General features: G+C 41.6%; 1 protein-coding gene across 1 annotated transcript; it reads right to left on the bottom strand.

Moving 5' to 3' along the window:
• Positions 1-35,306: 35,306 nt before the first annotated feature.
• VGLL3 (vestigial like family member 3) lies at positions 35,307-65,735 on the bottom strand. The gene is made up of 3 exons (XM_073618051.1): positions 65,464-65,735; positions 43,386-43,632; positions 35,307-36,075 (listed from the first exon to the last, which is right to left on the bottom strand). The coding sequence occupies exons 1-3, from the start codon at positions 65,557-65,559 to the stop codon at positions 35,543-35,545; spliced, it is 876 nt and encodes a 291-aa protein (XP_073474152.1). The 5' UTR covers positions 65,560-65,735; the 3' UTR covers positions 35,307-35,542.
• Between the last annotated feature and the right edge of the window lie 6,354 nt (positions 65,736-72,089).

The raw sequence follows: 72,089 nt of genomic DNA, 5'->3' as shown, positions 1-72,089 counted from the left end.
ACACGCACGTTGTCACTGATAGTACTCACCGAGGCCGAGATGCCGAGAGCGGTTACGCCTTGCGACTAAGCGCAGTTCGCCCCCTGGAGTTGGGACAGGGGGTGAACGGCACAAAGAGGCACAGGCTCCCCAATGGACCGTGGGTGGCTTGCTTGCAGGGTCTTGATAGGGAAGAGCCACTGTGCAGGTACTGGTAGGCAGGTGCAGTAGAAAACAACAGGCAGAAGGTCCAGAGCTGAGCAGAGGATCAAACACCGGGATGGTGCTATGGTACTGCAGGATCTGCAAGGTAAGGTGACAAGATAAAGAGAGTCCAGGTACAAGCAGGAGGTCAAGCTAGGAGACAGGAGACAGTCCAGGTAACAGGCCGAGGGTCAAACACAGGAGATTGGTGGGAATCCGATAAACAGGCAGAGGTCAGGTCCAGGAGAGAGGCAAGAGAAGTCCAAGGGCAAATCCGGGTCACAACGGGTAGTCAGGCAGAGATACAGGATACAAGTTCAGGTAGTACAGGAAGCTGAGACAAATCAGCAACTTGTTTGATTCTCTGAGCGCCTTTTATAGGCTGCCCAGGGAATCACGTTGGGTGTGCACCAGTGCGCGTGCGCGAGCGCCGTAATGCCGAGCCGCGAACGCGCATGCGCCGGAACGCCGTTCCACCGGGAATGCGTGAAAAACGACCGGACCGGAACGAAGGCTTCTTCTGACAGTGCCCCCCCCCCCGAGGGGTGGCCTCTGGACACCCAAGGTTGACATCAATTCTGGATCCGGGTGTCGCAAGACTGGTGCAGACGAGAATAGTGCTTTCAATTTTAGAAATGCTTCTTGAGCCTCCAAGGACCATTGAAAACGATTGTGCTGGCGTGTCAGTTGAGTAATGGGAGCCACGATAGCTGAAAAGCCTACAATGAATCTTCGGTAGAAGTTAGAGAAACCTAAGAACCGTTGTACCCCTTTTCTGTCTACAGGAGCTGGCCACTCCTGGATTGCTTTGACCTTCTGGGGGTCCATTGCAACGCCGTCAATTGAAATTATGAATCCTAAGAATTGCACTGTTGTCTTCTCAAATTCACATTTCTCCGCCTTAAGGTACAATTTGTGTTTTCTGAGAATCGAGAGAACCAGTTTGACATGTACCCGATGGAGTTCCAAGGTGGCTGAAAAAATGAGAATGTCGTCAAGGTAGACTACTAGAAAGTTGTCAAGATATTCACGAAAGATATCGTTCACCAGGTGTTGGAACGTGGCCGGGGCATTACAGAGTCCAAACGGCATCACCAGGTACTCATAGTGTCCAAACCTGGATCTAAAGGCGGTCTTCCATTCATCGCCTGCTCGGATCCAGATGAGATTGTATGCGCCACGCAAGTCTAGTTTGGAGAAGATGCGGGCAGATCTGAAACGTTGGAATAATTCTGGGATGAGAGGAAGCAGGTACCGATTCTTGATGGTAATTTTATTTAATTCCCTGTAATCGATGCAAGGTCGGAGGGATCCATCTTTTTTTTTCTACAAAGAAAATACCAGCTCCAGCCGGTGATGAGGAGGAGCGAATGAACCCTTTCTCAAGGTTTTCATCAATGTATGTTTTAAGAGCCTTTAATTCTGTTTCGGACAAAGGAAAAATACGACCAAAAGGAATTTCAGCACCTGGCAACAGGTCTATAGGACAGTCATAAGGCCGATGAGGTGGTAGACAGTCTGCCTGCTGTTTATCAAATACATCTCTGAATTCTAGGTAGCTTTCGGGTACATGTTGCAGACTATCGGCCATGGTTGCAATGGTAGAAACAGAGACTGGGGCCGGAGGAAGGCAATGTCTGGAGCAATATTGGGATGAGAAAGAGACTTCCTTCTTATTCCAGTTGATCTGTGGTTCGTGGGCTTGAAGCCATGGGAGTCCCAAGATAATGGGGAACATCGGAGAAGAAATGATGTCAAAGCGTAGGTATTCATGGTGGCCAGTATCAGTGGTGGTAAGGATGGGTCTGGTTTCCTGCGTGATAGGCCCAGAACGGGGAAGAGACCCATCGGCTAGGTGGATCCGTAGACTTTGGTTCTTCGTGGTCAAAGGAACATGCAAGCTTGCGGCTAGTGAGGCATCCAAAAAACAGCTACACGCTCCGGAGTCAATTATAGCGGGTAGGTGAACCTCCTTTTCCGGAAGCTGTAAGGAGACAAAAAGAGTGACATAAGGTTGAGAAGAACCGGTAACGTGTTGATTATTAGCAGACCGTAGGTAGGACTTACTGGGTCTCACGGGGCAAGAATGAAGGAAGTGTCCAGAACCCCCACAATAAAGGCACAGATTGCCCTGGCGCCTACTTAGTCTTTCCTCTGAAGTGAGTGGGGCGCGGACTAGACCAAGCTGCATTGGTTCAGCTTCAGGAGCAGTAGGAACTGGTGGAGCTGTGTAAGGTGGATGAATAGGAGTTGGTTTAGGCATCATCCAGGTAGGGCGAGGAGTCTGGAAACGCTCGGTGCGTCGCTCACGCATGCGACGATCCAGTTTGGTGGTAATTTGGATGAGGTCTTCCAAAGAATCGGGGGTCTCAATCCTGGCCAGCTCATCCTTCAATGCTTCAGACAGCCCTTGACGGAACTGGTATTTGAGGGCAGGTTCATTCCAGCCAGTATCAGCTGAACATTTCCGGAACTCCATGATATAGTCCTCTACTGGTCTTCGTCCTTGGCTCAGGTTATGCAATAAGGCTTCGGCCGTGGCCATGCGCTGGGGATCATCGTAAAGTTGTGCCATACCTTCAAAGAAGGTATCTACCGAATTCAGTATGGGGTTCCTCTGTTCCATTAGGCTATGAGCCCAAGCTTGCGGTTCATCGGCCAAGAGGGAAATGATGAACCCAACTTTTACCACCTCCGATGAAAAGGTCCTGGGTTGCAGAGCCAAATACAGAGAGCAAGCATTCTTAAAAGCCCTGAATTTTTTGCGATTGCCGGAGAAACACTCTGGTGTGGGAACCCTGGGTTCTGGAGCGGCCATGACCACAGTGGGGTTAGTTGGTATCTGAGGAGAGGAAGCTCCACTGGGAGGTACAGAAGCCGCGGCAGGAGCTGGAGATGGTCCGGAAAGCTGCTGAAGGCGGCCATCAATTTGGGCGTAGCCGTCTTGCAATTTCTGGATGGCCTCAGTGAGGGCCGAGACCTGCTGACACAGGATCTCCAATGGGGAACGCGCTCTGTCGGCCTCAGACATGGCTGGTTTGTACTGTCACTGATAGTACTCACCGAGGCCGAGATGCCGAGAGCGGTTACGCCTTGCGACTAAGCGCAGTTCGCCCCCTGGAGTTGGGACAGGGGGTGAACGGCACAAAGAGGCACAGGCTCCCCAATGGACCGTGGGTGGCTTGCTTCCAGGGTCTTGATAGGGAAGAGCCACTGTGCAGGTACTGGTAGGCAGGTGCAGTAGAAAACAACAGGCAGAAGGTCCAGAGCTGAGCAGAGGATCAAACACCAGGATGGTGCTATGGTACTGCAGGATCTGCAAGGTAAGGTGACAAGATAAAGAGAGTCCAGGTACAAGCAGGAGGTCAAGCTAGGAGACAGGAGACAGTCCAGGTAACAGGCCGAGGGTCAAACACAGGAGATTGGTGGGAATCCGATAAACAGGCAGAGGTCAGGTCCAGGAGAGAGGCAAGAGAAGTCCAAGGGCAAATCCGGGTCACAACGGGTAGTCAGGCAGAGATACAGGATACAAGTTCAGGTAGTACAGGAAGCTGAGACAAACCAGCAACTTGTTTGATTCTCTGAGCGCCTTTTATAGGCTGCCCAGGGAATCACGTTGGGTGTGCACCAGTGCGCGTGCGCGAGCGCCGTAACGCTGAGCCGTGAACGCGCATGCGCCGGAACGCCGTTCCGCCGGGAATGCGTGAAAAACGACCGGACCGGAACGAAGGCTTCTTCTGACACACGTCCTCTACCCGGAAATGCCGAATTACGTACTACATATGTTATCCAGCGCATCAGAGCTTCTCTGCTTTCTTTTTACTTGGAGAGATGGCTATATGCAGTATTTGGGAAACCACCTTTCTACTGTAGCGCCCCCCTGGGTCTACTGGGAGCAGAAAGGTACCTCAATATACAAGGGGCAAGCTTACATTCACCTTATGGCTGAGTCCATGGCTATAATGGGAAGTTGAACAGAATTTAGGCGCCAGTCACTTTAGGTATTTTTCAATGCTTTAATTAGAACTTGAGAAAAGTTGTAGAAGAGAGGGTTAGGGGAGGTTTCCGATACCTTTCTAGCAGATCACTTACAGACTCCTTGAATCCAGAGGACAAAACAGCTTTCTCTTTAGAAGATCTTGAATACCTGAATAAGCTAGTTACCTTGTTTAGATTGTAGAACAGCTTAAGAGTACCAGAACCTTTAAGCTGACCCGGTGGTACTGTAAGGGTAGTTTAGATATAGGTGCATCCTCCAAATGAGTCACCAGGCCCTTCTGAGAGACCAGCCTTCATGCTGGCTCTCTCCAGCAAGAGTCCTCCCCTGGGCCTCCTCAGCTTGGCTCGGCTTCCTGTACATAGACAAGACAGCCTAAGGACCACCTCAGGGTTAGTAGGCCCCAGACAGGCTTCTGGGCCTACTGCAGAATAGGCAGCAGCATATCCTCAGGCCAGAAGGGCACTGAGGTAAGAATGACTAGAGCACATGGCATCTGTGCAATAAATGCCCCTTCCCAGAATGCACATAGGCCAGGAACCTCCTACTGGGCTGTTTCCAGAAAAAGAATATTCATTACAGCTCAACCTAGTTGTAATTCTCATACTGTCCTGTGGTACCAGTGACACCTACTGGCAACAGTGGGAAATGCACAACCCAGTCAAGTTTAGAACAGAACCAAATAAACTATGTACAATCAATCTGAGCTGTTTACAGCTCAGCCAAAAACTAAATTTACACTATAGCCCCATTTTTAGGAACAGGGGGCTACACTACTATTTCCCAGCTATACCAGCAGAATTATCACACTTGACTAGAAGGTGACTTGAACAAATGGTTGATTCATGATCTGTCCTGGATGGATAGAGTTCATGTGTTTAAAATGACTCTTTGGCCTAGAATATTATCCTTACCGGTAGTTATTGAAGGATCCAAACTGTTGAAATTTCGCACTTGATTCACTCTACCGTATATGGGGCAAAAAGGGACATAGGTTTGCTAAGCAGGTGTTGTTTTTTTCCAAAATCTTATGGTAGCCTTGGGGTTTCAAATTTGTGGTTCTATCAAGCAGCAAAACTGACCTGGCTGTCTGTAGTTTTTTTCTAGAGGGGGAAAAACCTGACTGGGTTCAGATAGAGAGGCAAGCAATTTGCACCTACACCATAGATTTCCTAAAGTGGATGACCTTAAGACCACCTACAGTATTTTAGCACCAACGCTTTCTCATTCATTAGCACTTATTACTTTTTCCTTTTGTCACTTATTACATATTTTCAATAATCCTATGTTCCCCCAGGACTAGATGCCAGGGCATCTAAGTGGTGGCTTAGTTAGGCCTTTAATAGAATTGATCATTTTTTTAACTCCAGGGATCCCTTCACTTTACAACATTGTTTGGATATATTGGAAATGCTTCAATCTGCAAATTTCTCATTTCATTTTTGTTTTTTGTTTTTTAATATTTTTGGTCTGGTCCATCAGAACCACCTCACCGTGCACCCCACGAAGTTTGGTGTACACAGGGGTTGGGTCAGTGGGAAGGTACTGTACTCACAATCTATAAGCTATTGCTGGATGCCCCCATAAAATGATTGGGGCAGACACCTCTATCATGGTTATGCAATAGAGTTTGTCGATCAGCATACCTGTCTCCATGTGTTCATCTCTAGAGACCAGCTGACCCTCACCTGACTGCTTTTGTAACCTCTCCTCTAAGCATGGCCCCACCCCAAGCCCTATCAGGGAACCCTATATTAAACTGTGCACTGCAAGCCAGCAGTGCTGATCAACCATTGTGTGTTAGCCTCTGTGTGTATTTGCTGTGTTTCCTACAGCTGATTCCTGTTACGAACTTTGGCCTGTTCTTAACTATTCCTGTCTGCTCGTGGCCCTGACCTTTGGCGTGTTCCCGACCATCCCTGTTTGCCTGTGACCCTGAACCTTGGCGTGTACTCTGTTGTCCTTGTCTGCTTGTGGCCCCGACCTTGGCTTGTCCCTTACTTTCCTTGTTGTTCCAGCCTGCTGCCTCCTTCCTCTTCTCCTGTAGTCTACCGTGAGCGTGAGCTGTGAGACCCTGGGGGCCGCGACCTGGAGCCAGACTGCAACGCAGTCCATCCTTACCATTAAAGGCTCTGGTGAACACCTGCTAGCTCTTAGACTCCGCGCCCTGGGGAATCTATGCTCTAGCTCCCAGTGGGATCTGTGTCAGTGTTCCAGTAGACCTGCTTCCTGGACCTCCCAGGGTTCAGTCCGCAGCAGTCAGCCGTAGGGTCCACTACCTTGAGGTGCACTCCTGATCCCAACGTTGTGCATCTATCACCCAGCCTCTAGGTGACCTGACAACCTCTCAGTGGATTCAGAACTAGATCAATGGCATAAACATTATCGGTCTTCCTTTCAAGGAATTTCTTTACTGGAAGATAATCTTAAATTCTGACGAGGTGGTACCTTGTCTCTTGTCTCAACTGGCCAAGTTATATCCCAGTTCCTCATCTCTGTGCTTTAGAGGGTGTAATGTACAGGCACCAGGCTTCATACATGGTGGGAATGTCCAAAAATTAGGGGGTTTTGGAACAGTATTTTTGTTTTTGGAGATTTACAAGATTGAGTAAGCCACAACACTTCACAACTTAAACCACCCTGCTTAATGAACCTATTACAGATGTACCGTGTTTCCTTCAAAGATTAATCCTTTTGTTTTTGTTAGCCAAATAGCCATAGATGGTGCTTGGAAGAAGTCTTTGGTTTCTCTATCCAGGTCTAATGGTAAGTGTTCTTTGATCATAGTACACAAAAAAATTGCTAGCATTATCACTGTTACTAAGACCCAATTTGAAAAAATGCAGGACCCCTAGACTCAGTATATGCATATCCAGCTCTCTAAATAATTTTGTTTAGGTCTTGAGACTCTTGGAGATCTCCAGGTCCAGAACTCTTCCTCTTCTTTCTTTCCTTTTTCTCCTTTCTTCTTTCTTTCATTTTTTATTTTTTTTGTCTCCTATCCATATCCGGCTGGTTGCATGGTCCACATGCCTTAATGCCTTAAAAAATTACCAGATTTTTAGTTTTCCTGATAAGTATTTGCCTCTAATTACAAGGTTTAACCACTTTGTCGTACACTATATTTTATCACATCTTTTACAATTTTGTATTGCCAGTTGATACTTTATAACTCATTTGCCTCTGTAAGATCTATTAAAGATATTGTACTTATGTACAATACGATACAGTACAGTGCAGTACTTTTTCCTTTTCAAAATGAGTTAATAAACATAATGAATGGAAGAAAAAAACTCCAGCCTATTTAACAACTAAGATGTTGCTTTAAAACAATAAGTTATTTAAACTACTCAGTGCAAGAAACAAACATGTTGATACTTCTCTTCAGAGAGACTATGATACGTATTACAATGTATATTTTCTGCCATTGTGACCAAATTTGGATCTGAGCCCACCCCTCACCATTACGGAACACTGATTGATGGCTCAGTTGAAGAAAAGTCCTGTTGCGTCATGAGCAAAGAGTTGTATTTTTCATACGTGAGAAGTACAAGCATGTTGATCTATATGCATTCATGTATCTGCACTACACTACACAAAGCAGACCCACAGAAAATATTTAGACAAGGGTTTACATTAGGTCCTAAGGCACCCACAGACAGGTTCACTTTATGTTTAGAATGATTGAAATGTGTAAAGGATTGCTTAGATGTCTTGAGAAAATTGGATGAGCTACATTTCTTGGCAAAAAGGCTCACTAGTGCAAATGAAGTGTTGGCGGAGTGCCAGACCTGAAGGTAAATATAATGAAGTGTATGGTCACCAGTTCTAAGAGGCAGCTCCCTAACATATCGGGCTTCCTCTATGGGTCCCTGGAAAGGTCAAAAGAAGTTGAACTGAACTGATGTCTACACTACCTTTCATGCTAATACTGGACTTGTTTCAAGCTGGCCATAGTTGGTTCTTTTTCTTCATTCAGTCAGTGGCACAAACTAGGTGCATTGAGGAATCCCCCCCCACACACATACACACACACCGGGACATTGGATTCTGATAGTGGGATTCTCTGCTGTCAAAATACACCGATCAGCAGCTGCAGCCAATTAGCTGTAGTTGCTGAGCAACAAAAGTTTTCCAGCATATCTGTTTAACAGAAATCCAGAGTCAGCCACACACAAATCGAAATCAAGCCAGTCCCTGCTGAACCATCAAAATTTTGATCGATTTATGGAAAGCTTTGCTGTCCAATATGTATTCTATCACTGTCAATACACAATTCATGATGAAAGGGGAGATTTGAGTCCCCGAAACGCATTGACTATACCTTCTGTTTTTTTATCAAGACTAATACATTTGTACTGGACTTACAAGCAATCATGGTTGATAATCTTTTCTCTGATGAATGACGGAAGAATACATGGTAAAGGGTCTTTAACTGCTTCAGCCCCGGAAGATTTAACCCCCTTCCTGACCAGAGCACTTTTTATGATTCGGCACTGCGCCACTTTAACTGACAATTGCGCGGTTGTGCGACGTTGCACCCAAACAAAATTGATGTCATTTTTTTCCCCCCAAATAGATCTTTCTTTTGGTGGTATTTGATTACCTCTGCAGTTTTTATTTTTTGCGCTATAAACAAAAAAAGAGCGACAATTTTGAAAAAAAAATGCATTATTTTTTACTTTTTGCTATAATAAATATCCCCCAAAAATATATATAAAATTTTTTTTTTTCCTCAGTTTAGGCCGATATGTATTCTTCTACAGATTTCAGGTAAAAAAAATTGCAGTAAGCGTATATCGATTGGTTTGCACAAAAGTTATAGCGTCTACAAAATAGGGGATAGTTTTATGGCATTTTTATTTTTAATTTTTTTTATTAGTAATGGCGGCAATCTACAATTTTTATTGGGACTTTTGACACTATTTTGGGACTATTGGGACTATACAGCGATCAGTGCTATAAAAATGCACTGATTACTGTGTAAATGACACTGGCAGTGAAGGGGTTTACCACTAGGGGGCGATGAAGGGGTTAAGTGTGTCCTAGGGGGTGATTCTAACTGTGGGGGGGATGGGCTACTAGTCACATGACAGCGATTACCGCTCCCGATGACAGGCTATCCCTGGCTCTTAAAGGGGACGTACAGGTACGCCCGTTTGCCCACCGCTGCCATTGTGCCGAAGTATATCGGCGTGCAGCGGTCTGAAAGTGGTTAATCGATAGAAAAGGCAACAATCAGCAATCTAAGCATGGCAGAGTGAACAGAGAGCAGATTGCTGTTGATTGTCAGTCACAGCTCTCTGCTCTTCTCCCTCCTCGCTCACTGGAGCGCTGAGCTGTCGTGGGGGCGGGAGCAGCTGTCGCAGGCTCTCAGCGGCTCGCTGAGAGGCTGAACCAGGTGCTCGTCCAGGCATGTGGGCTGGCCCCAACTCCATTGTTGCGATCTTGCCCGAACCTGGATCAGCTCTGTGACCTCAGCCCACTGTCTGCTGAAAACAGGTCAGAGGATTGCAGAACCAAATACACTCCTGTGATCCATAGGTGGAGTACAGCCAGATGAGCTTTGGCTGTACTTCTCCTTTAACAAGATTTGCCTCCCATAGACTTCAATCTGATTCACCTCTAGGTTTGGGTCTGCTGAATTTCAAACAGCATTTGCCTAACCCTTTGCAAAGCATACTTGGGAAGATTCGCTCATCCCTCTCCTTCTGGATCACTCAGTACACAAATACCTCATATATTTATCCTATAGAAATGTAAACGACACAAATATTTCTTGGAAAATATTATAAACAATAACTTATGGATGATATATTAAAACAATATCTAATAAATATTGCTCAATAATAAGGTTTAGATTACACTTTTATTAACAATAAAAGCTACATGTGCTATGTTTTAAGATTTTTATGGTTTTAGTGGTTGTGTTTTGGCCAAAGCACGCTCTGGTGAATTCTGAAAGTAATGCCGCACATTTCTAATAATCGTTGTGTTTTATGAATGCGGCAGGGCAGATTTAGATGGGAAGGTTAATGGCACAAAAGGTTGTTTTGTGATTGATATAAATACGTGTTCGTGGTGAAGAGACGGGGTGAGGTTCTGTAAACAAGGGAGCTGCAAGCTATAAAACAGTTGTAAAAGTTTACCCAGAGTTCAGGAATAAGGGAAACATTCTGCATCAGTTATTGTGAAGAAGAATATTTTTGTACAAGCTCTCAATATACACAGCTGGTTTGTATAAGGTCATCAGCATAGTATTAATAACAATTATTTCTTTGGGAAAAATGTTCTTAGCTGAGGCTCTGTCATTAATGTATGATGATTCTTCATGAAGAATATACAGTATACATATATATATAAATATATATACGGTATCTCACAAAAGTGAGTACACCCCTCACATTTTTGTAAATAATTTATTATATGTTTTCATGTGACAACACTAAAGAAATGACACTTTGCTACAATGTAAAGAAGTGAGTGTACAGCTTGTATAACAGTGTAAATTTGCTGTCCCCTCAAAATAACTCAACATACAGTCATTAATGTCTAAACCGCTGGCAACAAAAGTGAGTACACCCTTAAGTGAAAATGTCCAAACTGGGCCCAATTAGCAATTTTCCTTCCATGATGCCATGTGACTCATTAGTGTTACAGGGTCTCAGGTGTGAATGGGGAGCAGGTGTGTTAAATTTGGTGTTTTCGCTCTCACTCTCTCATACTGGTCACTGGAAGTTCAACATGGCACCTCACGGCAAAGAACTCTCTGAAGATCTGAAAAAAGGATTGTTGCTCTACATAAAGATGGGTAAGGCTATAAGAAGATTTCCAAGACCCTGAAACTGAGCTGCAGCATGGTGGCCAAGACTATACAGCGGTTTACCAGGACAATTTCCACTCAGAACAGGCCTCGCCATGGTCACCCAAAGAAGTTGAGTGCACATGCTGAGCGTCATATCCAGAGGTTGTCTTTGGTAAATAGACGTATGAGTGCTGCCAGCATTGCCACAGAGGTTGAAGGGGTGGGGGGTCAGCCTGTCAGTGCTCAGACCATATGCCGCACACTGCATCAAATTGGTCTGCATGGCTGTCGTCCCAGAAGGAAGCCTCTTCTAAAGATGATGCACAAGAAAGCCTGCAAACAGTTTGCTATAGACAAGCAGACTAAGGACATGGATTACTGGAACCATGTCCTGTGGTCTGATGAGACCAAGATAAACTTATTTGATTCAGATGGTGTCAAGCGTGTGTGGCGGCAACCAGGTGAGGAGTACAAAGACAAGTGTGTCTTGCCTACAGTCAAGCATGGGGGTGGGAGTGTCATGGTCTGGGTCTGCATGTGTGCTGCCGGCACTGGGGAGCTACAGTTCATTGAGGGAACCATGAATGCCAACATGTACTGTGACATACTGAAGCAGAGCGTGATCCCCACCCTTCAGAGACTGGGCCGCAGGGCAGTATTCCAACAAGATAACAACCCCAAACACACCTCCAAGACGACCACTGCCTTGCTAAAAAGCTGAGGGTAAAGGTGATGGACTGGCCAAGCATGTCTCCAGATCTAAACCCTATTGAGCATCTTTGAGGCATCCTTAAATGTAAGGTGGAGAAGCGCAAGGTCTCTAACATCCACCAGCTCCATGATGTCCTCATGGAGGAGTAGAAGAGTATTCCAGTGGCAACCTGTGAAGCTCTGGTGAACTCCATGCCCAAGAGGGTTAAGGCAGTGCTGGAAAAAAATGGTGGCCACACAAAATACTGACACTTTGGGCCCAATTTGGAAATTTGCACTTAGGGGTGTACTCACTTTTGTTGACAGCAGTTTAGTCATTCATTTATTTTGAAGGGACAGCAAATTTACACTGTTATACAAGCTGTACACTCACTACTTTACATTGTAGCAAAGTGTCATTTCTTCAGTGTTGTCACATGAAAAGCTATAATAAAATATTTATAAAAATGTGAGGGGTGTACATACTTTTGTGAGATACTGTATATACAGTATCTCACAAAAGTGAGTACACCCCTCACATTTTTGTAAATATTTTATTCATGGTTCCATGTCCTTAGTCTGCTTGTCTTCAGCAAACTGTGGGCTTTCTTGTGCATCATCTTTAGAAGAGGCTTCCTTCTGGGATGACAGCCATGCAGACCAATTTAATGCAGTGTGTGGCATATGGTCTGAGCACTGACAGGCTGACCCCTAACTCCTTCAACCTCTGCAGCAATGCTGGCAGCATTCATACGTCTATTTCCCAAAGACAACCTCCGGATATGACGCTGAGCATGTGCACCCAACTTCTTTGGTAGACCATGGCGAGGCCTTTTGTGAGTGGAACCTGTCCTGTTAAACCGCTGTATGGTCTTGGCCACCATGCTGCAGCTCAGTTTCAGGGTCTTGGCAATTTTCTTGTAGCCTACGTAATCTTTATGTAGAGCAACAATTATTTTTTTCAGATCCTCAGAGAGTTCTTTGCCATGAGGTGCCATGTTGAACTTCCAGTGACCAGTATGAGAGAGTGAGAGCGATTAAACCAAATTTTACACACCTGCTCCCCATTCACATCTGAGATCTTGTAACACTAATGATTCACATGACACCAGAGAGGGAAAATGGCTAATTGGGCCCAATTTGGACATTTTCACTTAGGGATGTACTCACTTTTGTTGCCAGCGGTTTAGTCATTCATTTATTTTTAGGGGACAGCAAATTTACACTGTTATACGAGCTGTACACTTTTGTGAGATACTGTATATACACTAAGGGTTGCCACACACACATATACAGGATAATCCCTGTAAAATGTAATATGAAGATATAGAGGTTAGTAGATCTAAATGGGATTGTACAATTAGATTGTATTGTGTATGGCCATCTTAAAGCAGTATTAAAGCCAAAAGCAAACATTTATTTTATATTGCAGCTTACCATATAAATCAACAAGTCGTGCTACATGTAAATTATTTAAAAAATGTCCACATCAAATGGTGAAACAATACTAAAACAATCTCCTTTAAAAGTTCATGCAGAGCTTCTGCACTTTAAGTGAAAAAGACTCCTTATGTGAATATCACCACCTCTGATAACAAGGGAACTTACCAGATCTTACTGACTTTCCATCTCTAGAAAGGTCAAGCGAGCAATAAACACAACCATTGGTGAGATGTCGTATGCCCCTCTTGTTGGAAGGACAACAGCATGTAATGTAAAGTACTGTGAACTATACATTGTATGCATTATACTTATCTATGTAGCAGGTAGCGCTGTGGTATTATAGTGTATAGTTCATGTATTCTATGATATAACAGGATGTATTGTCTATCTATGTTCAGTGCAGTTGTTTGTATTTAGTTCCTGTGTCATGTTTGCCATGCTGTAAGACATGCGTTGCTAATCCTTCATAAAAGCAAAGCTATTGCTGCAAACAAGAAGCTTCCAGCGCATGATTTTAATACTCAGCTTACACCTAGAGCTGCACGATTCTGGCTAAAATGAGAATCATGATTTTTTTGCTTAGAAGATAGATCACGATTCTCTCATGATTCTCATGGCGTAACATCATCTTTCACATTAAACAAAAAAATTGGGCTAACTTTACCGTTTTTTTTTTTTATTCATTGAAGTGTATTTTTTCCCAAAAAATTGCATTTGAATGACCGTTGGTCAAATACAGTGTGACATAAAATATTGCAGCAATTGCCATTTTATTCTCTAGGGTCTCTGCTAAAATATATATAATGTTTGGGGGTCCCAAGTAATTTTCTAGCAAAAAATATTGATTTTTAACTTAAGAAAGAAGTGTCAGAAAAAGATTTAGACTTTAAGTGGTTAAATTTCCTGCATTTACAGGTTGTTGAAAACTTGGCAGACTGCCCTGATTATTTATTTACACAGAAGTTATATACCTTTGATCTAAGAAGGAAGCTTAGTTACAATGTTTCAAGTTAAAAGACTTGGCAGAATGCCCAGATGCTTTCTTTTGACAGCTGAGTGAACAGATAAAGTCTCTCCACTTGTTTATATGAAAGAATCGGCAACCTCTGCAGGAGAGATAGTCAGGGGAGGTGAATCGAGATCACGATTTTTTAACGATTAATTGTGCAGCTCTACTAACACCTCTATGGACCTTGGACTGTCTATCCTTAATAGAGAAGTATGGGTTTGGGGTTTTGCCCCCATCATACTTACCTAGGTGGATGCTGCATCTGTCCCCCGGCACCTCTACACTGAGAACCGAGCGATCAAACATCGCTGATGGCTCAGTTCTCACAGCTCCCCGAGCAGAGAGCTGCTGACTGTCAATCAGCATCTCTCCGCTCTGCTTCTCTGGAGTGCTGAGCTGTGGAGGGGTGGGGAGGGGCGGTCTCAGGCCCTCAGCGGCTCGCTGAGAGGCTGAGACGGGTGTCTGTCCCGGCACCTGGTGGATCCAGACTTCCATTCTCGTGATGACGCGGTGCCTGGACTGATTCCTGTGATGTCAGCAGAGAGCGGACTTCAAAACGAATTGCACTCCTGTGACCCATAGGAGAAGCCCAGCCAAACTAGCTTAGGCTGGACTTCTCCTTTAACTTCAGACTAGCCACATAAATTCTCATAAATGAAAATATAAAGGGTAAGAGATGCTCCAATGGTGTAAAATCCTTTATTAAAACAATTAAAAGTTGCACTTACATCCAATAAGACACAGGTACTCACTATACCCAGGTACGCACTATACACAGGTACTCACAATACACACACAATACTCATATACTCACAATACTCAACAAAAACAGTTACTCCACAAGCATCCACGCTAGACACAGTCTGTCAGTCATTTTTTTTTATGTTAACTGGTTATGACTGCTCTGCTCAATCCCCTTTGCAATCCAACACTTGCAGGGCTTGTCAGTGCCTACGGTCTCTCCTGGTCAGCCTGCCTGTTACTGTTCCCACCGCTCCCCTGTCTGCCTGTCACTCTCCCCCTCCGGTCTGCGGCACACTTACCTGCCGCTTCTCCCGGTCAGACCTGTCACCTCACAGTCCCCTCGGTCTCTCTCTCTTGGTCAAACCGCCTCCTCTGTCCTCCGTCACCCCGGCCCACTGCCTCTCACAGTCCCCTCGGGTCACCCGCTGCCGCTTCTCCTGGTCTCAAGGGGGGGTTTGATCGGTCCGCACTCGCCACCGCTTCTCCCGGGCACAAGGGCACAAGGGGGGGTTTGATCCAGTCCGCACCTGCCGCCGCCTCTCCCGGTCTCAGGGGGGGTTGATCCGGTCCACAGCACACACTCTCACACACTTCCAGAAACCACACTGCTCTGTGGATTCGCGCCAACAATCAAACAGCGCAACAGCACCACCTGCTGGTCCAGAGCACTGAGGAGAGGACACCATTCCTACTGTGAAAAACGGAGGTGGCTCGCTGTTGTTTTGTGGATGTGTGAGCTATAAAGGCACATGAAATTTGGTCAAAATTGATGGCAAGATGAATGCAGTATGTTCAAAAAATACTGGAGGAACATTTGCATTCATCAGCCAGGAAGCTGCGCATGGGACGTACTTAAACATTCCAACAGGACAATGATCCAAAACACATGGCCAAGTCGACCTGTCATTGGCTACAGCAGAATAAAGTGAAGGTTTTGGAGTGGCCATCTCAGTCCCCTGACCTCAATATCATTGAGCCACTCTGGGGAGATCTCAAACGTGCAGTGGGTTACCAAAGTCCACAGGGACTAAGAATTATGCAGAGTAAACAGCTAGAGAAACAGATATCTATGTAAGCAAGATGGGTCAAAATGTCCCTTTCTGTCTAGTGTTAATTGTCACTCTTGATACATCCTGCTCACATAGATAGCTGTCTCTCTAGCTGTTTACTCTGAATGATTCTTAGTCCCTGTGGACTTTGGTAACCCAGTTACCCATTGTGGATTCATGTCCACTTTAATCATTAATCTAGGGGCTCAGTATAAGCGGAACTGCACCTTCGATTCATATATTTTATAGCGCTCCTCTTGTACTGGGCATTTTTGAGGGTCTATTACCCTTCATTCTCTTACTTAACTTAATGCCCATAATGACTGGCCAGTCTTCTCTACGTGTGCCTATTCCCTCTTGCCTCTAAACTACTTTATCTAGCAGATGTACCACATATACCTGTGAACAGCACTATTCTTCCCTCTCTTATCTATAACACTCCAATGGACAGTAGACAGGAACAACATAACATATAACCACCAATCAATACAGTTTGATTAAGGGGAGTAAAATAGGTACCCTTTGTCCTGAAAGTACACGTCGATTCCGCACGAGTGGGGCCTCAGGGCAACACAGTTTTTCTTGGACAATAAATTTCCACTATTGGCCGTACAAAACGAGTTTATCGTTGATCTCCTGTAGTTTATGCTGGAAAACAATTGCTTCCAGTTCCTTGGAATATACTATAGGCAGATTAGGGGAACTTCGATGGGTGCTCCATGGGCCCCCTCATATGCCTGTTTGCATCTGGGCCTGTGGGAACTCGAATGCGTGTACCCCTCGTCGATGTACCTCAGCCACTGTCTTCTGTGGCTGAGGTACATCGACGATGTAATCGTGCTTTGGGATGGTTCACCGGCCATTTTGGTATCGTTCATTGAGGAACTGAACAATAATGACAGAAATATCAGACTAACATACACATACGATGCCAATAAGCTTTCGTTCTTGGACCTCTCTATTTACACCAAAGACGGTAAACTACATACCAAAACGTTTAGAAAGGACACGGCAGCCAATACATTGTTATTGGCATCCAGTCATCATCCTAAACCTCTTAAACAGGGAATTCCGGTGGGTCAGTTCCTCCGAGCGAGAAGGAATTGCTCGGAGGAAGATGACTTTCAGAGGGAGTTACATGATCTTTATGGGAGATTTCGTGACCGGGGCTATTCACATACATGTATCAGGCGGGCTAAAAAAAGAGCCCTACACACAAATAGACAATCCCTACTGACACACCATACCGAAAGAAAAGAAAAAACTTCTAATCAGTCCACTATAAGGATCATTACAAAGTTTGGGGCACAGTGGGATCAAATTAGGAAGGTGTTGGGACGCCACTGGCATATTCTATCTGAGGCCCCCCTCCTGGGGAATATTGTAAGTGACAGACCGTTGCTTACAGCTTGCAGAGCAACGAATTTAAGGGACCGTCTGGTACATTCGGAATATAATAGACCTAAAAAATGCAACTGGTTAACTAATCTCCCACCCCTTAGGTGCATGTACTCCTGTGGAAGATGTCATGTGTGCAGGTATGTGGATAGGACGGACGTGTTCGCCAGCTCCGATGGTAAGAGACAATTTAAAATGAACAGTTTTATAAACTGTACAACAACACGTGTAATTTATATGTTAACTTGCCCTTGTGGGCTTATTTATGTTGGAAAAACTAAAAGAGAGCTAAGAATCAGAGCTGGTGAACACGTCCAAAGTATCCTGAATAAGGAAGATGACCGGCCCCTGTCCCTACATTTTCTTGAAAAACATGGTGGGAAACCGAATGGCCTTAAGTGTAAGGGTATTTATAAGCTCAATCTACCCCACAGACGAGGGGATTTTGACAGAATATTGTATCAGAAGGAGAAGATGTGGATTTTTTATTTGAATAGTATGCAGCCCTCTGGATTGAACAATTAATTTAATTTGTGGTGAATGTGGAATGTGGTTAGTTTGCAGTGCCCAGGTGTTGCTTATAATTAATGTATACCGAGCCTCAGCCATTCGGCTATTTAAGCATGGAGCCGAAGGCACTGCGCATGCTCTGATGAAGCTTGGCAACAAGTGAAACGCGTAAGCGTCTAACCAACGCACTGGTGGGACATCGGACTCCATATACAGATGAGGAATCACCTCTAACCACACCAGATCACTCTATTTGACTTCAAACCGTCAAGGTGAACCGTGCAGCTACTTCAGGGATAGAGCTCTCCCTCCAGTTACCAGACACGCTAAGTCCAGAAGATTTGGACCTTGAGGTATACCGTACAACCCGACCGGAAGACAACATTTGCTGTCAGCAACGGATGAACACGCTGTATGATTACCTCCCTATACTGAGCTAGTGCGGCCATCAGGACTACTTGCGGGCTCTGGCATTCATCTATGAAAGACGTCAAACGGTGAGCTGTTTAGTACTCCAAATACATAGGAGGTACACTGACTATCACTCTCTACTGTTTGTTTCCTTGACAAGATGCAAGCCCGCTGCACATTTGGTAACATGTGTGCGAGGGAATGAGTGATTGAGGTGTATGGAGTGAACCGGTGGCCACCAGTGTCATATAGGACTACTGTCCTATTTTTAATTCATGGTTTGGAGATAGGTAAATTTTGTTTATTTGGGATAATCAATAAAGATATTTAGGCATATATATATTTGTCCTTGATTTGAACTGCCTTTGGAGATCCCTTTCCTCCCTCTTTTTTCGTTACCGATCAAGGAAGTCTGATAACTCAAATGTAAGCAAAAGGCTTACCTCAGTCGGCTGATTATCAGAAATTCCCAGATCGTCTCAAGCTCCTCAATTTGGATTCTTACAGTCACCTGTAAATCTTCCTGGCTGGCTCGCCACCTGAAATGGACATTTTATAGATAGGCAGCTCCTATCCTCTTATTGATTAGTGGTTCCAAATTAATGATAACTACTGCAGTAGGGAACAGACACAAAAGATACACTCTGCATCTTTCCACATAACTGTTCTGTTTTATTATGACGCAATTGAAGGTTTTTATGCACATGATTACGTAGGTATCACATTAATATCACAATTGTATGTTTATGGTAACAAGGGGCGTAACATAGGCAGGCTAATTCTAATCAGGACTCGAAAGAATGCAAACATGTAATGAAAACATTTTTTAGTGCCATGTGCACAGTGAGGGCAGTGTGCAATACATACAAAATAGAATACAATTATATAAAGAACTTACAGATTTCATTTACACAGCCCAAGAATTTACAGGAACTGGAGGCTTTTTGCCAAGAGGAATGGGCAGCGTTACCATTTGAGAAGCTAAAGAGCTTCATCCACAAATACCACAAAAGATTTCAATCTGTCATTGATGTTAAATGGGGCAATACGCGGTTTTAAGAACTGGGTTATGTAAACTTTTGATCAAGGTCGTTTTGGGTAGTTTCTGTTGTGATTATGATTTAAAAAGAGTAAACACAGTTGATTGATAATAAATGGCTTCAGTCAAACACTAACCATGAGTGAAAGAAAAGTTTTTGTGTTATCATTCATATTCTCTGAAAAATGGCCAAGAAATCATAAATTCTGCCAGGGTATGTAAACTTATAAACACAAATGTACATGTTTGTATTTCAAGTTTGCAATACACAGTCTTAGTTTCTATGTTTTTCTACAAAACATTTTTATTGTGTGATATACTCCCCCAGTTTTCTGGGGGGGTTTAATGTTAAAGAGGAACTCTGGCCCACCTCCCCACTTTTGTTTTCCCCCACTTACCTGATGGTAGTATGTGCACATTTCAGATACTCACCCATCCAGTGGATCCAGTGTTGACCCTGCACCCCCATGTTCTATCTGACATCATCGAGAGGCCCGCTGTCTCTTCTGGGCTCAGCGGGTGGGCCTTTTAATGATGCGCCAATAAGTCCGCAATCTCCTCCTGTTCTTCAATGAAAGCCTATGACTCCCGAATATGTGTCGTACAGTACATATCCCAGGAGGCACCGTGGGCAGTGTGCGTATCATTCCCCTTAAGGCGGGTGATGTGCATGGGGAGGCGGGGCGGAATTTCCATAGAAAAAAATACGTAAGCAAAAGAAAAACAAAATTTGCCCTATTCCGCCAGAGGAAGGGAGGAGGGGTGGAGAGAGGGAATCTTCCTCAGGACTGTGAAGGTCCACTTTAATGTCAATAAAATGTTGTGCTTTTAGCTATATACTTCACACCTTTTTTATTTGCTTACTCTGTCTGGTACCAGAATGTCCTAGTTTCTCCCCTCTTTTTCCCTTTTGAGTTTCTATCTAGTATTAGTGGGATTTGGTACCATTTTATATTTGGGTATAGGAGCGTGTTACATTAATTGTATTTTTTCTAATATTGTGCACAGTGGGGCTAATATAATTATTTTCTGTCCATCTCTATCTATCTATCTATCTATCTATCTATCTATCTATCTATCTATCTATCTATCTATCTATCTATCTATCTATCTATCTATCTATCTATCTATCTATCTATCTATCTATCTATCTATCTATCTATCTATCTATCTGTCTATCTGTCTATCTATCCAGGAATGAGAACCCTTTAAAATTAAAGCGTATATATAAACCCAAAACCAAAAAAATTAATATATTGCAACTTACCAGTCTTTTCAAATCTTTTTCCCCCTTTATTTTACCTGATGATCCTGCTGGGAATAAACTAAGGCTACATTCCAATGGGCCTCTTCACTTCTGAATGCAGTGACCTGCATTTACCTGCAGTGATTTGCCCCCCATTATCAGTGGTGGCTGGTGCTCAAAATTGTTGGGGGGGCCCAAACAAACTGCAAAATTCTGAAAAAAAAAACATCAATTGCAGCCTCACTGTGCCCATCAAACGCAGCCACTGTGCCATTAAACACAGCCACTGTGCCCATCAATTGCCGCCACTGTGTCCATCAAACACAGCCACTGTGCCCATCAAACGCTACCACTCTGCCCATCAAATGCCGCCACTGTGCCCATCAAACTCCGCCACTGTGCTCATCAAATGCAGCCACTGTGCCCATCAAATGCTGCGAATGTGCCATCAAACACTGTCACTGTGCCCAACAAATGCTCCCACTATCAAATGCTGCCACTGTGCCATCCAACGCTGCCACTGTGCCCATCAAATGCTGCCACTGTGCCATCAAGTGCTCCCACTGTGCCCATCAAATGCTCCCACTGTGCCATCAAATGCTCCCAATGTGCCATCAAATGCTGCCACTGTGCCCATCAAATGCTGCCACTGTGCCCATCAAATGCAGCCACTGTGCCCATCGAATGCTGCCACTCTGTTCCCCCTCCCTGCCCGCCCGCCCGCTAGCTGTCTGCCCAGCACTTACCCTGTCTCGGAGGGGCAGCGGGTGATGGTGGCGGGCGGTGTTCTCCATGCTCCTCCATGCCCTCGATGTCTTCTCCCGTCCTCTCCTCCCGTCTTCTCCTATGATTGGACGCCTGATAGGCTTCCAATCACAGAGCCTGTCATTTCAGCCAATCAGGTGACGGGTAACAGACCCAAGCACTTGATTGGCGGAGAGGCGGTTCAGTGTTAGGAAAACGAATATTCATTCTCTTTTCTAACACAGCTGGGTCACCTTTTTTGACGCCTATTAGAGCCTATGGCTCTAATCAGGTGCTTCAAAAACACCCCCCCCGCAACTGTAATTCACGCGCTCGGGCGCATGAATAGGGGGTGGCAGCGGCGGCCATGGATAGATTCATGCAATCTATTCATGCATCTATTGGTGATAAAGGGGATGGCTGGAGAGAGAGGGCGGCGCCCATGCATCCTTATGGATGCACCGCCACTGCCCATTACCAGTGTGAATGTAGCCTATCATTTATGGAGCAACAAGAATGTCACCCTAGAACAAAAAGTGTCTTGGGACTATAGAACACCTCCCCTCTCATTATGCCCATAGCATAGGGGAGGTGTTTTGGAGTTCACAGTGAAAACTGGTCAGTTTTGATAAGACTGCTTAAGCTAAAACTGTAGAACAGTGGTTCTCAACCCTGTCCTCAAGTACCCCCAACAGGCCATGTTTTCAGGTTTTCCTTTATCTTGCATGGGTGCTTTAAATCAGAGTCAATGACTTGGTATTTTGGACAGCTATTTTATCTAAGAGAAATTCCCAAAACATGACCTGTTGGGGGTACTTGAGGACTGAGGTCGACAACCACTGCTGTAGAGGACACAGGGGCACTTGATTTCTGGCAGGATTAAGAGGTATTATTGGCACTAAGACCCCTTTCACACTGGGGCCACCCGTGTGTTAGTGCCAAAGCGCTGCTCATTTTAGTGGCACTGTTTAAGTGGTTCTTTTTGGCCACTAGCAGGGTGCTTTTAAGCCCTGCTAGCGGCCGAAGAAGGGCTTAAAAATGCCTGTGTTGCGGCGCCTCCAAATGGCTTTTCATTTCAATGGGCAGGGTCCTTTTGGGAGCAATGTATACAGCGCTCCCAAACCGCCCCAAGGATGCTGCTTGCAGGACTTTGTCTAAAGTCCCGCAAGAACACCGCCCAAGTATGAAAGCACAGGCTTTCACATTCGGGTAGCATGGGAGGCAGTTTTCAGGCGGTTTTCAGGTGATTTACAGAAGCTATTTCTAGTGCTAAAATGCCTGAAAACTGCCTCAGTGTGAAAGGGGTCTTATTGAACTGATACCACAAAACATTTTCAATTGTATATTTAACCAAAAGGAAGAAAATATGAGAAGTTTATTGTTAGGATTTACATACACGTTAAGCATTTTTTTTTTTCGAATTAGTTATCGTTATTATATAGAAATCTCTAGAGTTTTAAAATTTAAACATCTTTGTTGACAGCATATCCATAACTTTTAAAGTGCAGAAAAAGTTGTGAGTTGTAGGAATTACATAGAAGAATATATTTTGAAGCTGACAGCACATACTAATTGTACTCTCATAAATACTGTTAAAATTCAATTTATTCCTTGGAGTTAGATTAAAAGGCATAAAAAGAATTTTACGTGGAGCCAAAAATGTGGTTAATGTAACATAACCAGCTTCAGGCATATTTATTAAGTCAATGCAAAGTGCAATGATCATGTGCAGACTACAGCAAACTATACCATAGCGTAGTGAATACGTAAATAAAGAAGCAGCTATAAAGCTGTAATGTAAAACCCGTGTACCATATGCTCAGCTATATGCTGTAGATTTTATCAGCTGTTTTTTTTTTTTTTTTTTTTTTTTTTGCAAGTGACAGGTTCTCTTTAATGCATAATACAGAAACCTTCAAAATGTTACTGTGGTCTAAACTCGGAAACACAGATTCTTTTCTCATTAGTGTATGATTAAGCCATCTGTTAACCAGTTGCTACACGGCTACGACCATCTATAAATTCCAGCTTTATAATCTTTGCATTTTCCTGTTGAGAGACATCTTGCAGACGGTAATTATTACAGAATGTGAGTTTCACGAGGTGCTAAAACTTAAATGCAGTGCTCAGCAAATCTCCATGTTAACTGGGTAGCCTGACCATACTGCAGTGCTGTACACATTTATGTTGGCTAACTTGGCTATTTCAGAAATTGTTTTTCTTATGATTATACTTTGCAATCAATATCGAGTCCTACATTTTCCAATAAACTGTTACATAAGTTCTGAGGAAAGATCGTCTTGGCGTACAAAATAGGGTATAATTCAAAAACTAAATTTATCTAGGGAATTCATGATGAATAAGAAATTGTTTTATATGAGTCAGAATAGTGTAAAGCTAAATAAATAAGACAAATGATTTAATAAAAAAAGAATCATTTTTATCCTTGCTGTTATTACTTTTAAAGACAATACCATTTCTTTTAAAGTGGACCTGAACCTTCCATAAAAATGGAAGGTCCACCTTACTGTCAGTCCTCCCAGCCACTTGCTCTTCCATGAAGCGTCGAAAGCTGGGGTCAAGGTATTTTTTAAGAATTTTTTACGTTTTATTTTTATTTTTTGCGTTTTGCTATTTGTGTTAAGGTCTGACCATAAAGCAGAACTTCTATATCCATGGAAGGTCTGCTTTAATTCTCCTGACCATAATTAAATATTTGAAACAAATACTTGCTGGGAAAAAAACATTTTCTTTAGGACAGTGTTTCCCGATGTTATTATTGTATGGACCTTTTATAAAAACCATAACCCTCTGTTGTTGCTCAATGCCTAATAACATGTGAAAATGTATTACCAGTACGCTTAGTTGCGTACAACTGTTCAAGCAACCCTTATGATTAAGGCCTCATACACAAGGACGTTTTAACAGCGGATTTTTTGAGCTTTTTTTGCTGCTTAAGAACGCCACTCCATGTTATTCAATGGGCTCATACACACCATGGCGTTTTTGAGCTGTAACAGGCATGGTCGTTTTTAAGCTCCAAAAAAAAACAAGGACCAGCGCGTTCTGAGGCTCCAGCGCTAGAGCTGTTTTGACGCCGACGCTGAAAAAAACTCAAAAAAGCTCAAAAACGCACATTAGCTCTATACGTTTTTTAGCGTCAGCGTTTTTAAGCTGTAAAAATATTTATGTGGGTAATTTGGGAGTGGAAAATAGCAGAGGGATGTTTTTTTAAATAAAACGCACCTTATCGTTAACGCTTACAAACGACGTTAAACGCTTTTAACGCTTTCCAGGTGTTTTTACTAACTTTACAGCCCGTTTTTTAAAACGTCCGTGTGTATGAGGCCTTAAATTGTTGAAAACACTTACTTATATTAGTTTTACATTTAAATATAAATAATACAACTCTATATTGAGTTTATAGATTTAGTTTGGGTGATAAAAGGACCTCATGAAGCTGATAGAAGTATCTCTTGCTGTAAACCTGAGATTAGTATACCAGCCATATCAGGTAATTTAATACTTACAGAGTTAAAACTAAACCCAAAAACAAAACTTTAATATATTGCAGCTTACCAGTCCTTAGATGTGGTGGCTGCATTAGATTTCTTTCCTAGTCATTTTTTTTTAAATCAGCACCAGGGTTGGTATTTACAATGAGTGTTCGTTGTGCTGGTGGCTGCCATGTTCATTGAAATCTTCAGTCCTCTGTCACTCCATATACTCCCACAGCTGTGATCTTCTGGTGCTGCAGGAGGTAATACTAGCAGCTGGACCTGCGACTAGGCCTGCAATTTCAGCCACCCTGCTCTATTCATAGAAGCTGTACTATCATCAGTTCCTGCAATGAAAAGTGCTCCATGAAACATGTTTTACTAAATTTAAGTTTTAAAACATAGTAACACTGATATTCACACTGGAATAGGCAACAGCAACAGATTCTCAGCTTTAGGTCTGTACCAGTATGGGCCTGAATGCAGGAAGTTAGTCATAGGTCTCAACATGTTTCACCATTTGTTGGTTTCATCAGGATCCCTTGATGAAGCCAATAAACAGCTAAACAAATTGAGTAGGGTCTCCTGATGAAGCCAATAAATGGTGAAACACATTAAGACCTATGACCACCTTCTGGCCCAATATATTTACTGTACATTAATAGTGCAATAATATGTATTTGTATAAACAAAGTTAAAAGTTGTTATCCTAGCAGGATATTTACACAACTGACCTGTCCCTGTGTTGGACAGATTGATTTTATTGATGTTCAAGTTTTTAATGAATAATGTTGTGAATAAAATCTGTTTTTGGATTTTAAGAAGTTGCGTATTCACGCTTTCTGGAGTTGTGTAGCACTTTAAAGTCCTTTTACTCTTTCTCTTTTTCCTTCACACATATATTTGGATGTGGTGCCATTTTAGCAAACTGTGCTCCACATTTTCTGGCTTTCATGTAAATGTTACAATAGTAAAGTTTATCTAGTTACTAGTTTTGGATAGAGTGTGGAAGAGTTACCACTTTCTGGTTTTATTTGTATCTATGCCCCGGCTGGGGAGGTTTACCTTTTGTCCTGTTCACCAATATGGAGTCAGAAATGAAGGGAAAATCAAAAATGTTATAGTTGTCACAAGAACAGCAAGTGAGGACACTTGCTCTTGTGACACCTGTTTTAAAGGGTACCTTCACTTTGGAGAAATTTTCTGTCACTTCCTGTTGTGTCTGGGACAGAAAGTGAAGGGAAATCTCCTCCGCAGGACACAAACATTTCTATCCATTCCATACTCTATCCAAAGCTATGAAAAAGTTTGGGCTTTAGATATGCTTTAACCAATTAAGTATCAGCCTGTTTTAAAACATATCAAATCAAAATGCCAGGAGAGAACGAACACCCCCAAAATTACCCTCTTTTTTTAAAAGTAGACACCCCACTGTCATACATAGAAGGAGGGGTTGCAAAGGGGTTAATGTACAGGTAACATACAGTGGGAGGATGGACATCAGAGGGTTAAAGTAGAACTATAGGCAAAACTTTTTTTTTCTCATTTCAGATAGAGTAAGGGAGGGTTATAACCCCTGTCAGATTTTTTTCCCCATCTGTATACCATTACAGAGATTTGCCTTCACTTCCTGTCTCATAGCCACACAGAAAGTGAGAGGAAATCCCTGCAAATTAAGGGAATTTCTTGGGGATCCCCAGGTCACCAGAACTAGTATCCCCATTGGAAGATTTCCCCTCTATTACTTTTCTGGGGACAACCCAAAATTTGGGATTTTCTTTTACATTCATTTTTAATGACAATGGTAACCAGGACAAATACAGAGGGTGAATCTCTATAATGGGAGCACAGACAGCAATACAGACAGCATTACAAATTGGTTGGTGTGCTAATCCATCTCCACTCTATCCAAACCAAAACAAAAAAGTTTGCCTTTAGTTATACTTGAATGTGTAAACGTGCAGAATGAGAAAGGTAAAGGGTTAATATATAGGTCACTGAAGGAAGAGGTGGGAGGGGGTGAAAGGGTTAAAATAGAAAAAAAACAAATCTTGGATCTGTAGCTGCTGTGATCAGGAACCAATGAAAGACTTCCTGTCTTCAAAGCAATGGCTGTGTAGCATCTATAAAGGCGATTACCTGATGGTGACAATGGTGGACCGTACCTGCATAATCTGTGTTTAGCCGGCCACTTGTTGTCCCTATTGAAAGCTCATGTTACAGGGTGACAACACAGGATTATAATTGGGGGACAGCTAACACACATCAACAGGAAGTGCCTGAAAAGGGGCTTTCATGGCAGGATCACAAGGTACTATTTTAACCACTTCCCACAAACCTCCATAGCTGTATGTGGGTACTTTGACATAGAATACCGGGGTTATGGCAGCAGATAGCTGCCATAACCCTGGTATTTTCTGAAACGGTGGGCAGTCCTCTTTAAGTTAAAAGTAGTCTCTGCAGTATATTCCCCTTTGAGATCACTTTTATCGGCAGCGGGAGAGGTGCCCACCCCCCTCCCGTCGTGTTCCGGTTGTCTCCGCTGCTTCCTGCCGGTAGCGGCGGAGATGATCCAATGCCTTCCCCTCAGAGGCTGTGAGTCAAGTGAGGGGATGATGGCCCCCACTCAACTCAATGACAATAAGTTATCATTAAAGGCCTTAAAGGGGAATTTTTTTTTATTGAAAAAAAAATACTTATTTTTTATTTTGTATTGCATTTAAGTGTAAATGTGAAATCTGAGGTCTTTTTGACTTCAGATCTCACATTAAGGAGGTCCTGTCATGCTTTTTTCTATTACAAGGGATGTTTACATTCCTTGTAATAGGAATAAAAGTGATCCCAAAAAGTTTTTTTAAAGGGACAGTGTAAAAATAAAAAGTAAAATAAATAAAAAAAAATTTTAAAGCGACCCGTCCCGTCGTGCTCACGCACAGAAGCAAACACATACGTAAGTCGTGCTTGCATATGTAAACAATGTCCAAACCACATATGTGAGGTATTGCCGCAATCGTTAGAGTGAGAGCAATAATCCTAGCAAAAGACCTCCTCTGTAACTCAAAACTGATAACCTGTAGAAATTTTTAAACATCGCCTATGGAGATTTGTAAGGGTCAAAGTTTGTCGCCATTCCACAAGCGGGCACAATTTTGTATGACAATTAATATGACATGTTGGGCATCAATTTACTCAGAGTAACATTAGCTTTCACAATATAAAAAAAAATGGGCTAACTTTACTGTTTTCTTATTTTTTAATTCAAAATTTTTTGTTCCCCAAAAATTGCGTTTGTAAGACCACTGTGCAAATACGGTGTGACATTGCCACGACCCCCATTTTATTCTCTAGGGTGTCTGAAAAAATATATATATAATGTTTGGGGGTTCTAAGTAATTTTCTACCAAAAAAAAATGATTTTAACTTGTAAACAACAAGTTTGAAAAACCGGCCTGGTCCTTAAGTGGGTTAAAGAAAGCAGTAAATGTAAACTATTGAAACTGGCTTTAAACATTAAATTAACATAATATTAGATTTTAGTGATTGGGCTTAAATGTAGCTAAACCCAAGAACAAAAATGCAATATATTGTTTTGTATATGTATGTATATTGTAGTCAGTGGATGTATTGGCTGCATTTGTTTCCGTTTTTTTCAAGCTAAAAACATTTTCAGTAAATACAGAAAATACCTCTCGATCTTGCCAAAAACGGAGTGTCCTTGTCATTTCCTGTGACTTGCACAGAAGAATATCTTCCTATCTTCACTAAAAATCTAGCTATCTTCACTAAACAACCAATTGACCTTCCCCCCATCTAATGGCAATGAAGAGATACGGACATGTTTGTAGTCCATATCAGGAAAGCAACCTGGGGTGACAATCTTGGCTCTCCATAGATACTTTTGCAGCCTACTACTGAGCAGAGCTCAGACTGGAGGAGGAAGAAGCCCATGGGCACAATCATGGAGTTTTAATGCAAGAAAGCATACTGAGGGTCCAGAGGTAGAGATAGTCAGAACATATTCCAGAGGATAGTATTGGGGGCATTAGTGGTAGGTTGACTAAAGCACATAAACCCAAAGTAAGTATAGTAACAAGTCCTAGTTGTAATCTCGGAACACCCAATAAGAGGATATTATGCGACCGGTCTAAACTACGTGGCATGTTCACCAATGCCAGGAGCCTGGCGGACAAGATGGGTGAACTAGAGATACTGTTGTACGAGGAGGATCTGGATTTTGTGGGAATTTCAGAGACCTGGTTCAACGGCTCTCACGATTGGCTGGCAAACATTCAAAGGTATACCCCCCTTTATCGCAGGGATAGAGAGGGTAAAAAAGGGGGAGGGGTATGCCTATATATCAAGAATAATGTGCAAGTTAATGTGAGAGATGACATCACTAAGAGAGCTAGGTAGGAGGTGGAATTCTTATGGGTAGAGCTCCAAAGGGATGAAGCTAAGGGGAAAATAATACTGGGAGTATGCTATAGGCCCCCTAACCTGGGGGGAGGGAACCACACATTCATCTAAGGCTCGCCAGTTCCTAAATGTCTTGCAGGACAATTTCATGGGTCAGATGGTAGATGCACCAACTAGATATAAAGCGTTACTGGATCTACTGATTACCAACAATACAGACCTGATCACGGATGTGGAAATATGGGGCAATTTAGGAAACAGCGATCACAGGTCAAGTGGCTTCAGTATAAATCACACAAATAGGAAACATAAGGGGAATACAAAGACACTGAATTTCAAAAGAGCCACCTTCCCTAAACTTCAAACCTTGCTAGAATGCATCAATTGGGATAAAATTTTAGGAACAAAGAACACAGAGGAGAGATGGGTTTGCTTTAAGAGCATATTAAATAAGGGCATTAGCCAATGCATCCCAATGGGAAATAAATTTAAAAGAGCGAACATAAGTCCTGGACAGCTTAACTCCAATGTAAAAATACTTATAAAAGCAAAGGAGAAGGCCTTCAAAAAATACAAGGCTGAGGGATCACCATCATTATTCAGACTTGAATAGAATGAACAGAATGCAACAATGCAAGAATGCAACAAGAAATGTAAGGGTGCAATTAGGGCGGCTAAGATAGAACACGAAAGACACAGCAGAGGAGAGCAAAAAAAAAATCCCAAGAAATTCTTTAAATATGTAAACAGTAAAAAAGGGAGGACAGACCATATTGGCCCCATACAGAATGAGGAAGGACATCTGGTTACAAAGGATGGGGAGATGGCAAAGGTATTGAATGTATTCTTCTCCTCAGTCTTCACGAGGGAATCAGGGGGCTTCAGACTTGGGAAACTTAACATTAATAAATCACCGGGACCAGATGGCTTTCACCCGAGGGTACTTAGGGAACTCATTTAAGCAATTGCCAGACCACTGTTCCTAATTTTTACTGACAGTCTACTGACTGGAATGGTACCAGCTGATTATAGAAAAGCCAGTGTAGCACCAATATTTAAAAAGTGCCCCAAATACATCCCTGGGAATTACAGACCAGTTAGCCTAACATCAATAGTATGCAAGCTCTTGAAGGGGATGATAAGGGACTATATACAAGATTTTAGTAATGAGAACTATATCTTTAGCAGTAATCAGCATGGATTCATGAAGAATTGTTCTTGCCAAACCAATCTATTAACCTTCTATGAGGAGGTGAGCTGCCATCTAGATAAAGAAAGTCCCATAGACGTGGTGTATCTGGATTTTGCAAAAGCATTTGACACAGTTCCCCATAAATGTTTACTGTACAAAATAAGGTCCGTTGGCATGAACCATAGGGTGAGTACAGGGATTGAAAACTGGCTACAAGGGCGAGTTCAGATGGTGGTGATAAATGGGGAGTACTCGAAATAGTCGGGTGGGTAGTGGGGTCCCACAGGGTTCTGTGCTGGAACCAATCCTATTTAATTTGTTCATAAACGACCTGGAGGGTGGGGTAAACAGTTCGATCTCTGTATTTGCGGACGATACTAAGATAAGCAGGGCAATAACTTCTCCGCAGGATGTGGAAACCTTGCAAAAAGAGCTGAACAAATTAATGGGGTGGGCAACTACATAACAAATGCAATTTAATGTAGAAAATGTAAAATAATGCATTCGGGTGGCAAAAATATGAATGCAATCTATACACTGGGGGGAGAACCTCTGGGGGAATCTAGGATGGAAAAGGACCTGGGGGTCCTAGTAGATGATAGGCTCAGGCTGCATGCCAAGCTGCTGCTAACAAAGCAAACAAAACATGGGCATGCATTAAAAAGGGGATTAACTCCAGAGATAAAATTATAATTCTCCCGCTCTACAAGACTCTGGTCCGGCTGCACCTAGAGTATGCTATACAGTTCTGGGCACTAGTCCTCGGGAAGGATGTCCTGGAAATGGAGCGAGTACAAAGAAGGGCAACAAAGCTAATAAAGGATCTGGAGAATATTAGTTATGAAGAAAGGTTGCGAGCACTGAACTTATTCTCTCTGGAGAAGAGACGCTTGAGAGGGGATATGATTTCAATCTACAAATACCATACTGGTGACCCCACAATAGGGATAAAACTTTTTCGTGGAAGGGAGGGCCACTCATTAAAATTAGAAGAAAAAAGGGTTTAACCTTAAACTACATAGAGGGTTCTTTACTGTAAGAGCCGCAAGGATGTGGAATTCCCTTCCACAGGCAGTGGTCTCAGCGGGGAGCATCAATAGTTTCAAAAAACTATTAGATAAGCACCTGAACGACCACAACATACAGGGATATACAATGTAATACTGACATAAAATCATACACATAGGTTGGACTAGAGTATTTTTTCAACCTCACCTACTATGTAACTATGATAGGAGGAGAGATCAGAGTGACAGAGAGATGATCTTATCAGTATGCTGCTTCTCCTTTCACTGTCCTGTCACAGAGAGAGGGTTGGGACTGAACCAGGAAGTGTTGCTGAACTGCAGCAAAGAAAAATCAGGTCTGTATTGTTTGGCATAGCTGTTTAAATCTCAGAAGTATATGGTCATAAATACAAATACGTACTTATTCATACATTCTTTGCATGAAGCTAAAAAACCTCACGTGTGCAGCTCCCCCTCAGCCCCTCTAATACTTACATGAGCCCGATCTCGATCCAGCAATGTGCACGAGAGCCAGGGCACTCCAGGGTCTCTCGTCCCTCATTGGCTGAAATACAGCAGCAGAAGCAATTGGCTCCCACTGCTGTCAATTACAGCAAGGGGAGGCAGCACTCTCTGTGTCTTATGAACACGGAGAGCGGGGCTTGGGAGCGAACACATGCGAGGCCCCATAGCACGCAGCTGGCTATGGGGGCAGTTGGCAGCAGGCAGGGCCCCAAAGTTCTGGTGGAGGACCTAACATGAGGAGAATCAGGGCAGCTGTGTGCAAAACCATTGCACAGAGCAGATACGTATAACATGTTTGGTTTTTTTTTGTTTAAATGGCTTTACAAACACTTTAATCTGTGTATTTGGCTGTTTGCCAGGAATTCAGATTTAAAGCGGCAGTAAACTTTTAACTTGTTCCTACAGCTAAGCTTATAATAAGTCTTACCCGTAGGTACCGTGTATGCAACCAATGACATCACTTGCAGAGACGCAGTATCCACTTAACATCCCAAAGATTCATTCATGAGCAGGCAATTTTTTTGTATATGGCACTGCGTTACTTTAACTGACAATTGCGCAGTCATGCGATGCTGTACACAAACAGCATTTTTTCCCACAAAAAATTTTTCTTTTTTTGGTTGCATTTGCGCTATAAACAAGAAAAGACCAACAATTTTGAAGAAAAAAAAAATATTTTTTTTACTTTCTGCTATAAAACATATCAATAAAAAAATTTTTTAAAAATGTAATTTCTTCATAAATTTAGGCCAATATGTATTCTACTACATATTTTTGGTAAAAAAAAACAAAAAACCCAAAGCATATATTGATTGGTTTGCGCAAAAGTTAAAGCGTCTACAAACTATGGTATATATACTGGAAATTTTTTTTTTTAACCATTTGCCGACCAGCCGCAGTCGTTATACGGCAGCAGGTCGGCTCAACTGCGTGAATCATCGTACCATGTACGGCAGCTCGCGCAGGCGCAGTTGCGGGCCGGCACACTCTCGCTCCCGCTGCACAAGTGTGCCTGTGCATCAGACTCAATGTCAGCCGGTGACCCGCGATCGCCTAGTACAGAGGAAGAACGGGGATCTGTCAGTGTAAACAAGGCGATTCCCCGTTCTGACAGGGGACCTGACAGAGATCTTCTGTTCCCAGTGATTGGGAACAGTTGTCTCTGTCATGTTCCAGTGAGCCCATCCCCTATACAGTTAGAACACACCCAGGGAACACACTTAACCCCTTGATCGCCCCTAGTGTTAACCCCTTCCCTGTCAGTGTCATCTTTACATTGATCAGTGCATTTTATAGCATTGATCAATGTAATAATGTTAATGGTCCCCAAAAAGTGTCATTTGGGGTCAGATTTGTCCACCACAATGTCGCAGTCCTGCTAAAAATCGCAGATCACCACCATTACTAGTAAAAACAATTTTAAAAAATAATAAAAGTCCCTAAATCTATCCCATAGTTTGTAGACATGATAACTTTTGCACAAACCAATCAATATACGCCTATGGCAATTTTTTTTACCAAAAATATGTAGAAGAATATATCTCGGCCTAAACTAATGAATAAATGTGGTTTTTTTTGGTATGTATTATAGCAAAAAGTAAAAAAAAAAAATGTTTTTGTTTAAAATAGTCGCTCTTTGTTTGTTTATAGCACAAAAAATAAAAACCGCAGAGGTGATCAAATACCACCAAAACAAAGCTCTATTTGTGGCAAAAAAGGACGTCAATTTTGTTTGGGTACAGCATCGCATGGACACGCAATTATCAGTTAAAGCGATGCAGTGCTGTATCGCAAAAAATGGCTTGGTCATTAAGGGTGCAAATCCTTCCGGGGCTGAAGTGGTTAATATATACTAGTAATGGTGGCGATCAGCGATTTATAGCAGGACTGCAATATTGCAGAGGACAATCTGACAGTAACTGACACTTTGTGGGAACCAGTGACACTAATACAGTGATGAGTGCTAAAAGTATACACTGTCACTGTACTAATGACACTGACTGGGAAGGGGTTAAACATCCAGGATGATCAAAGCATGAAATGTGTGCCTAACCAGTGTTTTTGTGTTTACTCTGAGGTGCTTTAACTAAGGGATGTGCTGGATTTTATGCCCTGCTTTGCAGGGAAACAAATCCAGCACATCTCCGCTGACAGGACAGAGCTCTGCCTTGTTTACATAGGCAGAGCTCTGTTCTGTCTTTCTCCTTGCCGATCAGCGGGTGCTGATCTCCGCTGACAGGACAGAGCTCTGCCTTGTTTACATAGGCAGAGCTCTGTTCTGTCTTTCTCCTTGCCGATCAGCGGGTGCCGGCAGATATCCATTGGCACCTGCTGATTGTCTTGTGCTGTGACTAATCAGAATACAAGTGACGCGCTTGCAGAGCACGCACACGACCCCTTCCTGGAAAAGCAGAGTCACATATATATATATATATGTGTGATTCTGCGCAGCCGGCCCGCACTGTCGCAGTAGATGTACAGTGCACAGTCAGCAAGTGTGTATGCTTTGCATTCATGGAAATCTGAGTGTGCCATGAATGCAGAGCTCCGTTCCAGGATAGTAATGCTTGTTCAGGAGTGATGTCATCACGGCATGGCCATTCAAGCGGCCGGAGGGCACAAACCTGAAAGGAAGACAGATTGAAGCTGGAAGCTCTGGAAGCAGTGGAAGGCTCCTTGTGAAAGGTAAGTCTGTCATTATGTGCTAATATGCAGTGCATACTAGCACATTACAGCATAAACCTGCAGGGGGGCCATTAAAAAAAATCACTTTACTACCACTTTAACACAATATGTGTACTTGCTGAAACAAAACTTCAGCTTTTCTTCTATATGCAGCTTAAAGATTACAGGTCTACCTCCATGGTGCACTGTAATAATACCTAATTGTATGCCGTAAATGCACCCCTTACTTCATTTAATCATATTAATGTATTTTATGGACATTTAAACACATATTCTACACTAGGGTAGCCAAAATCTCATCTGTGATTAATAAGTTAAATGAACCCCTTTATGAACCACCTATTGTATGTTTACAGTCACAGACTATTTAGAAATATTTCATATATTTTCACAGGTCATAAAATATCCTAAGACACAAACAAATAAGATATGTATAGGCACAGACCCATTCATATCTTGGCACTGCTTTCATTTTGATTTCAAATACACAAGCAAACCGCTCATAATAAACCAGAGGGCTTTACAAAAATTGTCACACCTGTTTTGTAGGCCATGAAGTGGATGAAATCGCTCATTATTTTCCTCTGGAGTGATATGGTATTAATCAGTTCACCAGAGGTACAGTAATACATGCAGACAGACCACACACAAGCAAATAAGTTGAAGCTTAAGAAAACAGATTAAGAAATCATTAATATTTAATATAAAAAAGTCTATTTTTTCAGTTATTCACAGAAGGCTTTGCAGAAAAAAGTCAACCAAAGACAGACATAATACAAAACAGGTATGGGGAGACATATAAAGCACTTTGTTTTCAGAGGGCAACAAAATAATGGTGTCCTTTAAGGCAGATTCAGCTAAAATTTATTCTTTACAGGTAACAAGAAGGCTATCATCCAGGATCCAAAGTGGAATGTTCCAGCTGTGAAGTCCACATACAAATATACTTTATTTAGGCAGAAAAGCCATTACCCGTCTCAAAACCAAAACTTGGTACAATGTCTACAGTGCCATGGAATGCCCCGGCCCAGGCTGGAGGAGCCATGGTGGGTGTTGTGGCTTCAGTTTTAGGTACGTCACATTGAGCTGCTGGAATCCTGGCTGCACGCATTGAAGGCATTACAAGAGGTCCATATCGTGGGTCCACATGGGAACTGGGATGGTGATGATGGTGGTGATGGTGATGCATATGGGGATGAGCATGGTGCCGATACATGTAAATGTCATGCATGTGGGCATACGGTGATGTCGTTGGTGAAGCCAATGGATAGTGCCAGGAGTCCGTCACCACCGGTGGAGGATGTGGGACAGTCTGGTGAACATTATCTCCAGGCCAGCTGCTGTGCTCTGTAGTTGAGAGGGTGCTGGCTGTTGTGGTAGCAAAGTCTGGATGAACTCCACTCAGGCAAGCTGGAGCTGACTGATAGGAGTTTGTCCATAAGGATGGAGGTAGACTAGTCCGCTGACATGATATTGATGGGCTCTCTGAAAATAAAAACAAACATATATGTAAATTTTCCACTCCAAAATTTTACGCTGACTACAGACACATTGAACTGAAGGTATTAAAAGTATGACTAACATACAAACCAAAGCCAAACTGTATGTTCCTGTTGGAGTTTAAGTACATTGCAGGCATGTTCCACATGCAGTGCCGTGTGCCATGCCTATCTACTGTGCTTCACTGCTTAGCCAAGTGGTGAGAATAGGAAAATATAGCAAAGACACCCAAATGTCCATGGCGGAATTCCAGTCAAATTATATCTAAGGCTAAATCCACTTCCACCCCCATTCTAAGACTATTCTATCTACCCTGTAAAAGAAAAAAAGATGTCTATATTTACCTATTCTGAAGCCGTTCTGGTCCAGTCACATGATCGGGTCCCAGAACCGGCTTCAATGTAGAGGAGAGACAGCGATAATGGCTTCAGAGCCTGGGTGATGATGTCACCTATAAGCTTACTATGGGGCAGCTGTTGTCGGCTGACTCTCCTCCAAACTAAAGCTGGCGCTGGAAGCTGGTCATGTTACAGGACCGGAGTGACTTCAGAAAAGGTAAGTATAGGCATCTTTTCTTTTACATGGTAGATAGAATAGGGGTGGGAGTAGATTTAGCCTGAGGCCAGGTTCACATATGTACGGATTGGATGCGGAGATCACCGTATTCAATCCGCATGATATGCCAGAGTGACTGTCTCTCAATGGAAGCGGTTCACTCATATGCAGGGTGGCCGCGGTGCGAATTCCAAAGGGTCCTGTGCATTTTTGGCTTCCGGTTCAGGTGTTAATTCAAGCAAAAATTCGGACCTGAATCGCACCTGAACCAATGAACAGAAACACACTGGACCCCATGCTGAAAACCACAACAGCACATATGTGAACCCGGCCTTGGAATTTGACTGGAATTCCACTTTAAAGAGAATTCTATCAAACTAGGAATGACTATAGGACACGTATATTTGAATATTAACTACAGGAGTATACACATTTTCTATATAACTGTCACAAAAACTTCATACTAAAGATTAGTAATCTAAATCTAAATCTAAAGACTAAAACACTTTAAAGTATATTTTACAGGCAAAATCAGAAATGGCCTAAATGATGCAGTCTGTTATCATTAACTCAGCAGTTTTTGTTTTCCCCTGGGACATAATCATAATACCTTTGATCCTGCCAGCAGATTCATCGTTTTTCCATCTCTTCTCACAGGGTGACAATGCTGTTGGTTTTGCAGTGAAATCACACAGCAGCGTTGTCACCTTGTGGACAGGGTAGTCTTAGATGGACATGTAGTTTTGGACTTTAAGTAGGAAACAAACACATTAAAGCACGATTCTAGTGCAGATACATCAACATTTTTTTCATTTGGCAAAAGAAAAAAGGTTTAAGCAGTATGAATGAAACCTGACCATTGCAAACATGCCTGCCAGTGTTATATCATTTGTCCCATCCCCTGTAATTGCCCCTATTGCTGGACTTCTTGTTCTGTTTTAAAAAGTGAAAAAACACTACTACTGGCAGGATCAACAAGTAATAAAACTATTCCATGGGAATGGAGGAACTAAAGAAAAACAAAAAAAAAAGCAGAAACCGCTCTGTTATTTGTCAATGCTATTGATATACTGAATCGTATATGTGATTTCTTTTGTTGGTCATAGTTCAATGATTTGATTAAAGTGTCACTAGAGCTGCACGATTAATCGTTAAGAATCGTTATCGCGATTTTTTTCCCCATTGCGATCTGGACAAAGTATTTCTCGATTCTTTCTGTGCAGAGAATTCTCTCTGCTCTGCTGAAGCCGACAGCCGTCAAAAGAAAGGAAAAAAAAAAAAAAAGGGCAGTCTGCCAAGAATCACAACATTCTTTAGCAGTGGAACTTAAGTATAAACATTGTAACAATTTGTCCTTTAGATCAAAGGAATACACTTTGGTGTGTAAATGAGGGAAGTTTAACCACTTAAACACTAAGGCCCCTTTCACATGTGCGGACCGTTTAGATCCGCCTGTCAGTTTTTTCAGGCGGATCTGAACGGTCGCTCCATACATCTCTATGAAGCGACAGATGTCAGCAGTGTCATGTCCACTGACATCCGATCCGCAAAATCCAGACGGATGGATGTCCTATTTTCGGATCCGGATCGGATTGGATGAAAACAGACAGGCGGTCCGTAATTATCCGATCCCCCCATAGAGGAGAGCGATCTCTCTGACAGGTTGGTCCCTGCACAGTGTGCAAAGACAGACTTGTCATCCGCCGGCTCAGTGGGATCAACGGAGCGATCCCCGCTGAGCAAGAGGATGGCTAAAAAAGGATCCGCAGGTCTGAAAGGGGCCTAAACCTTTTTCTGACATTTGTTGGTTTCAAGTTAAAATCATTTTTTTTTTGCTAGAAAATTACTTAGAACCCCCAAACATTATACTGTATATATTTTTTTTAGTAGAGACCCTAGAGAATAAAATGGTGGTTGTTGCAATATTTTATGTCACACTGTATTTGCGCAGCAATCGTTCAAATGCAATTTCTTGGGAAAAAAATTACACTTTAATGAATTTAAAAAAAAAACTAACCAGTAAAGTTAGCCTAATTTTTTTTGTATAATGTGAAAGCTTTTACGCCACGAGAATCGTGATCTTTTTTTTCTAAGCAAAAAAATCGTGATTCTCATTTTGGCCAGAATCGTGCAGCTCTAAGTGACACCATTACTCACTATCTGTGAAATCTCCTATTCATTGTAAATGGTAATGCATCTGTCAGTCCACTGTATGTGCCAGACTACTCAGGAAGAACTTGCAGAATCACCCTGTATAGTCACCTATGTCACATCTAGGATTCAGGTTTTGGAATCATATATTCCCTGTACTAGTTTTGTACGGCAAACCCTAATTCTATGACCCCATTGCCACTAAGGCTAGTGGGCATCTTTGAGTATTTCATTATCACATTCATCTGAATAGTATTTGCACATCTCACTTAGCAATCTCCAAAACTAGCAGACATACCTTTTCTTACAACATATTTCATTCACAAGAATTGCATAACATGGACAAATGTAAACCTTGTATGACACAAGCACTCAAAGCAGATAAAAAAAATCATGCCGAAACAGACACAACAAACTGTGAATAAAATGTCAGAAATCATCTTTGGTGAACTCATGAAATAGTGAAAATGCCTTTTATAGTCATGACAGAGATGGGAAACCATGTATTGAAGAATGGATAAATCTGCCTACTGAATAATAGTTTGGAGAATTTTTTTCCTTGTTCGGGGTTGTGTATACTCATTTTTCTAATTATAAGTAAAATGTCAGCTATTTTAGGAAGGAAGATCCCATGGGAACAGTATTGGATGCCTGGATTTGATTTGTCTTTCCATGTCTAAAATAAAGAGTATTAAAGCTGAACCTCGGCCATAAATATTTTCATTTAAATATACTCCTCAAAAAATACAAAAGATATGAAAATCCACTTTGTGCGTGCCAAAACCCAGTGATTACCTTGTTAAAGGGACAGAGAGATCATCACTGTGCAGTACTTACGCAGAAAGCATAGCTGGGGGAGGGATCCAGAAGGCTCCACCCACTACAGACTTCCTGCAGAAAACTACACGTGGGGGGCGGAGACAAGACCAGTGCAAGGAGGAAGAGCAACAGTGACCGGTCTTTATTACAGGAAGCTCCTGCACAGAGGCAAAGTTGAACATTTTATTACTGCACCGATCTGGAAGAAATACACAAAGCACACCAAGATTCAAGAAAGAACTCACATGCCTCTTGTATTTAGAGAAGATTTGCTTATCCTGGAGTTCAGCTGTATTCCTGCATTTTCGTGTTATTGTTTATGTTTCTGTACTATCTATATTTTGGACTAATGGTCAAAAATGTTTAAGGAGAAGTCAAGCCTGAGCTTGTTTGGCTGGGCTTCTCCTAGGAGTGCAATCAGTTTTGTATTTCTATGACCTGTTTTCAGCAGAGAGCGGTCTGAAGTCCGCTCTCTGCTGACGTGACTGGAATCAGTCCAGGCACCGCATCATCCCGACAATAAAGTCTGGATCTGCCAGGTGCCTTGACTGATGCCTGTCTCAGCCTCTCAGCGAGCCACTGAGAGACTGAGGAGGCCGCTCCCCGCCCCTCCACAGCTCAGCACTCCAGTGAGTACGGGAGGGGCAGAGTGGAGAGATGCTGATTTACAGTAGGCAGCTCTCTGCTTGGGGAGCTGTGAAAACCGAGCCATTAGTGGTGTTCGATCACTCGGTTCTCAGTGCAGAGGCCCTGGGGGATAGATGCAGAATCGGTCTGATGCTGCATCCACCTAGGTAAGTATGATGGGTAAATAAAAAAAAAACTATACTTCTCTTTTAAAGGCTATCAAATTTTGTTCAGTGATTCTAGTATAGATGCGTCTTGTGATCAGCAGGAAAATGTGATAATATGTTATTATGTACTGTAGAAAAGACGAAGGCCCCTTTCACACTGACGGAGCGATTGGGTCCGCCTGTCAGTTTTTCAGGTGGACCCGATCGGACCATTCATTGCTTTTTATGGAGCGGACATGTGTCCACTGACATGCGCGGGCATCTGATCCGATTCTGTCCGCTAAAGCTGTCCGGCGGATTGGATGACAGTTGGATTGAAACAGACAGGCGGGCCATTTCCATCTGAAAGCCCCATAAAGAACAGCAGGATGTGTCTGCATCAGCGGAGCAGACACGGACCTGTCATCTGCCTGCTCAGCAGGGATCAGCGGAGAGATCTCCAGGTAAGCAGGTGGATCAGCTGGTGGACTCCGCCAGTGTGAAGGGGGCCTAACTGATAAAATGAATTGATAAATTCATTTTGTGTCTTCTTTTGACATAAAACTGCAAGCTGGTTCCACAGACAATAATATCAATTTGATTTATGGATTCATCTTAGAAGTTATTAAAAGATTGGATAACCATGCAGTTTACTACATTGCAACTAAAGGCAAAACTTTTTTTTTCCCGTTTTGGATAGAAGGGAGGTGGATTAGAACACCTGTTTTTTTGCTGCCTGTGCCCCCATTAGGAAGACTCTTCCTCGATATTTGTCCTGTCTATCAACATCTTTAAAAGTGAAAGTAAGGAAAGAAAAGGTAAGAAAATCATAAGTTTTGGGTTGTCCCCAGAAAAGTCATAAAAAGGAAATCTTCCAATGGGGTCGTTAGTTCGGTGACCTAAGGGACTCCCTTAATTTGTAGGGATTTCCTCTCCCTTCCTGTTTTGGCTATGGAACAGGAAGTCAGACCATTTCCATTATGAGCACCCCAGGTATCAGGGAATCTACTCTTAATCCACAGGTGTTTTGATATTCACATACTTTCAGGGGTTGTGTGTTGGAAACCTGGCTCACCTTTAAACTTTACTACTGACTAGTGAAACCACCCATCATAGTAAAGGGTCAATTGCAGGGCTTAGGAGGTGTTAGGTGGTTGAATTCCAGCCACCCGGGCTGGCTATATTGAAAATAAACCTGATGTGTAGGCACACATAGATGCTTATTGTGGACTTACATTGCTAGATTAGGTAAGTATTTTACACTTTAATCTGTTGCCGACAAGCCGCCATCATTATACGGTGGCAGGTTGGCATGCGTGCGGCGTGTCGCCAGAGCTGATGTGCGTTGCCGGCGTCCCCGATGTCCGCCAGCCACTCACGATCGCTCCACAGAGAGCCAGAACGGGGATATGTCAATGTAAACAGACTGATCCCCATTCTGACAGGGGAGGAGAGAGAGAGATCTGCTGTTCCTAGTGATCAGAAACAGCGATCTTTCTCCTCCTCCAGTCAGTCCCATCCCCCTACAGTTAGAAGCACCTCCCAGGGAACACATTTAACCCCTTGATCGCCCTCTAGTGTTAACCTCTTCCCTGCTAGTGACATTTACACAGTAATCAGGGGCTATTTTTAGCTCTGATCGCTGTATAAATGTCCATGGTCCCAAAAAAAGGTAAAAAGTGTCCGAGCTGTCCTCCGCAATGTCGCAGTCCCACTAAAAATCACTGATCACCGCCATTACTAGTAAAAAAAAAAACATAATAATAATGCCATAAATATATCCCCTATTTTGTAGACGCTATAAGTTTTGAGAAAACCAATCAATATACGCTTATTGTGATTTTTTTTACCAAAAAAATGTAGAAGAATACATATGGGCCTAAACTGATGAAGAAATTTATTTTATTTTTTTGGGATATTATAGCAAAAAGTTAAAAATATTGTATTTTTTTCAAAATTTAACGCAGAGGTGATCAATTACCACCAAAAGAAAGCTCTATTTCTGGGAGAAAGGGGACATAAATTGTGTTTGTGTACATCACACGACCGCGCAATTGTCAGTTAAAGTGACACAGTGCATAATTGCAAAAAATGGCCTGGTCAGGAAGTGGGTAAATCCTTCCGGGGTTGAAATGGTTAAAGTGAGCTTGCACACACAAGATGAGGTTTCTGCCAGCACACTAGGGTTATGCCGCGTAAACACGAGCGGAATGTCCGACAGAAAAAGTGTGACGTGAGCTTTTCATCGTATATTCCGATCGTGTGTATGCCTCATCGGACTTTTTCCGTCGAAAATTCTGACGGACCTAGAAAGAGAACATGTTCTAAATATTTCCGACGGAACCAATTCCTATCAAATAGACAGAAGCTATTGGCTACTGGCTATTGAACTTCCTTTTTCTAGTCCCGTCATAGGTGTTGTACGTCACCGTGTTCTGGACAGTCAGACTTTGGTGTGATCGTGTGTACGCAAGACAGTTTCAGCGGAATTCCGTCGGAAGTCCATCAGAAAAACCTTCAGAGTTTATTCCAACAGCAAAACCGGTCGTGTGTACAGGGCATAAGAAGGTCCAGGCTTGCTAAATGGAACATATGTTGATAGTTCTAAGACTAAAAGGGGCTTTATTCTCTATTGCTCTTATATCTGGCTGTCCTTAAATACCCTGTTGCAGTCAATAGAACTGACACTATGGGATTGATTTACTAGAACTGGAGAGTGCAAAATCTAGTGCAGCTCAGCATAGAAACCAATCAGCTTCCAGGTTTCTTGGTCAAAGCTTAACTGAACAAGCTGAAGTTAGAAGCTGATTGGCTACCATGAACAGCTGCACCAGATTTTGTACTCTCCAATTTTAGTAAGTCAAGCCCTATTTTTTATTTCCAGGAGGAATTACTTGCTACATTGTTGCATTTTATACAACATATTGTTTATATAATACACATGTTTAATCCAATAATAATATAGAATGTTTAGACAAGATCCAGGCTTTTCTTTACCTCGACTAGCTCCTGCTTTGGTCTTAGTGCTGGTGTTTTCTGGATTTAAGGTGCTTAATTGACTCAAGGCTCTTGAGAAATGTTCATCCACAACTGTTCCTATGTCTCCATGAAAGTAGGTCAAGAGGACACATCGGGAATTCAGATACTCCATCTCTGCAGGCTGCTCTTTCTCATCCTCTTCTTGCTTGGCTGAAAGAGTCACCTCCAATGTCTCTTGCATCTTACTATATGCACCAATCTTTTTCTGAAGGGAAAAAAAAGAATTATTACACCCCAAATTCACTAAGCAGTCTTTTAAAATCAATACAGATGAATATGGCTGAGCTAATCCTATAGTCAGTAATAAAGTGCTTGTGCTTTGTTTTATTAGCCAAGGTAATGTAACGTGTTTTTTTTTTTTTACATTTCACGTTCATTGATTGGGAAGACATAACAGCCATGGTTGAATTTTAAGGGCTTGTTAAAAATTATATTTTAATTATTATAACTTAATTGCAAACATTCTGCTAATTACTTGTTGAGCTGAGAATCGCAAAAAAGGTACTCAACAATTTTATTCTGGTCTGTATACTCTTTTATTGTTTGAGCTTTCATAAACATAGGTGAAAACATCGGGGATGATTTACTAAAACTAGTGCACACAGAATCTGGTGCAGCTGTGCATGGTAGCCAGTCAGCTTCCATGTTTTATTGTCAAAGCTTAAATGAACAAGCTGATTGGTTAGTATGCACAGCTGCACCAGATTCTGTGTGCACCAGTTTTAGTAAATCTCCCCCATTGTCGCAGCCATTAGGGTGTATGTAAACCCCAACATTGAACTTATTTTTTTTTTTGCTAACCTATGGTCTGCTAAATATACCATTAAAAGTGTTTTGTTATATGTGTTCCATAGGGGCAACAAATGGCTGTTAATTTTTCCAAACATTCCAGAAATCTTGTAAGCTGATAACTTTTGTCCCTGTGCACAAATATAACATGGGGAAATGTGTATGTATTGCAGAAATGTATGCTATACTATACAGTATAACAGTGGCATTATTGGGTAGTGCAATATAAATAAATTATATATATATATATATATATATATACACACACATACATAAAAATAGGGTGGGTTACTTCGTTTTCTTTTCTTTCCTCTGTTCTTTCTGGAGTATAGTGTCAGGAGGAATTCCCAATCATCCACCAATATTCAATAGAAAAAACGACGTGTCCTGCCGTTTTTTTTCTAATTTATTAATATATATATTGTCAAAATTGTTTCAGGTTTACAATGAAGGCCCCTTGAGGTTTCAGCATATACCTGCAACAGTCAATAAGCAACCCCCACAATTCTACTGGAGTACAGTCGGTCCCCTAGTTACAAACTTCCGACCTACAAACGACCCCTACTTACAAACGGAGGGAGACAACAGGAAGTGAGAGGAAATCTACCCCTAGGAAGGGAAATTCACTACTGTAAGAGTTATTATAGGAAAAAGGTGTCTCCACTGAAGCTTTATCACCAAGGCTTGTTTCTACAACAACCCAAAATGTTCAAAATCCAATTGTCATTGGGACAGAAAGTGAGGTGAAATCTTCTGAACAGGGGTAGAGACAGCAAAACAAACATTACAGGGGTGTTAACCGTTCCCTATGCTATCCAAAAAGCTTAAAAATATTTTTTTTTGGCCGGAGCTACACTTAAATAATGTACCTGTTCCGACTTACAGGTTCAACTTAAGAACAAACCTACAGACCCTATCTTACCCCGGGGACTGCCTGTATTCATTCCTACTATTGCTGTACAGAGAGGGGGATGCTTCTCTAAGTTGGACTTTAACAAGTTCTCCTTTTCCAGAAATAGCCTATGCAAAGGTTCCCCAGTAGATATAAAATAATGTGCACTTTTGTAAATTGTTCATTAATTTTATTGTCATACCTGTTATTTCATTGTCAAGAAAAAAAAAAACAAACTGCGCTAAAAGGTGCTCCACTGTAGTAATAATTAATTTCAGTACTCAAAACAAGCTACTGTGATAAACCATGCTCTAACAGAAGCACTTACAGACATCCATATACCAAATGTTAAATATATAAACCAAATGTGTTGTGCTGTTGCTTTAAAGCAAAATATATAAGTGGTTAAAAAAATGACGTCCCTTGTGACAAAACATGTAGGACAGAGCTTAGCAGTGACATCATCACGCCTGCTTGGTGGAGCGGAGCTGTTGTTGTGGAATGATCTGTGTTTACAATCTGTAAGTATATTACTTGCTTTTAATAAATAGTGGCTTGAAAGACTACACTATAAGGTTTCTTCCATGTATCCCCTATGGTGGGTATGGATTTGTGAGGGTTTTGTTTGGGAGAGATCCTTTCATCCATGCAAGATATTGTTCAATGCTGGACATCAGCTGTGTGAGTTCTAATCTGGGAGAGATCCATCCATCCATGTGGGTTCTGTGGGATTGAATCAAAGCACTTGCAGACCTCTTATATTATTGGGTGTGAACGTCTGGTAGGCAGATGTGTGTAAAGGTGGTAGAAGCATAGCACTGATTTACAGAGGATGTCACTTTTCTGATTTTGGTGATATATTTACACTGGACTTTTGCCAAATCCACTTTATGATTGCATGACCTATTCACATTGGACTTCTTTAAATTCACTTTTCTTATTTTATTTGAGCTGCACTTGATAATACTGTTGATTACTCATTTATAATTAATTTATTATTTAACCACTTGTATGTATATTTTGTTCTAAAGGAACAGCGCAACACATTTTTGGGTCATACCTTTTATTGTCATACCTGTAAGTCATTTGGGCTTCCCCTAGAGGCCTCGCCAAAAAACTCCCGGTAAGCAACCCTCTGTCTTGTCTTGGCAACCCCCTGTCTTGTCTTGTCAGTACAATGTGAACCCCCCCCCCCCCCCCCGCAGTACAGGAGCAAAAACCAATAATTTGCATGTCCAACAACAAAGCCGGACACAGGGATTGCCAACTGGGAACTTTTTGCAAGGCAGGACATAGGGATTACCAACTAGGAACTTTTTACAAAGCAGTGCATTGGGATTACCAACCGGGAACTTTTTACAAAGCAGGACATAGGGATTACCAACTGGGAACTTTTTACAAGGCAGGACATAGGGATTACCAACCGGGAACTTTTTACAAGGCAGGACATAGGGATTACCAACCGGGAACTTTTTACAAAGCTGCATAATTGAATACCTACTGGGTGCCCATACTGCACAGGCTATTTTCTGGAAAAGGTGAATTAAGCCTATAAATCTTTTGGCCATGAAGACAGATATGGCGTCACATACTGCACAAAGGGGGTGCAATGTGTCTTTAACAGGTGGGCACTCTTAGGAGTTAATTTACTAAAGGCAAATAGACTGTGCACTTTGCAAAGTGCAGTTGTTTTAGACCTTAGTAAATGAGGTAAAGCCTAACTTTGATAAGAATACCCAATCACATGCAAGGAAAAAAAGACAAAAACAGTATTTTTGCTTGCACATGATTGGATGATGGAAGTCAGTAGAGCTTCTGCTCATTTACTAAACTCTGGAGTAGCTGCTCTTACAGAGTCTATTTGCCTTTAGTAAATAAACCCCAAAGTATTTAAGAAATAATAGTAAATGTTATATAACCTATCTGTACGGAGCATTCAATTCATTTTGGAGAACCATTGCCTCTTAATTCCTCCCCATGACTCTGTATGGAAGTAATCACGGAAAAAGAAAACATATTTTAATCAATGTCTTTTTAACGGATCTTTTTCTGGACTGACTGAAGGACGACAAGCTATTTTAAAAGAGAATAATGAAACCTTCAAAATTGCAGCCGTAAACACCGTGCCGAGTTTTGACAGATGTGACATCTAGAGTAATTGCAATGATATTCCGTTAAATAAAACAGAAGTTGTGTGTATACATGTGAAGCTACGTAAGGTATTTTTACATCCAAGCGCCTTTTATATCCAGGCCAATCTGATGTTCCGCTAACACGCGCACTAAGGCATGCAGCTTGTGGTTTGTTACATAACAGAGTGAGCCAAAATACAGACAAAAAAAAAAAAGGCAAATGTTTGTTTTTCCATGATCTGCGAGGCAGGTCCTCCGCCTGACCTTTTCTTAGGTCCATGTTCAGAATTGTGAGGTTGGATGCGCCACTGCTGACTGTTAGGGGAGTAGAGCAAGTAAACTCCCAATTTACAAGCATGGAACGTATCCCTTTACAGAAAGTCATAGTACTGGTCAGAATTCAATATACTGAATATCTTATTACAAATTGAAGGGCCAGACCCAAAACTGATTATATTTATTTGTTTAAGCCCCCGGTCACATGGGTGCGACTTGTCATGCAATTTGACAGTTTCAAATTGCATGACAAGTCAAACCCTTTTGTCCGCACTGGAAGCGGTCCGTCGGAGCTGCACCTATTTTAAAAGTAGTTCCTGCACTACTTTTTGCAAGTTCTGGTCTGACTTGCATAGACGTTTGTACATGAAGTCGCACAGATGTCTTCCAAGTTGCACTTGAAGTAGCACTGAAATGCTACTTTCAAATCATGCTACTTCAAGTGAAGTAGCACGATTTCAATGTCGCGATCAGTGTGGCTAGAATGTAAATGCCTATTATGACCAGCACGATCTCAGCCTTCTTGTTCAGATGCAGATAGCCAAACGATGGCTACATCGCGGCCGGCTAGTTCTGGGACGCCGTCATATGACAGCCTCCTGTAATCGCGCCCACACAGTGCCTGCTGCGGGATGTGGGCAGCATGCTCTGTGATCAGTGCCGCCTCATCAGTGCCCATCAGTGCAGTCTATTAGTGCCGCGTCATCAGTGAAGGAGAAAAATGACCTGTTTGCAAAATGTTATAACAAACTATGAAAAAGATTTTTTTTCTTTTTTCAAAATTTTAGGTCTTTATTCATTTATTTAGCAAAAAATAAAAACCCCAATGGTGATTAAATACCACCAAAAGAAAGCTCTATTTGTGTGAAAAAAATTACAGTAAAACCTTGCTTTGAGAGTAACTTGGTTTGAGAGTGTTTTGCAAGACAAGCAACATTTTTAAATAAATTTTGACTTGATATACAAGCGATGTCTTGATATACAAGTAGCCTCATGTCACAACTGGGTATAAAAGAGAAGAGAGGCACCTCTTAAGTGTAGCAATATGGTTACATTTAGGCCCCTTTCACACTGGGGCGGTGGAGGCGTCGGCGGTACAACAGCGCTATTTTTAGCGCTGCTGTACCGTCGTTCTTGCAGCGGTATTCGGCCGCTAGCGGTTCGGTTTTAACCCCCGCTGGCGGCCGAAAAAGGGTTAAATCCGCTCGTACAGCGCGGCTATAGCCGCGGTATTACCGCGGTATAGCCGCGCTGTCCCATTGATTTCAATGGGCAGGAGTGGTGAAGGAGCGGTGAATACACTGCTCCTTCACCGCTCCAAAAAAGCGGTTTGCAGGACTTTTTTCACTGCCCTGCCTGCGCACCGCTTCAGTGTGAAAGCCCTCGGGCTTTCACACTGAACAAACAGCGGAGGCTGTTTAGGGGCGGTTTTCAGGCGGTATTTTTAGCGCAATACCGCCTGAAAACCGCTCCAGTGTGAAAGGGGCCTAAATGAAGGTACAATATTTAGAAACATATTGCTACACAAAGAGAGGTGCCTCGCTTTTATACTCTGTAGCTCCTGCTGGATTTTGCTTCCAATCCCCTTGTGGACGCTTCCATTTGTGGATGGACATTTTATGGTTACACAACCTGGTCACATTGCTTTAATCTTTCTATAAAGACTATAAACTGAAGGACTTATGAATAAATGGTCGTGGAACGAATCATTTGAGTTTCCATTATTTCTTATTGGGAAATGTGCTTTGATATACAAGTGCTTTGGATTACAAGAATGTTTCTGGAACAAATTATGCTCACAATCCAAGGTTTTACTGTATAACAATTTTGTTTTGGGTACAGTGTTGCATGACCGTGCAATTGTCATTCAGAGTGTGACAGCGCTGAAACCTGAAAATTGGCCTGGGCAGGAGAGGGGGTGAAAGTGCCCAGTAGGCAAGTGATTAATATTACAGAGACTAAGGCAGGAAGAGTAAAGATGGCCATAGATGGATGGAATCTCAGCTGTTCAGCAAGGACCAGCTGAGATCCGATCCATCTATGGGCAGGCTGTTTGTACTGAAGTTGATCCATCGAATGACTTCCAAGTACAACCAGCCTGTCTGATTTTTTGCATGCGATCACTGCCGGCAGCTATAGCTGCCCATTTGTCCTGCCATCAGGAAAGGTTCCCCGCCGTCCATGCCGGCAGAACACAATAGTACTGCGGGTGCGATTCCCCCTTCAGTACTGATTGGGAATTTCCAATTAAAAATTTGCATAATCTATGGGCTGCTTAAGACTCTATGGTAAAGAAGAACATAGACTGGAACTTCAATGACAATAGCTTCCTAAAGAACCTAGTGAGTGGTTTAGCTGGCTGATATGTTAGTTTTGGATGGAACAAACCTTACGCTGGGTTTACATCTTTGCCTTGCATTAACGTGCAACATTAACATGTGGTTTGGTGTGCATTGCCACATTGCATAAATACACAAACAGAAGAAGGGCACAACAATGGACGTGCATCTTAGTGCACCACAATGCGCAGATGTGAACCATGCTTGAGTTCCTGACCGAAAATGGATGCTGTCCAGGCTTCTGAAGTAGGGAAACTTTAAAATCGAGAACGTTTTTTGATTTTTTCCAAGCAATTCTTACAACATCTTTGATATATGACAGCTTCTGGTATCAGCCGTGAGCTGACACATGAGACAGGAAGCCCTTAAGCTGGCTGTAGATGGTTCGAATCTTGGCTGGTTCAGGAAGGAGCGGCCGAGATTCAATCCATCTATGGGCAGGCTGATTGAACTGAAGTCGATCCATTAACCAGCATGTTGGATTTCTAGCATGCGATTATTGCCTGTGGCTATAGCCACTTTGAAAAATTATCTATTTCTTCTTTTTTTTAATTCTTTATTTTGTAATTTTTTTTTTATTTCAGATTTTATTTTTGAAAAAAAAAATTCTTACATAACAAACAAAAACCAACAAAAAACAAAATCAAAACACTGTTCCAAACAGTAACAGCATCAAAAAATTGAATACGTCAACATCCAAGTTAGCCCAAGACATGCCTAAATACGCAAAAATATTCATAGATATTCAGAAACATTCAGACATTTTCAGGAATATTCAGAGGTTCTCAGAAGTATCCAAAAAGCACTCAATGGCAAACAAAGGCACCCAGACCAAGCATAATATTCCCTAAGCACACCTTCAAGGAACTGGCTGTTCAGTAATGCTGGGTGCTGTAATGACCACAGGCTGGAAACCATGGATGATCAGAGTGAAGAAAAATGTCATCAGAACACCAAGTATACCCTAAAAGGTCCCAAAGCTTTATTTTCGTGATCACATGATAAACATACAGCAATGTTTCACAGCCACGCAGGGCTCCTTTGTCATTTTCCATGATGAAGGGGCCCCGCGTGGCTCCAAAAAATGTTGCTGTATGTTTATCACGTGACCACAAAAATAAAGCTTTGGACCCTTTGAGAAATCCTTGGTGTGCTGATGACATTTTCTTCAATCCGAAGCACCCGGAAGCACTCAAAAGTACTCAAAAGCACTCAGAAGAACCCTGAAGCACTCAAAAATACTGAGAAATACCCATGTCTTTTGGATTTTTAAAAGAAGATACAGGTGGTGTAATCTCAAAAGGTGGGTACAAAGCCAACAATATCCTGTACGTTCTAGTTTACTCCATGACAGCATGAACTCATCAATTTCTTTTTTGATCAATCTCTTTCACTAGGAATAATCAATCTATAGTCGACAACCCATTTGATTGATATGCTACGCACGAGGAAGTGGATTTTGAACGTTAGTTAAGATACAATTACAAGTTAATCAGGGCTTTTTTTCAGCAGGAACTCGGAGGAACGCAGTTCCGGCACCTCCAGCACTGACTGTATGTAATGGTAAGGGGTGCTGGGGTATGCTGCAGGGTCTATTGAGGCTGGCTGGTGAGGGATCTATTCTACCTTGAGGGGATCTATTTTTGCAGGGGGGTCTATTTTTACTGGTGGGGGACCTATTGTTGCTGGGGGTGGGTCTTATATTGCTGAGGGGTCAGTAATGGCTGGGAGAGATCTACTGTTGCGGGAGGGGACTATTGTTGCTGGCTGCTGTAGAGTCTGTTGATACTGGCTGTGAGGAGATCTGCTGTTGCTGCCAGGAGATTTTGTTTCGGGTGGCCCATTGTTAATGGGGGGATCTATTGTTGCTAGAGGGGGCTTTATTGTTATTGGCTACAGGGTATCTATTTTACTGCTTTTCTTGTTAAAATTTACAAATTCCATACAAATTACTTATCACCATAAAATGATACTTGGTTCTGTATCCTCTAAAAGGGCAGTAATGGGAGGTAGGTAGAGGGTGCTCGGAGGTGGGTAGAGGTGGAGAAAAGGGGTGACTCAGAAAGGGGGAGTTCCTGCACCTATTCTCTGAGAAAAAAAGCCCTGAAGTTAACAATCACATTTCTGTTTCCACCATTTAATCTCATAATCTCATTGACTGAAATGTGAAGGTATTCATAAGCAAAGTATCTCAGTGCTGCCAGTTGATGCGAAACGACTGATAAATTCCCACCCTGGCTGATATACTCAGTTTGCTCGAATCTCATGTAAATCGACTTTTAATAGATCAGCAGTTATGGCTATTTTATTGTTTGCAGGTTTGATCATTTTGATCAAGTCACACATTGATCGGATAGTAAAGTGAATTTTTTTTTTCGTATTTACCTAATCTCTTCCGTCTCCATGTTTATTGACCAGGATAGATCAAACATAAATGTCAGACACAAGCAACTGAACCTTTCAGAATGTTTAGCTAAACAATAATGGAAACAACTGTGGAAAAATACTTGTGAAAATGTCAAATAATACAAGACAGCTTCTTTTTGTACCGTCCATGACATGTCTGATGTTTTAAAGGATGACCCATTTAGTGAAGAATCTCACTTCCATTCCACGGAACATGTTTTAGCATCACAATAGCAGACATTTACGTGAGAAAGTAGAGCGCTCAGCACCCTACAGTAGGACAAGAGTGATGTGTGTCCACCCACTTGTGTACTAAAGAGTCCCTGCTCAGGGGGCAACTTCCTCCTTCTAGGACTTGAAAGGGATAATGAGGACAATGACTGACACTAGCCAGCAGGAGAATGGCAAAACCTTTGGAAGACGTCACTGACAGGTAAATGTTGTAGAAGATGAGATGGAGGGGGGCCTAAACATTTTCTAACATCAGCAAATAGGATGCTACAGTAAGTAGCAAAGTTATTTAAGGCTTTTTATGGTAAGCCTTGTAATAGATATACTGTATATATTATATACACACAGTAAAACCTTGGCTTGAGAGTAACTTGGTTTGAGAGTGTTTTGCAAGACAAGGAAAATTTTTTAATAACTGTTGACTTGATATACAAGCGATGTCTTGATATACAAGTAGCGTCATGTCACAACTGAGTATAAAAGAGAAGCGAGGCGCCTCTAAGTGTAGCAATATGGTTACGTTAAATGAAGGTACAACATTTAGCAACATATTGCTACACTTAGAGGTGCCTGTCTTCTCTTTTATGCTCTGTAGCTCCTGATGGATTTTGCTTCTAATCACCTTGTGGAGGCTTCCATTTGTGGATGGACATTTTATGGTTACACAACCAATAACATTGCTATAATCTTTTTATATGGACTATAAAGTGAAGGACCTATGAATAAATGGTCGTAGAACAAATTATTTGAGTTTCCATTATTTCTTATCGGGAAATTTGCTTTGATATACAAGTGCTTTGCATTACAAGCATGCTTCTGGAACGAATTATGCTCGCAATCCAAGGTTTTATTATATATATATTTTTTTTTTCTGTTAATCATATTGTATTGCTGTGTGGTAACAAAATACTGCATTTTTTTTATTTGTGTGAGCTTTTATTGTCCCTGAGATATACAGAGCCCTATCCCTATCGCATAGCACAGCCATAAGGATGACACCACTTTTGTCTACAATAAGTGACACTAAATTCCGGTTTAACCACTTGCTGACCGCCCTATAGTACTTTTACTGCTACAGGGTGGCAGCTGTGGGCAGAATCACATATATATACGTGATTCTGCATTTCCACCAGCAGGGGGGCGTGCGCACGTGCCACTGGCGAACCACTTCTGCTGTGATGATTCACAGCACAAGCTAATCTGCAGGTCCTGAGGACTTAATGTCCTCTGGCACCCGCCAAGTTCTGGTAAAACACGGAGAACTGAGACATTCTATGTAAACAAGACATATCTCAGTTCTGAAAGGGGAGGAAAGAGATGATCCTGTGTCTCTGCAAAGTAGACACAAGGATAAGTCTCTTCCCCTAGTAAAAGCAGCACACATTGTACACAAAAACACTGGCTAGGCAAACAGTTAACCCTTTAATCACCCTAGATGTTTAACCCCTTCCCAGCCAGTGTCATTAGTACAGTGCATATTTTTAGCACTGATCACTGTGCTAGTGTCACTGGTTCCCGCAAAGTGTCAAAAGTGTCAGTTAGTGTCCGATAGTCTGCCGCAATATTGCAGTCCTGCTAGAAGTTGCTGATCACCGCCATTACTAGTATTAAAAAAATAATAATAATGATATCAATAAATAAATCCCATAGTTTGTAGACACTATAACATTCACGTAAACCAGTCAATATACGCTTATTGGGATTTTTTTATTTACCAAAAACATGCAGCAGAATACATATTGGCCTAAATTTATGAAGAAATGTGATTTTTTAAGTCAGATTTTTTTTTGTTTATAGCACAAAAAATAAAAAACGCAGAGGTGATCAAATACCACAAAAAGAAAGCTCTATTTGTGGGAAAAAATGACATAAATTTTATTTGGGTATAGCGCCAAACGACCGCACAATTGTCAGTTAAAGTAACGCAGTGCCGTATCACAAAAAATGGCCTGGTCTTGAAGAGGGGTAAATCGTCCGGAGGTCATGTGGTTAAAAAAAGAAAAACTCTATTCAAGTACTCCTGTATTGAATTGTATTGTAACTGCACTGTCTACCCTCATGTTGTAAAGCTCTGCACAAACTGTTGGTGATATGTAAACCCTGTATAATAATAATAATAATTCTTAACTCATAAAATCACCTTCTATTGCTCTCAGCCTCTTCCATATCTACAAATTTCTTTCTTCTTTTTTTTTTTTGCTCCCGTTACCTGACTTCCTGTTAGAAGGTGTCTACGCCAGGGACATGCGGTGAGGTCAGTGGCTGGTGAGGCACTGGCTAGTATCAGAGCCAGATACACACAGGTTATATACGCCGCGAACGTTAGAGTGAGAGCAATAATTCTAGCACTAGACCTCCTCTGTAACTCTAAACGTAACCTGTAAAAAAATTTGAGACTTTTAAGTACCGAAGTGTGGTGCCATTCCACGAGTGTGCGCAATTTTAAAGCGTGACATGTTAGGTATGGAATTACTTGTCATAACATCATCTTTCACATTATACAAAAAAATCAGGCTAACTTTGGTGTTTTTTTTTTTTTTTTTTTTTTTTTTTTATATATATTCATGAAAGTTTTTTTCCAAACAAAAATGCATTTGAAAAACTGCTATGCAAATACTGTGCAACATAAAAAGTTGCAACGACCACCATTTTATTCCCTAGGGTGTCTGCTAATATATAATGTTTAGTATAGTAATTTTCTAGCAAAAAAAATATGATTTTTACATGTAGGAGAGAAGTGTCAGAATTGGCCTGGGTGGCTTTACCATTGGTCCAAGGCTCCACACTGTCCAATAAGCTCAGTGCCTCTGACAAGAAGTGAGGAGAGGCACTGTGAGCTCATCCTCTCAGTCTGCTGCAAACAGAGTGTGCCAGCTTGTATTTAAAGCGGGGTTCCACCCAAATTTTGAACAATATCTGTATGTATTCTCTTCCTTGCCTAGATGCTGACATGCCGTTTAAAAAAATTTAAATCGCCGTAATTACTTTTTATTTTTCTATTCTTCTTTGCACTTCCTGGTTCTCCTCCCGTGGGAGTAGGCGTGTTTCTAGCCTCTCCCAGACTCCTGGGAGCTAGTCTTAGGCTTCCCAGGATGCCACTGAGCATGTGCGGGAACGAGCGGTGAATGCTGGGAGCACAGCATTCACCACATCCAGGAAATAAATGCTTGTGGGCTTCAAATGCCCACAATGAAGATGGAAACCGCCTGCAGTGAATAATATAAGTTATTCTTTCCAACGAAATCTGACACAGGCGGACATATTACACACAATATGTGAGTATGTAATGCTGAGAAGAAAAGTTTGTGAATGAACTAAAAAAAAAAAAAAACGATAGATAGGTGGACCCCCGCTTTAAACTGGTTGCTCTGTATGTAGCTTCTGGCAGGCTGCACAAGAAGCCCTGTATCTCTGTTTGGGGTCTCTGTGACCCCAGGTCGCCGAGCTACGACCCTCGAAGCTCGATCCTTTTTTTTGGGTATTTTTTTATTTGTTATTTTCATGGCAGGTGAGGCTCTGCCTCACCTTCCTCCCCTGACTACACGTCCCTGGTCTACACGTATTTTCCATGGTCCCACTCTCTTGCTCACTCCCGAGATGAACTATGGACTAAGGAATTTGTAGTGTACATAGAGCAGTGCAAGTCCAGAACTAGCATGAACTGCTTGTTCCAAACTGAAGTGAGCAGGAACAAGGTGTGGGAGCTCACAAAGAGCATTACAAGCAGGTAGAAAAACACAGTAAGGAACAATTTCATTAAAAATAGTGTACAGCGCTATTAAGTAGTTTATGTGTATCGGATATTTGGATATGGCCAAACAGGAAGTAAGAGGAAATCCCTGCAAATGAAGGCAATTCCTTGGGGACCCCCAGAACTAGTGTCTTCATTGGATGATTCCCCCTCTATTACTTTTCTAGGGACAACCCAAAATTTGGGATTTTCTTTACTTTCACTTCCAATGATAATTGTAAACATGACAGATAGAGAGGGTGAATCTCCTTAACAGGGACACAGACAGCAATAAGAAGTGACAGGGGTTCCAATGCCTCTCCACTCTATCTTAAACTTAAAAAAAAAAAGTTTGCCTTAGTTATACTTTAATGAATACACTGCTGATACCGTCAGCATATATGTAACTCACCTGACTGGCTTTCAGGTCTTCTCCTCCCATCCCTAGTCTGGGTAATGCAGAGAGAATTGAAAAAAGAATAAAGGATATGTAAACGTTTCTTTTTGTTTTTTTTTTTTAACAAATATGTCATACTTACCTTCTCGGTGCAGTTGGTTTTGCACAGAATGGCCCTGATCCTCCTCTTCTGTGGTCCCTCAAAGGTGCTCCTAGCTCCTCCTCTTTTTGGGTGCCCCATCGAAGAAGCGATCTCCCTCAGGGCACCCATGCGGGCGCGTTCACGTGTCCTGCTGCTGCGTCCATTGACACAGACAGCAGGACTCGGCTCCGCCCCCGGCTCCCGCATCACTGGATTTGATTGACAGCAGCAGGAGCCAATGGCTGCGCTGCTATCAATCTATCCAATCAGGACCCGAGACACTGGCTGGAGCTGGTGTGCTTGTCCCCGGCGCAGGAACGATCGGGCTCAGGTAAGTAAAAGGAGGCTCTGGGGGGGCTGCTGCACTACAAAAGGTTTTTCACCTTAATGTAGTCTTTGAAAAACCACAAGGATTTACAACCCCTTTAACCAGGTTAAATTCAGGTACTTACACTGTTTGCGCTAAAAATATGAATTTAATGATTTATTAATGAATACAGAGTTGCATTTGAGTGCATGGAGTTTAGATTTAAAATTAATGCTAAAAAATAGATCTCAGCTTGTTTGCTGTCATTGTTCATGTGGTGAGGAAATTGTTGCAGACTGAACATGAAATATTTTCCAGCTTGGGAAAATAACTTTAACTAACCCCAAACTTGGAGTTAGCTTCACCACATCCTGCATTATCCTGTCTCTGTACAATCAGGCTAATTTTCTCATCTCCTCCAGTGTTACTGTTACTTTATCATTCATACAGTGGCAATATATTTTACAAAGGTTTGCATAAAGCAGTGGTCTCCAAACCGTGGCCCGCGGGCTGGATATGGCCTTTTGCTTGTTTTTATCTGGCCCTTAGGGCACTATTACTCCCACTGATACCAATGATGGGGCACTATTCCTCCCACTGATACCAATGATGGGGCACTATTCCTCCCACTGATACCAATGATGGGGCACTATTCCTCCCACTGATACCAATGATGGGGTACTATTCCTCCCACTAATATCAATGATGGGGCATTATTCCTCTCACTGATACCAATGATGGGGCACTATTCCTCCCACTGATATCAATGATGGGGCGCTATTGCTCCCACTGATACCAATGATGGGGCACTATTCCTTGCACTGATACCAACAATGGAAATGCTTTTTCCCACTACCACCAATAACTCCTACTGCCCACAGGAGTTATGTAATTATTTTACCCCTGAAGACCACCAAGTCTGAGGCATTTTTTACTCCCACTGGCCACAATCCTGCCCTCCTAAAGTCTGAAGGACAGTAAACTGAGCCTTTGCTTAGAAAGTTTGTAGATCCCTGGCATAAAGTAAAGTAGTATCTAGAGATAAAGAAGAACCTTTACAGTCACATTGATCTATTACTCCTTGCTAATGTGGAAAGTACATTCTGATGTCCATGCCACTGTCACAGAGATGTATACACAATGGTCAGTTAGTGGGAGTCAATAAATTTACCTGGAAGTTTCATAAGCGAGAAAGCTCCCATGCATATAAGGTAGAAAACATAGCCACTCAAAGCTGACATGATTCTTGTTAGAGGCTAAATTCATGACCCCAGCATGGTAAGACCTCAGTCTACACACAGTCTAACAGAGTTGCAGAAACTTCATATAAATGCAGCACTCCTCCTTTTTGGGTGGTTGAGAATGACCCCCCAGATGGTGTGGAAGCTAGAATTTTCTTCTCTGGGCAGTAGCCTTAGCTTATTTTGTGGTTAAAAAAAAGTTGGGTGCCAATCACCTTAGTCTATAAGGTTTATTTTTGCTCAATAAACTCCGGAGAGAGGGTTAGGGTTACAGGTAATCCAAAAATAAGGAAAATAGCTAAGATTTACTAGGGACAGTAAGAGTTCATGTTGGCCTTTTAATAGCAGCTAAATAAATTCCAATGACCCTATGAGAGCAATCAATGTCTTGGCTAAAGGCCAATTTGAATCTTCCTCTGCCTCCAAGTAGACTCTAGACCCGTGACCCTATGTAAGCAGTCCCCAGGTACTCAAGTTGTTGAGCAGTGAGAACCTCTTGCAATGCCCACCACTATTAACTTCTGCCCAGATCCCGAGGACACTCTTCAGCTCCTTCTAAGCCATCTTCCTGCTTTGCTCCCTCTGAATGTACCCTCGAGCAGGGTAGCTGAAATCCTTGAAGATTTTAAACACAAGCCCCTGGCTTGAGCAAGGCCTACAGCAGAAGATCCTTTGATAATGGGATCTCCACCATGCAGAAGCCCAGACAGGAAAATCCTCAAGTCCTGGCAGGAGCCCAGGAGGCAAAGGCTCTTCTAGTAGGTCATCCTAACCATTTATTCCCTTCCCCAGCCTGTATCACTGGAATAAACCTGTCAGTAATTGGCCAGGGCAGAATAAATATTCATAAGCCCTTACACTGTATCTTCTCACTCTAACTATTGGAGAAGACTCCCAAATGCAGGCAGAAGTCCAGGAAGGAAGATCTTCTATTTATCCACCCCCCACTTCAAGAAGGAAGACCCTTCTATTTATCCACCCCCAACTTCTGGACCCTCAGTGATTGGCTAAGACAGATAAATATTCATAAGTCGTTACATTGTTCTCACTCTAACTACTAGAGAAATCTCAACAGCAGTAGGCAGAAGCAATCAATGTTTGGAGCTTAAGGAAAAACCTACAGAAGGCAGAAATTCTAAACAAGCTCAGACTGGCTACAGACTACAAAATGAAATATACAGTAACTAACTAGGGACACTTCAGCTTAAGGCAGGGTCCCTACATAAACATGTGTAAGCTGGAATGTAAAATAGGCATAGACAGCATTTTTTTTCCATGCATATAGGGCCTCCCTTCAGTTTTGAAGGGAGATTGCTGTTTTCCCTATTACTGGCAGGAATTTTTCTTTGTCAGAGATACTTCCCATGTAAAGAATGATCTTTGGGCTTAATAATGATAAAACTCTGTGGAATGCAGCAACAGAATTCTCTACTCTCCAGTGATTGCTGTCTCTCGGCCAAGTCAGACTACGCTCCGCCCCACACCCACGCTCTGTGCATGCTTGCAGTCTGTAGTCAGTCTGATAAGAATCCCCATATTGCTACATCCCATCACTACTACACAGAGCAATGGCTTTTTTTTTTATATTGTCTGACTGATGTACAGTTTCCAGACACTGGAGCTGGTGACTTGCTGGCCTTATACAATGAGAAAAGAACCCACAGCATCCATCAGAGGTCTTCTTCCAGTGTTCTGACCTCTCTAGACCGATGAAAGGTAACATCTGTATACATTGTAGACATCTTTACACTCCCAGAAGCAGCCTATACAGTTGTAGTTTATAACGCAAACCTTTGGTTGCTAAATATACTATATGATTACAGAAGACAGATTCAGTGGTCCTATAGGTGCTGTACAAGTGGATCTGGAAATAAGGCTAGATTTAGACCCTTAACCTCCACCCCTGAACTCAGATCGCATTTTCAGAAATCTTTGACGGTCACAGTGCCTCCTCACCACCTGCTTTAACCTCATAATTGCTGCACATATGTGCTGCAACCACATGCATTGCATTGTGCTTCCTCATTTGCTTTAATGGGTGTAACATGCTTTGATTAATTTTTTGTCACAGACACAAAGCAGCACCACTTTAGCATGTGAACAACCCAGTCCACTGCCATTGTAGCCTTTTGGGAAGGGAGGCAGATTTGGGGGCACTAAAAATATGGCTAAATAATGTGTTTTAATGTCCCCCTGCCCAACCGCAAGTCTACATGAGCCCAAGTACAAATTCACCCCTTAAAAAACTTCCCTACCCACTGCCCTAGACCCGAGTTTCCTTAATACACTTACCCACCCTAAGTACCACTTCTGCACCTACACCACATGTCCGTACTTATCTCCTCTGATTTGTGTGCTCCTTCACACTGTCTGAATCATTGGCCAGTAATAATCTAATGCTGGGCTGCTGTGCCCTAATGTCCCATAGACCTGCATGGACAGGTGTGGGAAGCCTGGCATTAGACTTTTACTGGCTGGGCTGCAGACAGCATGGGAGCTGCAGCCATTGGAAGAGGTAGGTACAGATATACGTCTGTACGTGTGTGTGTGTGTGTGTAGGGGAGGATTTGTTATGATCCAAGTAGGAACGGCTGAACACCACGGCAAGTCCTACACCATTTATTGTATGATCTCCAAAATAGAGTGACACAGTCAGGCTGCTGCTAGTTGACGCGTCTCACAAAAACAATGTGCTTAATCATAACTAATTTTTTGGATTTGTTATGGCTATGTGTATTGAAGAAGTTATAGAGAAGGCTGAAGGGATATTTTTAATGGTGAACTTTGATTCAAATTGTTTGATGAGGGGGCAAAGACAACTTGAGGACTCTGACATCTTCTGCTACAATTACACAACCAGATAAAAACAGAACATCTATCTATCTATCTATCTATCTATCTATCTATCTATCTATCTATCTATCTATCTATCTATCTATCTATCTATCTATCTATCTATCTGTTAAATATGTAAAGTTGTTCCACTTACAAACATTATTTAGTTTAGTTTATACGGAGTAATAATTATGAGAAGGAAAACTCAGGAACTCCTACATACTGTTTTATGGATCTCTGGTCGGTAAACTAAGAGGTTCACATTTTATTTAAGTCAGCCTTTTTTCAACCATGGTGCCTTGAGGTTTCTTCAGGGGTGTCTTGGCAAAATGCCTAAAAGTTGATACAAGCCTAAAAAATTGTATACAAGCCATCAGGTGGATCAAGCCTGCCTTTTACACAAAGCCACAGGTTTTCATTATGCACCATTATGACTTTCTAGACACTGGCATCCAATGACATTATCAGTTAATAAGAAGGATGTCTGTTGCCTCCACAGCAACCTTGTTTTACCCTCCTCTGCCTCTCTCCCTCAGCACTGGGGCCACATTAGCTGACTGATGGAGGGAAACTGAGGGAGAAGAGAAACATTGGAATACTAGTCAGTACCAGTGTGCAAATATGTATTTGCTTTCAGGCTGAATTCACACTATCGATGCATGCGGCTCCCAGCAGGGGTTCGCTGCATCCTGGTTCGTTTCAGGTCCGATTTCAGCCCGAATTTTTGTCTGAGTTCAGACCTGAAATGGACCAAAAAAAGCACAGGGCTCCTGTGCAAATTGGCACTGGAGCCGCAGCGGAGATATGTGAACCGGCTCCATAGAGAGCCATTCACAATCTCCTACTATTGCGAATTGAATGCGGCGAACCTGCATCTAATTCACAATGGTGTGAACCCAGCCTCAAAGAATAAATCACCTCTAATGTTGGGTCTCCTACGTGTCAATGTTGCTGCATTATGTAAAACTATTAGAATAGTTTTTTTACATTTTAGAATGGGGTGCCTCGAGACTGTCCATAATTTTAAAGGGTGCATTAACTGGGAAAAGGTTGAGAAACACTGATTTAAGGTATATAAGGTATTTATTGTACCCCTTTATTTATTTACCAATGTATTTATTTATTTTCAGAGAGAAGTGTATGTTGATTATTGGTAATGTATTATATTCTGTATATGTGTATATAAAGTGAATATTATTCCATTAATAAAAATTAAGAGATAAATATTGCTGGACACAGACAGTACAGCAGATGATCCCAGTGCAGTGAGTGCGGTGTATGTTATGTAATATCCAGGTGGTGTTGTGTCTGCTCCGCTCTACATTCCATCACTCACAGGGTAACATTTGGTCACACAGAGCAGCTCCACTATTGCTCTGTACTCAGGGACACTGCACTGCTCCTGCACACTTCTATTACATAGCCATCTACGGAACTCATACACACCAGATTGATACTAACACGTCCTAACCACACACTGTATTTACTTATTTAAATATATATATTTGACATATGAAGTTTGGATGTTGAACAGTGATTTTTGGGAGTAATTATATTAGTTTTATCATTTCTCATAAGCTTTTTATGTGTTGCAATAAACACTCTGCTATAGGCTCACTGCAAATAGTGACTATAGGGGTTGATTTACTAAAGCTGGAGAGTGCAAAAGCTGGTGCAGCTCTGCATAGAAACCAATCAGCTTCCAGGTTTTATTGTCAAAGCTTATATGAACAAGCTAAAGTTAGAAGCTGATTGGCTACCATGCACAGCTACACCAGGTTCTGAGTACTCCAGTGTGGGTCCCCAACAACAGAGTACTTAGAGAGGCAGCATTTCAAGTTTAACATTTGAGCTGCGTATGTCAGTGTGAAAGATGTCATGAGAGAAACATGAAGTTCACCATTGCAGACCTCTCCTGTTAGTAGCCAGGCTGTCGTGACCGTCCCCTACTGAGGAATCATGATTGCTTTACTGTAATTCATACAGGTTGTGGTCATGTTGAATAATCATGTTCAGAGCCCAAGAACAAAGTAGTGTCCATCTCCTGACTACTTGAAGCTTATTTTACTGCAGTGCTGAAAAGTTAATAAATTGCTCAAAAACTACTGGTTTTCCACAGCTGATTGCTCTGCAAATGCAGCATTGAAACAGGAGGGTTTTATTGTGTTCTTTCAAAAAAGGTTTACGATGATAATGAATTTGGGCCAACTAAATACATTTGGGTACAAGCTTTCAAAATGCCTTAAACTGCAAAATTGTGTTTAATGAATCTGCTTAAGGACTCCCAATCACTTGGGAATGAAAATGGATTAGTTCAGCCAATTAACTATTTTGGCTTGAATATATGTGTGGTGTGTATATATATATATATACACACAATATATATTTATATATATATATATATATATATATATATATTTATATATATATATATATATATATATATATATATATATATATATATATATATATATATATATATTACACACACACTATATAATATAATAATAATACATAGATAAATTATATATATATATATATATATATATATATATATATATATATATATATATATATATATATATATATATATATATATATATATATATATATTTATTTCTATTATTATTTGTGTATTATTATATTATATAGTGTATATATATATATATATATATATATATATATATATTAGAATTATTAGTTATTAATAATAATTATTATCGTCATTATATAAATTAATCCTATAAGAAAATATATAATAATAACAAACCCTTATACCCAGTAATTAAGTTCTTGTTAAAACATGTGTATGTATGTGTGTGAGTAACATGTGTATAAACATTATAGAGTCACCTACACAGAGCATTTTTCCTGCAAAGTTCCCTTTTACTTTCTCATTGACTCTGGTGAATATTATCCCAGAATGCTGTCATCATCTCATGTGTGTTTTAGTCTGAGTTTATTTTAACCGACATGGAAATAATTCCAGAACATATGACTTGTGAGCAGAACTATGCCAGATATGGAAACAATTTTGAGACATGACTGTTTTTTTTTTAATTTATATTGAAGCCATTAAAGATACAAGGGATGCTGACATGATTCAGACAATGACCATGTATCGGTGACTGACTGACCACAGAAGAGGTTCTGCAGCAGCTTCCATCTACAACAATATCATGGAGCCTAACTATTCTAGACTGCAGGATGTCATCATTTGAGTTTTACATATTTCTGCAATGAGCTCATTCTGTTAAATACTGCTGAACCTTGTCCTGTTATAGGAGCAATCATCTATTCTAAATATATGATATATATAGATATATATATAGATATATATCTATATATCTATATATTTTTTTTTTTAAGATGTATGTATGTGTATATATATATATATATATATATATATATATATATATATATATATATATATATATATTCAGTATTTGGAATAAATAGGAAGTACAGTAATATATGACTCTTGTTAAAATGTCCAATAAATGTTTGCTATTAAAAGTTTTAGGACTGATAAGGGCAAAATGACCACGTGTTGGGTATCAAACGATCATTTTGAAAAGATAATCAATCAAAAATATAGGAACGAACACGTGATCACATGAAGTATTGATACATGTAGGGCCACATAAGATGAGAGGTGATTGGTTGCATGTCATTCTTTTCCTCTAAGTCAGAATAACTGATAAGCAGACTCAGTGTCTACGCTCTCCAATACATTACTCTCATATACTATTCTATACACTGACATGTACATGAAGAGGCTACTGTTATTATAATAGTATCTCTATGACGGGTTAATCATTTATATTTACTAACTACAAGCTGAAAAATGTTGTAGTGAACCAAGAACCGGATCAGTCCTTACACAAGTGTTTAGAATCAAAAGTCTCTCTTACCGGCTTTCAGATGCATATGATATTATTATGATACAAAACTATTAACAATAATAGTATTAATAATAGAATTCCCCATAGACTGGGGCTCATTCACAAAAGGGTTCCGTCTGTGAAGAATGATTCACTTATCTTAGTAAATATTGTGAAGCTGTTTTTTCTTCCATCATTCACTTCATTTCAAACAAAAATTGTTTTTAAATTATACATTTTTGTATTTCCTTTACAAATAATTGGGCATTTAGAGTGAACCGATCTTCACAATATCGGGGTACATCCCCCTCATTTCCTATTCTTTAGTAACTCATCCCCGGTGCTATGTGTAGAACATAATGTATTCTATCAGTAGAAGAGCGGTCCATGTATAGGGATGAGAAGCCGGCTGTGCCCGGTAGAGGAGGGACTCACCTGCGGGTGATGATGGTAGTAGGCGGCGGCGGTGCCGGGCAGATATTGGTGCATCCCATAGACTTGGTGATGATACATAACATCCAGACAACTCATTGCAGGCTCCCCGGACACGTCTCCCCGCACAGCCCCGGAATAGTGCTATCCTAGGAGGGAGTCACATCCCCTGATCCCGGAGCTTGTCTCCATCGCTGCCTTATACACGGGGAAGCCGAGGACACAGGCGGCTGGATTAGCATGCACACAATAGACACGAAGAGCTCAGCCAATCAGCTGCTCCGCTCCCAGCTGGAGAATGACAGGGGGCTGGAGGCGGGGCCACTCTCCGCACATCTCATTGGTCGAAAGTTTCACACCGCTCTGCGCTCTGATTGGCTGATGGAGAATTCTTACTGGGGAAGAAGTTTTCATTGTAGCATCCCTGAGTTCTGATCCCCGTGTGTGGATGATGAGCAGATACTTCTCTGTGTGATAGATCTCTACTACTCCATCCACACAGTGATAGACTGCAACATATCACCTACATATTATATATAGTATAGTATACATCTTATATATTATATATAGTATATTATACATCATATTATATATAGTATATTATACTTATTATATATTATGTACACTATATTATACATCTTATATATTATATATAGTATAGTATACATCTTATATATGATATATAGTATATTATACATCATGTTATATATTATATATAGTATATTATACATCTTATATATTATGTACAGTATATTATACTTATTATATATTATGTACACTATATTATACATCTTATATATTATGTACAGTATATTATACTTATTATATATTATGTACACTATATTATACATCTTATATATTATGTACAGTATATTATACTTATTATATATTATGTACAGTATATTATACTTATTATATATTATGTACAGTATATTATACTTATTATATATTACATATTATGTACAGTATATTATACATCTTACATACAGTATAGTATACTTCTTATATGTTATACATCATGTACAGTATACTATACATCTTACATATTATATATTATATACTGCACATTATACATCTTATATGTTATATATTATGTACAGTATACTATAAATCTAACATATTATGTACAGTATAGTATACTTCTTACATGTTATATATTATGTACAGTATATTATACAGTACTTCTTATATGTTATATATTATGTACAGTATACTATACATCTTACATATTATATATTATGTACAGCACATTATACATTTTATATGGTATATATTATGTACAGTATACTATACATATTATATATCATGTACAGTATAGTATACTTCTTACATGTTACATGTTATGTACAGTATATTATACAGTACTCCTTATGTTATATATTATGTACAGTACATTGTACATCTTTTTTTGAGGGTTGCGCTTGGCCATAATAGTACCAAGACCACTGCACCAATGTATTCCTTGAATACTGGCATCTGGCAATATTGTTAATGTAATAATGGTGTGCTGTCTCAAACAGTGCACAAAAAAATAACAGTGCTATGTAATCAAATACATTGTGATTATATCCAGTAATATATGCCTATAACAAACACATTACTGCCCTTAAATATTTATAGTGACCTATCTATCTATCTATCTATCTATCTATCTATCTATCTATCTATCTATCTATCTATCTATCTATCTATCTATCTATCTATCTATCTATCTATCTATCTATCTATCTATCTATCTATATATATATATACCTTGTATACCATGTGGATATACATTCAAGTGCAAAATACAAAACAATGCTGTATTGATATACAATGGCTGTAAAATAAATCTAGTCCTTTAATAAATCAAAAGAATATCACGTTCAAAAAGTTCACAGGTGAAGATAGTGTAGCCAACTAAAGGTACCCATCCATCTCCTAGTGTAGTTATGCTTGAAAGTGCTTGTGCATCACCACCGTGCCCTTAAAAAAAAGGATGGCCGCTTACCATACCCAAAGATCCAAAGGGATCTCATGCACTTGTTAGATATCTCAGTTGGAAAGCCACAGCTCCTTGAAGGACACTCACTGGGACTCGAGGTGAACTCAGGCTCCAGAATCACGGATTGTTTGGCGTTAAAAGTAATAAAGAGGACTTATAGTGCATTACCATTCAAAACCAAAAAGTCTTGAACTTACTTAGTGCTCGCTTGTGTTAAAGCAGACAATATCATATCAGCATGGTTGTCCGCAGTAAGGTCCTGACATCACACTGCTGGCTCCTGGGGGGCAGGAGCATGGCTGAGGAGCTCCCATTTGGTCTGTGTAGAGGAGACAGCACTAAGGACACCTATCCATGCACAGCGGAGCTGTGAAAAGCTTTCTTTTTATCTTTTTTGGCATGAGCAGACATCCCATCCTGCAAAAATTAATTTCAGGGAGGTGGCAAACTCATTTCAGAGAGGTGAAGCTTTACACCTACGCCGCCCCCCCCCCCCCCCGCAATTAGATGCAACCTTACCAGTGCCAATGAAATGCAGCCTTACCAGTGCCAATGAAATGCAGCCTTACCGGTGCCAAATAAATGCTGCCTTACCAGTGCCAATGAAATGCAGCCTTACCGGTGCCAAATAAATGCAGCCTTACCAGTGCAATGAAATGCAGCCTTACCAGTGCCTATTAAATGTAGCCTTACCAGTGGATTGGAGTGGATTAGCACTGCACTATCACTTTTGAGCACTGGCTTTGTCTAAACAGAAGACTTCATCGATTAATTTATGTTTCTTTTTTCATTAAACTTTTTTTGCACATTTTTTATCACAATGGACTCTTCATATGAGTATTGATTTTTTGTCATATATATCTCTTTTATGAATTCACGGATTGCACTTTATTTAAGCACTGGCACTTTTCATATATACCTATGTGATTGTTAATGTTCAATATATTAATTTCACATTTGTGTTGTTGGCGTTAATTTATCAACAGCATTTCACAGGATTATTCACTGTTTTTTTGGGCAAATCTATTCTATTTAAAAAGGGAGTAGAGCACTTCCATTATATAAATCTACTATGTCCCCAAGGACCTTACAATCTAATGGTGGCTGTAGACACTTCAATAAATGGTCATTTTCATTTCCAATAAATCTTTTTTAATAGAAATAATTGATCTATAGTCCACAACCAATTTGATCACAGGAAAGTGGATTTCAATCAATAGTAGAGATATCATCATTGCTTATAACCATAAATTATCAATCTCATCTCTGTTTCCACCATGTAATCTTGTAATCTGCTCAATCGAAATACGATCGTATGCATAAATATGGAATCTAAGTGCTGCCAATCCATGCAAAACCAGCAATAATTTTTAAGCCTTAGCTGATCGACTCAGTTTGATAAAATTCAATCTAAATGGATCAGAAGGGAAGTTAATGCTATGTGTTTGCAGATTTGATCACTTTGAGAAAATCACACATTGATCATAAAATAAATCAAAGCATGTATGGCAACCATTATGATCAAAATGTATTGATTAAAGGGGTTGTAAATCTTCATTTTTTTAAAATAAAAATAACAAACTTGTTATACTCACCTGCTCTATACAATGGTTTTGCACAGAGCAGCCCCGATCCTGTTCTTCTAGGGTGCCCCGCCGGCGCTCCAGGCCCCTCCTCTTCATTGGTTGTCTCCACGGAAAGCTGCTTTTCCTGGTGGCATTTGTGCGGGTTCGATCCCAAAGTTCTGCTGCTGGGTCCATTGACACAGACAGCGGGACTCGGCCCCGCCCCCGGCTCCCATGTCCCTGGATTTGACTGACAGTAGCAGGAGCCAATGACTCCCGCTGCTATCAATCTGTCAAATGAGGAGAGAGACAGCGGCTGGAGCTGCTGCACTCATGCACATCATCGGATCGGAGCAAGCTCCCCTCCCTTTCCTGACCTGCTGGGCTGCATGCTCAGATAAGGATCTGGTATTGATGTTGGGGGGGGGGTCCATGCTGTTTTTTAAATTTTATTTTGGTGTGGGGTTCCCCTTACAATCCGGTATGCATTAGGGGTACTCCACACTGTTTTGTTTTTTTCATAATTTTTAATTGCCAGCATGTTTTCTTTACATTTAGCAGTCAGGATGAGTCAACCATTGTTAAGAACGCAACAGCCGGCTTCCCGGCCCACTCTTTAGCAACCAGCTATTGTGGGGGGCTCCCACACTGTTTCTGACAAATACTGCATGTGATACCGCCAGAAAAACCCTGGTGATAAATATTGCATTTTTTTTTACTCTCTGTTCCCTTTGTGAATTGGACTTAAGAGCTTACCACATGGTATTTTGGCAATATTTACTGGCACATTTTTCATTTTGCGGTAAATTGACTTTTTTTTACCGCATGTGATTATGTATACAAATGAGTCACGTGACCATGCTGTAAACTTTATTGAATTGACCCCAAGCTCTCTTCCAGATGTACACATTCAACACTGACAGGGGTGCTTACATTAAAGTGATTGTAAAGGTTTTTTTTTTTTTTAAATTACAAACATGTTATACTTACCTGCTCTGTGCAAAAGTTTTGCACAGAGCGGCCCCGAGCCTCCTCTTCTGGGGTCCCCCAGTAGCGCTCCTGGCTCCTCCTCAGCATCGAGTGCCCCCATGGAGAGCCGCTTCCCATAGGGGCACTCATGCGGGCGTGCTCCCGAGTCCTGCTGCTGCGTCCATTGACACAGACATCAGGACTCGGCCCCGCCCCACGGCACTCTCGTGTCACTGGATTTGCTTGACAGCAGTGGGAGCAAATAGCTCCTGCTACTATCAATCTATCCAATGAGGACCCGAGACAGCGGCTAGAGCTGCTGGGCTCATTCTCATCGCTGGAACGATTGGGTTCAGTTAAGTAAAAAACAGGCCCTGGGGGCAGCTGGACCACAGAAGGTTTTTCACCTTAATGCATTCTATGAAAACCTCGAGACTTTACAACTCCTTTAATGATTATTTATTCATATAAAACTTTTACCCCAAAATGAAAAAACGTTTGCTGTAACTGATTATAAAGTGTAAGATGGTGTCTGGCTTCAATTTGTTATTTGTATTCAGATCTGCTAATACAATTAACACTCCCCAGGCAGTATAATATGTAGCAGTATAATATGTAGCAGTATAATATGTAGCGCCCCTAGCTGTGTTGCTAGAGTTTTTGTGTAGTGTAGGTAGATTTGTGCGGGTTTGGCTGGCAGAAATCCAGGGAGAGCTGGATGACTCACAGGCAGCAACACTGAGTGCCCCCACCCTACTTCTCAAATGTTCTGTAACCTTCTAGAAGAATGGGAGGGGAGGTAAGGTGGAGTTGCCTGAAGTATTCTGAGGGCCCTGACCAATCCCCAACTTGGGTTAGCAGGGGGCAGGCCCCCCCAGGCTCGTGTGCGGACAGGACCCTCTCAAGACACACAAGGTGTCCCTGACAGGAGACACTGGGAGCAAGGAGGATAGTGGGAGAACACTGTCGGGCAAGTCTCCAGGAGCAACAGGTACAGCCAAGAGGGCTGGTGAGTGATACACAGTCAGAAGGATTGGGAGGCACGCCTGGGATGAAGCAGTCTGGGATGGGTGCTGAGCCAGTCAGGACTGTGGTGGCACAGGCAGTAGAAAGGGGCAGCTACAGCCAGGAGAGCTGGCAGTGCCTGAAGAGGTAGTACTGGGAGCAGTAGCCACAGATAGGGCAGCTAGCACTAAAGACGTCCATTTTTGCTACACCATAGGGGCCCGCTGTCCCTGCCTGCAAAGGGCATTCAACCAGACCCAGCTGAGATTGTGCTGGGTCTGCAACCTGTGCTAGCTGGTCCTGGGAGTGATAGTCTGCAAGCAAGTGTGTGCTGGAGATAGAAGAGGAGAGAATGTATATACAGGAGTGTATGTAGTTCAAGTTTATTTATTTATTTATTTCAGGTACTTATATAGCGCTGTCAATTTACGCAGCGCTTTACATATACATTTGTACATTCACATCAGTCCCTACCCTCAAGGAGCTTACAATCTAAGGTCCCTAACTCACATTCATACATACTAGGGACAATTTAGACAGGATCCAATTAACCTACCAGCATGTCTTTGGAGTGTGGGAGGAAACCGGAGTACCCGGAGGACACCCACGCAGGCACAGGGAGAACATGCAAACTCCAGGCAGGTAGTGTCGTGGTTGGGATTCGAACCAGCGACCCTTCTTACTGCTAGGCGAGAGTGCTACCACCACACCACTGTGCCGCCCAAGTTCCTACAGAGTTTCATTGATCAAATGGGCATCCCATATGTACCCTTCGCCATCCAAGTTCAGTATCCCTAATTAAAAAAACAAAGCCGCAAGGACTGCTTCTTGTCTCTGAGTGACTGGAAATTTGTGTGCCTGGCTGTGCTAGGTGACCATGTTCACCAGCAGCCCCTTATGGGGGTAGCGCTACAAATACATTTTTTGTTTTGGGTTTAATACCGCTTTAGGGATAAAAATTAGTCTGTCTACTGAATAGATACACAAGGCCAAAAGCTAGTTCACATGGGAAACTGTCAGCGATTTCATGTCTGTTATCTTTTTTTTTAGGAAGTTTTTATTCTATTTGCCATACAAACAAATACAGAACTTTTCTTCACATCATA

Source organism: Aquarana catesbeiana, linkage group LG02, assembly GCF_042186555.1.
Source record: "Aquarana catesbeiana isolate 2022-GZ linkage group LG02, ASM4218655v1, whole genome shotgun sequence".
Taxonomy (NCBI): domain Eukaryota; kingdom Metazoa; phylum Chordata; class Amphibia; order Anura; family Ranidae; genus Aquarana; species Aquarana catesbeiana.
Note: the sequence above shows the minus strand (reverse complement) of the source record. Positions and strands in the feature narration are given on the sequence as shown.

Coding starts and splice junctions, on each gene's coding strand:
- VGLL3 (XM_073618051.1), bottom strand. CDS start 65,559: ATGAGTTGTCTGGATGTTATGTATCATCACCAAGTCTATGGGATGCAC. Junction 43,633..65,463: donor ACTACCATCATCACCCGCAG/GTGAGTCCCTCC, acceptor TTTTCCCTTCAG/AAAAAGATTGGTGCATATAG. Junction 36,076..43,385: donor CAAAGCAGGAGCTAGTCGAG/GTAAAGAAAAGC, acceptor TTTTATTTTCAG/AGAGCCCATCAATATCATGT.